Raw genomic sequence first — 72,089 nt, 5'->3', positions numbered from 1 at the left:
AGTTACACAAACAGCTTCCACTCACTTTTCTGTTTTCACACACAAACACTTTTAGTGTTTGCTAATAATCTTGTATTAACAGAACACTGCTTGAATTGAAGTAGCATTGCATCAATCCTATATTTAAATTTGTCAGAAAGATAACTTTGAAAGCTAATGATATTTTCACTTTTTCTTTTCCAATTTTGATCAGTTTTGAAGAAGATGAAGTATACAAATATGAGTTTGGCCAAGCACACCAAACAGGAAAGTGATTGAAGCTCAATGCTCATAGTTAGCATCGTTGATGAACTAGGGAAAATAGGGCTAAAGAAGTATATATTACCTGTTCGACATCACAAAATTCACATCACGTGCAGGAAGAGAATTAGGGTTTCGAAGCTGCCATACAACCAGCAAGGCAACAAAAACTTGTTAATGTTAGCAATTAGGGTTTCGAAGCTGCCACACACAGAGAAAGAAGAGTTCATAGCTAATAAGCAATAAAGGAGCAAGAATTGAATTAGCAGACAAACCGAAGAAGAAAGAGGGGAAACTGACCCTCGCTGGAGTTCTACTCGCCTTGGGTTCGTTGTCAGCTTGTGCAATTAGCTGCCGCGCTGGACTACTGAGTAAGGCGCCAGTGGCACTAGCCACTGGGGAATTTGGGGATGAAATGGGGAATTTGGGAAAAAAGGAGGGAATCGTGTTTCTAAGCTTTGGACGCGGGAAGTGGACGCGGGCAAGTATTTTTAGTGATAAAAATTGACGGCATATTTGTCGATTTTAATTTAAAAAAATTAACACCCTAGCCGTCTATTTTATACATTAAATTTACACCGTTCATTTAATTTTAGAAAGCGATCTAAACCATTTAAATTTATCGACGGTAATTGTTATCGATATTTTAACTAATAAAATAGACGACGTTTTTGTCGATTTTAAAATTAAAGTATTCTAAACCCCAGGTTCGTCGACAATGTAACGATAGGCTAATGCATCATAAAATTATCGATGACCTTGCTGTCGATTTTAATATTTTATTTTTAATTTCTTTTTTAGAAATATCGACAGCAAGCCGTAAAAAAATATCGACGGCAGAAATAATCGTCGATATTTGGCGTAAAAAAATGCTTTTTCTAGTAGTGAGTTGTGTTTTGGTCAACTATTGGTCAAAAGTTATTGGCTCTATTTTATTCATAGATATAAAGGGTATGGACGCGAGACATCTTGCTCTGTCAAGCATCATAAGCTAAATTCTAAGGAATGAATTTCCCTCCTATTTTTACTCCAATACAGAAACTGGTCTTTTTTATAGATAATCTTATTCTTGTTATTTTGGTTATTGTTTGATTGCTAAGTGATTTTGGCCTACAAGTGCATTTTATGGATTCAACAAATGGTATGCTTTTTTTTCTATCCTTTGGGGATTGATTTTTCTTATTACATCAATATTGTGCATATATGTTTGTCTCACTAGACATGTTAGTTTTTTTTTTAACGTAAAAACCATAAAAGAGTAATTGCATATATGAGCTTGGCTGTGATGGAATAACATGCATGTGTAGTGCTTAGTCTTTGTAGGATGAAAATATTGAGGCAGAAGGCCCTTGATTTGAGATATTTCTTAGTATAAGTTTTAAAGTCAATTTAACTCCTAACATTTATTGAATTAGTTAATTAGTATGATTATTTAGCATTTTTGTGTGCATAGAATTATTTTGTGATGGAAGGACATGAAATATCAAGGGCATCATTTTTTTTCTTGATGCTATTCTCTAGTTAGTTTCATGGATAATTTTCCCATTATTAAAAGGTAAGGACAAATGTAAAACTTTGGTTTTAAGCATTAAGGCACAACATTATTCTTGACATTGATATTTATATATTGTGCTATATTCTTGTCTTAGCTCTATAGTTTGATAACTTAAGGCATGGATTATTCAATGGCATTTGGAATCCTACTCATCTTTTATATTCGGTATTTGAGTAGGTGTTCATTACCATTCCATTATCAATTATTGATATATGTTGTATCTTTAAGCATGATGTGCCTTGTTAATTTAGTTGCTCACTTTTTTTCTTCTCTAAAAAAAAGTTTCTCATGTCAAAGTATGCATTTAGGTTTTGAAGGAGCTTATAAGAACCAGCAGGCAAAACTCTTTGGCAGAATTAGTTCACTGTAAGCTTATTTCCATGTTAACCAACATGTTTTACTGATGTGTGGTCTTTTAAAGTCAAAATACAACTATATTAGATGGGGTGTTTTGTATGTTCTTGAGAGGCTACTTATGAGATGAAAATTTTTGTTAGATGAGCATAAAATGCAATAGTCAAATAGCAAAGGCTGTGAAAAAAAGATTGGCATCTTGAGAAGGCCAATGCAATGATAGAGACAAGGAGTAGTGCCTTGAAGTTGGTGTTTCATCAGATAAATGAAATAGACTAAATGAATATTCTAAAAGTAATTGTTTCTTCATTCAATGCTTTGAACTTATTGTTCTTAATCTCTTGGCAATATATACTAGAATCATGGAAATTGTGATAACTGTTGTAAGAATAATTATGGTAATCATGCAAATTTTTTTAAGCTCGCGTATGAAATTGCGGCGGTTCGAAGCCGTCACAATTTTTTTTTGAAAACCCACATAAAAACCGCCGCAGATTTTTTTTTAATCCATTAACCAAAATAGCAGCCACAAAATTGTCAACCTAATTTGCTGTAGTTGTGCCAGCGGTTCATTAGAACTGCCACAAAATCGAATCTCCCCCTAACCCGTAACACTTGTGGAGCTGCTGGTATGTCGTTTTGCGACGGTTTAAAACCGCCGCAAATCCAAAAAAACCACCGCCGATTCCTGTTTCTCTTGTAGTGTAACTACTCATGCTTCCTTTTATTATAGAAACCAGGTAAAGGAAGTTTTTTTTTTTTTGAAATAGATAGAACCTTACCAAGAACAGTAACAAGAAAGTCGGACCAAATACCTCTAGCCTCCTCCATAAAAGCAAAAGCACAACTATTAGATTTTGACCAGATCCCTACTCCTTGAATAGTCGCCACTTCGATTTTGACCTAAACATCAAGATTGAAATCACGACCAATAGATAACAAGAAACCACAAGCTGATATCAATTCTAAAGGAAGAAAATGGAATCGAGAAAAAGAAAAGGCTTACAGCGACGATGTCAGGGTCACACCAGGGAAGCTGGTCTTTGCCAGAGAAGAAGTTACCAACGGAGTCAACTATCATTCTGAGTTTCGCTTCAAGCTTCGCCATTCAACAACAACCCCCGAGTTTCCATCGATTTGGGCGGAGCTTTTCACGAATCGCTGTAGGAATGATCGACAAGAAAATCTCTTTCTTCGCTGATAATAAAATAATTAATAAACCTACAATAAGCTTTATCAGCATCAACAGCAATAAGAAGATAGAAAATGCAAAGAAAAATTGATAAACCTAAAATTGGGATAGAAAAATTGAGCCCTAACTACCAGAATTACAAAATCAGAGTATACCTGAAATTCACTAAGGGAGCAAATGCAACAAGAGCGGCAGTAGAGAGAGCTCTGTGATGACAGCGATGAAGAAGGTAGACGCGAGAGAGCGGCGGAGAGAGCTCTACAACGATGGTGACCAAGGGAGCAGACGCGACGAGAGCGGTGGCGGAGGGAGCTGGTGCGACGCAAGGGATGACAGAGAGATCGTGCGATGCGAACGGCGGCAATGGCGGAAGAAGCTCGTGCGACGAAGAGAAGAAGCAGCTTGTGAGGAAGAAGCTCGTCTGTGAAGTGTGAATGAAGCTCGAGTTGCTCAGGTTAAGTTAGGTTTACATCAATATTTTCTCACGGAATATTTTAAATTACAGGCAGATTTTTTGTCGGTAATAATTTATTAAAAAGCAGCGTTTTTGTTCATTTAAATACAGACGGATTTTTCGTCGGTAATTATTTCCCACAAAAAAATATAATTTTTCCGACAGAATTATCGACAGATTCTCTTTTCTCTCTGTAATTTATGCTAATTCATTTTTCTTTGTTTCCGACAAAATTTTCTCGCAAAATCTGTCTGTATTTTCGTGGGATAAAATCTGTCAAAAATATTCGTCTGTAATAAATAATTTTCTAGTAGTGCCCATATAAAAAAAAAAGCTAACTTATACTCATCAATGATGTCCTCTATATACCAAAACTAACAAATCCTTAATTAGGTTTGGGCTAAGTTGATTAAGGATTATGCCTATGTGTAATTTTATTGGTCAGATGACACTTGCTTATATGAAAAATCGAATTAAAAACTAAAAAAAGTTGGACTAAGCCAAAAGAATGCAAACGGTGACTCTTTATTTTACGCATTGTGTTATCAACACCCGATACCCTAGCAGAGTGATCTCTTGTAGTAACCAATAAATAAATAAAAGGTAAATATATAAAAAAATATTGGAGCCTTATCTAATTAAGACTCAGTTTGAATAAACAGTTTAATTAAGTTACTTTTTAAAAAATAGCTTAAATAATAAATGCTTATATTAAAAGTAACTTATAAATAAGTTATTTTGTATTTGGATTTTTAATTTTAAAAATACTTATTTTAAGAGAAGAGTGATAAAAAGTTTTTATTTGAGAGAAGTCAATTTTTTTAACTTCTCCATAAGCACTAAAATAGCTTTTTAGAAAGGTATAATTTAGTTTTGAAAATTGTACCAAACATTAATACTATACATTTTTATAAGTTAAAAATTAAAAAAAATAACTTATGAACCTCTCCAAACGAGCCCTTAATATTATTCTTCTTCTTTCTAACCTAAACACACACAAGCAGCCACACCTTAATAAAGAGAGTGATTCAGAGAAAGCTTGTGGCGTAGGAAAAGAAAGAAAGAAAAAAAAAGAGAGATGGAAAGAGTGAGAGTGAGAACAGAGAAACTAGGCAAAAGAGAGAGAAGCTAGAGAAGAAAGAGAAGTCACCGGGGAGGAGAAGAAAGAGCTCGCTGGCAATATTAATAGCGGTGCAAATCGGAAAGAGAGAGTGTTCGCAGGAGAGAAAAGAAAGTCTAAGGCGACGACGACGACGACGCTATTGGAGGAATCCATTGTCACTACTGTCAAGCTAGAGAGGGCGGATGATGAAGGAAAGGGAGGAGGCAACAAAGGGGATGGAAGTCACCGTTGTTGCTATCATCACTGGATCTCTCCGATGTCACTATAGAGCTACTCTGAATGTTGTCAACTCTACTTTATCTTCAAACCTTTTTAACTACTTGTATTTCAACTTTCAACCCCTAATCTCTAGCTTGATGGTCTTTTAGTGTTGGTCTTTGGTCCTTTAGAACTAATTTGTGAGTAAATTTTATATTTATAATTATTTGACCTTACCTCTATAATTGTTTTGATATAAGTTGCGTTGAACTTATAATTATACTTACGAGATTACTATCAAAGTTACTATGAAAAATTTTAATTTGACATGAAAAATCAATTTATTAAAACTAAATGTTTACTTGTGTAACTTATTTTTGTTATTCGCACATGAGGCTATATATTTGTATGAGACTTTATAATTTTAAAATTAATTATTGATACTTGGTATTCTGAAATTGTAAAATACGTTAGAATCCTTTATGAATTAGAAAGTATGATTTGAAATGATTTGTACGAGAAAGTATTGGTTGATCTGATTTGACATCGTATATTTAAAATATTAAATAGTTTGCTATAATTTGAATTATCTGTTTTGAATTGGTTTGGGAGACTCGTATTAGAAAATTATAGTTAATGGCAGTAATGACGCTAATCTAGACGCATATGCCTTAGACCTCAGCTAGTAGGGGCATTGCTAGCCTAACGTGTACGCCACACGTTGGATCTGTTATTATGTATAGACATATGAGAGAAAAGGTCTACGCTTAGAGGTGGAGCCACCCAAGTATAGACTATTTGATTTAATTTCTGGATTGAGAACTTCTTTATTGTTTCACTTATTTATGTAAATTACTATTTTTTTCAATAAAATATACTATTGATAACACTATTTATATAGTCTCATATGGATTATAGATATATTGTCTAATTACTGAATTACAAAATTCATTCTATTTTTCTAAATTAGGAACATTTACCTGAATATGTGGGCCTTTATTTTCCAAGGAGGAATGGCCTGTAATAAGTTCTCATTTTTTGTTAAATTTTTAGACGTTATATGCTCTATATGTTACAGATAGAATCCAATCATATTTATCTATTTTATGTCTTTATTAAAATAATACGTAATTTATTCATTCTAATATGTGTAAATTCATTAGAAATAATTGTAACTTTCTTATTTGATTTGGATTTGAATTTGTTAAGCTTGCTAGAAGACCATGTTCCTAGACGTTAGTCATGTCTCATGATTGTGACATCCCTATAATATGATCACCATAACTAACCTTGAAAAAAGAGAGGAGTGGTTTGAAACTCCAGAATTGTTGTAGGAGGCACATTGTTTGAAGTCATTCTTCGCTATTGCTGCAAGGGAGCTTCACTAGTTTTTAAGAAGAAGAACAATCAGGCATGGACCGACGCTTAGAAGTGGAGGGCACCTTGCCTCCACTGAAATTTTATTTTATTTTAAAAAAAAATTATATATAATATATTTTCGCTCCAAATTTTAAATGATGTCATTACAAATAAATTAATCCAAATTGTTTAAAGGTCAAAAGCTTTAAACCCACTTTTTTTGTATCTCTCTAGCATTTTGACTATTGATTAACCTAATCAAATTAGTCTTCTTCCATTTTCAAGTCTTAGTCGTCATTCTCTTGTTCCCTTAAATCCTCTTATTAGCTTCTTTTCAAATTATTATCAATATTAAAGTCTCAATCTTCCTTTTTTTATTATTTATCTAGTGATCATTTTCTCTTCATCAAAAGGTAAATTTTAAATTCTTTGTATTTTTTTAGATAGCTCTCTATAGCTCTATCTATCTTCCAATTTTATTATTCATCTTTTCGATATTTTCAATTGCAAGTTTAATTTAATCAATTATAGGTATTAATCTAATTTTTAATTCTCTTCATGACTTTATATATTTTATTTTATTCTCAATTTATTGATTCTTATTATTTTCTTTTTTTATCTTTCATTCTATTATATGCAATTAAGTTGCATATAAATTTCTAAAGTGATAGTCACAATATTCATATTCTAAATATGAATGACATATTTATAACACAAGGAAGATCAAGACACAAAAGGTCTCAAACTTACAACATTTTTAAGTTGAATTATTTTATCAAGTGGTTGATAGATAACTTTAAGAGCTTGACAATTGTTTTACAGAGGTAAATACTGAGTTAATTTTTTGTATAGCTTACTTGAATCCAAGTGATTCGTTTTTTGCATTTAACAAGAAAAAGTTTATTTGTGTAGCTGAATTTTATCCATATGAATTTTTTTTCTCTCTATTGATATTTCTCCTGTTGAAATTAATTTTGATTCTATTTGTCAGAACGACATCAGTTGAGAGAATATGTTTTATTATGAATATCATAAAGAGTCGATTTCGTAATCGAATAACATACCACTGATTAAATAATTATTTGGTTACATATATAAAAAAAGAAATATTCAATCAAGTTGATAATAAAGTAATTATTTAATATTTTTAAAATATAAAAACACAAAAAAAATACTTTTAAGATTTGAAGAGAAAAAAAATTAGTGATTAACATAATTTTTTTAGTCCTTGACTGAGAATGATGCTTTTTCGAAACGTGATTCCTCCGGTCAACCAACCCAACGATCCTCATTTCCCTTGATGACATCCAATTCAATTCAATTTTTCCCGAGGTGTTTTTTCCGATTATAGAAATATACGTATATTTACACAACTTATAATTCATGTATTTTACATACATGAATCATTTACATTTTACAATAATAATAATAATAATAATTACAACTCTTGTCGCTTTTAAAAGAAACAAATTCTAAATGATAAAAGAGTAGAAAAATTGCTAAAAACAAAACTCGATCAATCCGCATGGGAGCTTCTGTTTATCCGTAACTCTTTTTTTCCAAAAGACAAATTTTATTAGTGTAATAAAATAAAAGGCCCATTTTGGGCTTACAGCAACAGAGAAATAGGAATTCCCCAACTAAGTAAAAGTATTAGATGTTATCTCCTCATTAAGACATAGAACTTGAAAAAGGGTAAAGTGAAAAAGGAAGAGTTTTTGGAGAAGGAGTGTCGTTCTTGGAGCTTCATCAATGGAGGTGAGTCACTGCTTCTAAAGTTCTGGATCTTGCAATAGCTACTACTTCTTGAGGAGAAATGACTTTGGCTTCAAAAATTCTCAAGTTCCTCATCTTCCAAATCTGCCAGGTTAGTATTGCTGCCAAATGAGTTTCTTTTTGCATCTGCCTACGCTCTTTGAGTTGTTCTTGGAGCCATAACCACCATCTCCATGTTTCTGTTTCTTGGTTTGTCCAGGAAAGGTTTGCTATTTTCCAAGCATTCTCTGATTTCGGACACTGGGTGAGACAGTGGAGAATTGATTCTACTGTAGCATCACAACGATTACAGATTGGGTTCACCATTTGGATTCTAGAGTGCAATCTTTCTTTAACTGGTAAGCCTTCATGCATTACTTTCCATAGAAACATTTTAATTTTGGGCTGGCATTTTAACTTCCAAATTGAACTCCAGACTTCTCTTCTTCTACATTGTTCCGGCAAAATTCAACTGGTGCATGGTAGAACTGAAAGGCCAACGTATATCCAGAGGCAACTGAGTAGCATTCATTCTTCTCTTTACTCCAGGTAACGATATCTTCTGTTGTTCTGATGCCTGTGTTCATGATTGCCTGCGCTACTTTTTGTGTGAATGTTGAGGTGATTAGCTCTTGATTCCAATTTTGATCTGGTAGGAGTAGTTCAGAAACCCAAATCGGGTGATTGTGTGAATGGTTGATAATTTGAATTTCATTTGGTTGAATTTGCTTTATCCAGTTGTCCTCTAAGATTTTAACTGAATGTCCCCGTCCAATCTTCCAAAAAATGCCTTTCTCCAAAACTTTTCTACCTTCCAGAACACTTTTCCAGCCCCAAGATGGATTATTACCTGTTTCTGCGCGTAGAAAGGTTGAAAATTTAAAATATCTGCTTTGATAGACCTTGTAAATTAGAGAGTGAGGTCGAGAGATCAGCCTCCATCCCTGTTTTCCTAACATTGCCAAGTTAAAAACCCTGAGATCCTTAAAATTCAGACCACCTTGGTTCTTTGGTCTACAAGCAATCCGCCAATTAATCCACTGCATCTTCCTCTCTGCGTTCTTTTGGCCCCAGAAAAACTGCATTATTGACTTTTGGATGTCCTCTAATAGTGTCTCGGGGAGTTTAAAGCAGCTCAGTGTGTATAGAGGCACTGCAGTTGCCACTGCTTTTATTAAAACCTCTCTGCCACTAGCCGACAGCAAAGCTCGCTTCCAATGCTGTAGTTTTTGCAAAACCTTGTCTTTGACGAAGTTAAATGTCTCTTTTTTTGATCTATTGACCACTGCTGGAAGGCCTAAATACTTGTTCTGGCAGCCAACATGTGGTATAGACAACAGGGCAGCTAGCTGATCACGGACTGATAGGGGAGTGTTCTTGCTAAAGAAAACAGAAGACTTATCTAAATTTATCACCTGACCACTCACTTCTTCATAGTCTCTAAACAACTTTAGTAAACTTTCGCAATCTTTCATTGTCGCCTTACTGAACAAAATAGAATCATCTGCAAAGAATAAATGACTGACCTTAGGGCATCTGGGGTTCAGTCTCAAACCAGAAAATTCTAGCCTCCGTTCTCCTCTGTGGAGAAGACGGGAAAAACCCTCTGCACAGAACAAAAATAGATAGGGGGAGAGAGGATCACCCTGACGTAATCCTCTACATGGTTTAAAAAAACCATGAGGTTGACCTTCCACAGTAACAGAGTAAGAAACCGTTGTCACACACTCTTTGATCCAGTCCATCCACTTTTTGCAAAATCCCATCTTGCTCATAATCTCCCACACAAAAGTCCACTCAACCCTGTCATAAGCCTTGCTCATATCAAGTTTTAGAGCCAATTTATAGTCTCCATAACTCTTATTCTTCAGAAAATGCATAAACTCATGCGCAATTAAAATATTATCGCTAATCAATCTTCCTCTAATAAAAGCGCTCTGAGTATCACTTATCACCTGATTCATTACATGTTGTAGTCTGTGTACCAAAATCTTAGAAATGATTTTATAGAAAACACTACTAAGGCTGATTGGTCTAATGTGCTTCATAGTGTTAGCATTTCTAATTTTCGGAATAAGGCAGATATTTGTATGATTGAAAGCTTTCAACAATTTACCTCCTGAAAAGAAACTCTTGACTGCACTAATTACATCCTTCTGAATTAGCTCCCAATAAAATTGAAAAAACTTTCCTGTAAACCCATCATCTCCCGGAGCTGAAAATGGATTAATAGAAAACACTGCTGCTTTAATTTCACTGTCTGTTACTGTTCTAGTGAGCATTCGGTTTGTGCGAGCATCTACCTTCGTAGGAATTTCTTCTAAAACTTCCGTAGGTTCTCTTGGGTTGTCAGAAGTAAATAGATTAACAAAATATTCCTGAGCTATAGCTGCAATACCTTGTTGATCAGAGGCCACATTACCACTGTCATCTACGAGTTCTTAGATTTTATTCCTCCGGCACCTTGACTGAAATTTAGAGTGAAAGAACTTTGTGTTTTTGTCACCCCAATTTAGCCATTGCACCCGATATTTTTCCTTCCAAAATCGTTCCTCCTGCTCCAAGTTCTCTGCTAACTCAGCCTCCAATATCCTTATTACTGTGCCATCTGCAGCTGCTCCTTTTTCTTTTTCTTCTTCCAATTTCCCCTGCACTCTTCGGATCTGCTGTTTTGAATTTGAATCTGCTGATTTTTGCCATTCAAACAGTTTATGCCTGCAATGTTTTAGTTTTGTAGCCAATTTGAACATGGGTGAGCCCACTACTTCCAAGTCCCAAGCATGTTTAACAATATTTGATACCTCTTCTTTATCGCACCAACGCTCTTGGAACCTGAATCTTCTTCTTGACCTTCTTTCTTCCTTTTCTGAATTAAGGAGCAAGGGGCAGTGATCAGATCCTGTACCATCCAAATGAGACACGAAACCGTTTGGATATTCTGCTCTCCATTCCGTCGACACAAGTGCTCTGTCTAGTCTTTCTTGAATAAAATTGCCTCCGAACTGCCTATTACTCCATGTGAACTTCTTGCCTTCATATCCCATATCCACCAATTCAGCTTTATTAATAAAATCATTGAATTTCTGAATGGATGATGCTGATTTCATCCTCCCTCCCTCCTTCTCATGGTGGGCCTTTATAGCATTGAAGTCTCCTACCACCAATCGATGCTCTCCCGAAGTATCCATAATCTGAAGTAGCTGTCCGAACTGCGCTTCTCTAATTGTTTCATCTGTGTGGAGATGCACAGCAAAAACTTCCCATGTCTTTACATTTTGACTATCCTCCCATGCAAAGTGCACTAAAAAAGATTCAAAAGCTTTGATTTGCACCCTCGTTTCCTCCTTCCAAGCAACCATTAACCCTCCTGCATGTCCAATCGGGTCCAAGCAAAACAAATTCGAGAAACCAACATCCTTAATCACCCTCTCCACATGCGAGGTATTGTTTTTGGTTTCACAGAGAAACAATACCTCGGGGGAATGGGATTTAACAATCCCTTTAATGTTGTGAACTGTAAGGGGTTTCCCCAAACCCCGACAGTTCCACATTGTCATCTTCATGGATCCTTGGGCGCCAATTGTTGGGCGGCACCCTCCCCCTTCTCAGTTTGACTTGTTTCTATCGAACAATGCTTCTTACTTGCTACCATATCCTCCTTTTCCCTTGTTCTCCTTTTAACCCCTGTTACCTTGTTGCCCATTTTACCTCTCCTTGCCATCTGCTTCCAACTCAACTTGAGTTTTCCTTTGATCTCAGGTGAATTGGCCGAAGCACTAAAAGAGAGTATGCCATCTGAGGTATAATTCTGTTCTGAATTTTCTTCTCTATTCTCCATCTGTGCTACTTTTTCACTATTATATTGCTTTTCCTGAACTGGCTGATCAGCAAGGCCCAAAATCCTCCTCTTCTCTTTCTGTGTTCCACTTTCTACCTCATCATCCTCAACTCCTTTTCGCGTGTTAGCCTCATTAACTGAAAGACTTGCAAAGCTTTTAATCAGGTTTAACGGAGTTGGTTTTCTATCTCTTTGGTTTTTCTTCTCTGACTGTTGGTCAGAATGTGGGTTCTGGTTCTCTTTTTGGGAGCTAACCCTCCTTCCAAATTGTTCAGCTTTGACCCAAGGCCCCCATTTCTCTTCCTCAACCTTCCCTGCCGCTGAATCCTCAAAGAATTTGCTGCATCCGCGAGCCTCGTGTCCCAAGAATCCACAATAGTAACAAAAGTTTCCTATTTTTTCATATTTGACTTGCAGTTCAATCACCTTCTTATCTCCCCCTGCAATCTTCATCGATCTTCGCAATGGTTTTGTGACATCCAACCCAATCTGCACTTTAACTATTTGCTCCTCTTTTCCTCTTAAAATAAATAAGTCAACATCCATCACTTCCCCCATCACTCTCCCTAGCTTCCTACCTAATTCTTTCGTTTTACAATGTTCCGGTAAACCCCACAACTGAATCCATATAGGCACTTTTAGGAATTCAGTTTCCACCATTGAATCTTCTCCTTTCCATCTCTTTAGGTTGAAAATATAATTTTTAAATAGCCAAGGGGCTCCATTCTCAATCCTAATCATCTCAATCTCCTTTTCAAAGAAAAATTGAAACACGTTGCCACCATGATCCAAAACTTTGAAGCCCACCGGCTGTCTCCAGATTGCAAGTAGAGCAGCCTCTAACGTACCAGCACTAAACTTAGGATCAGCCATTAATCTCCCAACTAGACTTCTTGTACATTTCTCCAAACCTTCCTTTATATCCTCCTCCCCAAATTGAATAATTTGGTCTTCCTCCAGTACCTCCAATGCTCCTTCTAACCCCTGAAATGCAGCAGATGCTGCCATGATCAAATCGTATGAGACTTACTCACAGAAATTTAATAAGGATTAACCTCAAAACCCTAGCAGAGTACTTTTTGAAAAACCCTAGTAGCAGGGCACACTTAGTCAATAATCTTGTCTCTGTTTATCCGTAACTCGGTGTCCTAATAATCTCAGAAAAAATGTAAGATATATCTTCAAAGACAATGTAAGTGCCATAAAAATAATAGAATAAATAACAAATGAATAATGCATATCTTAGAAATGATCTGATTTACAGATGAAATCCTAACCCTCTTATATTTATTTTTAATATATTATATTAACATTTTTTAAATATATTAATATTCTTGATAATAAATCTAAATTAATTATTAAATTATTTAAATTTAAAAATATTATTTATTATGATACTAAATAAATAATTATTAGTGTAAATTTTAAATATATAAATAATAAAAAATTAAAACATAATACATAAATTAATAATATAATTTTAAAAAAATAATAACACTAGAAAATATTATTAGTATTATAATATAAACAAGGACAAGTTACTCAAATAAAATAATTAGAATGTAAAATTATCAGATTTTAACTTTTTTTCAAACTGAAGATACAATTGTAACTTTTTTATATTTATACAAATTGCTGCTGGTAGCAGCAGATTCAAAATCAATATAAATTGCTACTACTAGCCGTGGCAGAAGCTAAAGTTATGAAGGAATAATAGAACAAAGCATAAACCGGCAGTAACGGTTTATGTAAAAACGAGGGCTAATGTAAGTCGTTGGAGACAGCAGCGATTTACATGTTGTTGCATACTCTAACCTTAGAATTGGAGAATGCTCCTTTTATTCTTGAACTTCTACGACCAATGTCCTGTTAAGTTACTCCTTTATTATGAATTTTTGAATGTAGTTAATGAATGAAGATTTAGTGTATGTTTGGTTTAGCGTTCAGAAGCATGAACTCATGGTCAAAAGTAGTGAACGTTTGGACCAAATTTGTTTGGATAATTTTTTTAATATAATTTTTACCCTCAAACGTACGTTCAAAAATTGATTGTAAAATTTATTCTCTCAACTGCCCTTCTTCACCTTCTTATTTTTATACATACACGGTCCTCTTCATTTTATTTATCAACTATCTTTCTTAACCTTTCTTATCAAGATCATTTTCATTTTATTTCTCAACTATCCTTTTTCATCTTCTATCTTCATTTTATTTCATTTTATTATTTTTATTTAATTTTTGCTAAACCAAACACACACTTACTACGAGACCTTGCTTTGTATAAGAAATCACGTGAAAAGACAGTTTTAGTGGCAGCTCGATCTCTGATTGGCTTATTTAGGGAAGTGATTATCCTCTTTGCTCCTTTCTTTTTGTGCATGTCAATAAGTAGGGGTGTTCATGGTTCAGTTTTTTCATAAACTGAATTGAAACTGCACTAAACCATTTTAAATAGTTTAGAAACTGAACCAAACTACTTTGTCAAATAAGAAACTGGTTTTAAACTAGTTTACAATACAGTGCACCAATTTAAACCAGTTCATAAAAATAAAACCAGTTTTAATTGAAAAAACCAGTTTAAACTGGTTTATATGCTAAAACTAGTTTTAACTTTTAACATTTCTAAAATTAGTTTTTACATTTTCTCTCTCCCCCTCTCTCTCCCACTCTCTCTCTCTTCTTCTCCTTCCCTCTCTCTCCCCCTTCTCTCCCTCTCTCTCTCCTTCCGTTCTCCTCTCTCTCTCTCTCTCTCTCTCTCCTTCTCTCCTTCCCCTCTTTCTCTCACTCTTCTCCTCTCCTTCTCTCCCCTTCCTTTCTCTCTCTCCCTCCTCTCTATCTTTTCCTTTTCTCTCTCTCTCTCTCTCTCTCTCTCTCTCTCTCTCTCTCTCTCTCCCTTCCCCTTTTTCTCCCCTCCCCTCTCGTTGTCTTTCTCTCTTTCTCTCTCTCTCTCTCCCTTTTCTCCCTCCCTATATCTTTCTCTCATTCTCTCTCTCCCCTATCCTTCTTCCTCTCTCTCTCTCTCTTCCTCTTCTCCTTTCCTCTCCCCTCCTCTCTCTCTCTCGCTCCCTCTCTCTCTCTTAACATATATAAAATTAGATTTTACATTCTCTTTCTTCCCCTCCCTCTCTATCCTTCTCTCCCTCTCTCTCCCTCCTCTATATCTCTCTCTCCCTTTTCTCCCTTTTTCTCTTTTCTTCCCCTCTTCCTCTCTTTCTCCTCTTCTCTCCCTCTCTCTCCCTCCTTTCTCTCTCTCCTTCTCTCCCTTTCTCTCTCTCTCTCCCTCCCCTCTCACTCTTCCTCTTCTCTCTCTCTCCCCCTCTTTCTCCCCTTCCCCTCTCTTTGTCTTCCTCTCTCTCCCCTTTTTCCTTTTCTCTCTCTCCTCCTGTCTCTTCTTATCTTCCTTTCTCTTTCCCTCCTCTCTCTCTCTTCCCTACCCCTCTTTCTCTCCCTCCCCTTTCTTTCTCTCTCTCTTTTCTCCCTCTATCCGTTTTTCTCATTCTATCTCCCCTATCCCTCTTCCTCTCTATCTCTCTCTCCCTCTCTCTCCTTCCCTCTTCCCCTCCCCCTTTCTCTCTCTCCCTATCTCACTTTCTCTCCTTCCCTCTTTCCCTCTTCTCTCTCTCTGTCTCTCTCTTTCTCTCCCTCTCTCTCTTTTGCGCTCTTTCTTCCCCCCTCCTCTCTCTTTCTCTCTCTCTCTCCTCCTCCTCCCCTCTCTTTCTCTTTTTCTTATCTCTCCTTCTCTCCTATTTTTTTCTTTTTTCTCTCTTCCTTCTTCTCTCTCTTATTTTGGAGAAAAGAGGGGGAGAGAGAGAGAAGAGGGATATAGAGTGAGAGAAGGTTGAGAGAGAAAGAGAAAAGAGACAAAGAAAGGGAAGAAAGAGGAGAAAGAGAGAGGAGTGCGAAGAAAGAGAGAGAAGAGGAGAGAGAAAGAAGAGAAGAGGGAGAGAGAGAAATAGGAAAAAGAAAGAGAGAAAAGGGAAAAAGGAGAGAGAGAGAAAGAGGAAGAGAGAAGGGAGGGAGAGGAGAGAGAAACAAAAGGGAAGAGAGAGTGGGAAAAGAGAGAGAGAGAGAAGGGGAAGGGACGGGGAGTGAGGGAGAGGAGAAAAAGGAAAGTTAGGGAGAGAGAGTGAGAGGAGAGAGAGAGAGAGAGAGAGAGAGAGAGAGAGGAGAAGAAAGAGGGAAGGAGAGAGAGAGAGATAGAAAGAAAGAGGGAGAGAGAGAGAGAAAAGGGGAGAGTGAGGAAAAGGAGGGGGAGAGAGAGAGAAAGAGAGAGAGAGAGAAGAGAGAAGGGAGGAGAGAGAAGAAAGAATCGGGAGAGAGAGAGAGATGGGAGGGGAGAGAGAGGAGGGAAAGGAGTGAGAGAGAAAGAAAGGGGAAGATAGAGGGAGAGAGAGAGAGAGAGGGAAAAGAGAGAGAGAAGGGAGAGAGAGAGAGAGAGAGAGAGAGAGAGAGAGAGAGAGAAAGACGAAGAGAGATGGGAGGGGGAGAGAGAAGAGGGAAAAAGAGGAGGAGAAAGAGAAAGGAAGAGAGACGAGAAGGGAGAGGGAGAGAGAGAGGAAAAGGGGAGAGAGAGAGAGAGAGAGAGAGAGAGAGAAGGGAGGGAGAGATAAGGAGAGAGACAAAGATGAGAGAGAGAGAGAGGGGAGAAGGAAGAAAAGGGAAAGAGAAGGGAGAGAGGGGGAGAAAGAGGAGAGAGAAGGGAGAAAAGGGGGGAGAAAGAGGAGAGAGAGAGGAAGGGGAGAGAGAAAGTGAAGGGAGAGAGAGAGAGAAAGAGTATGTAAAAATTAATTTTAGAGTTTAAATAAAACCAGTTTTAATTTGGTTTAAAACTAAACTGAACCATAAAAACTGGTTTTTAATAAACTGGTTTTCATAAAAACTATGGTTTCAGTTCAGTTTTTTATTGAAAAAAATTGGTTTATTTAAAAACAGTTTCAGTTCAGTTTCAATTCAGTTCAGTGAAACCAGTTTTTTTGCACACCCCTACCAGTAAGTAAGGTAAGACCAAAAGTATATGGAGAAGTTAGTGCTGCAATTGATGTTCCTGGTGCTGGGTTGTTATATATTTTTAGGTTCTAACTTTTTTATTTAAGTAACTTGTCCTCTAAATAATGTATATAATATAGTAGAAACTAAGGGACTTGCTAATTATTTTTTATATGATCTTAAATGTGGTATAATTCTGGTATATTGGTTAATAGGTATTTAATATACACATAATAAAAATTGTGCACATATAAATCGTAAATGACAATTTGAAAACGTGCGGTTAGGAATGTGTAGAATTTTGTCCTTCTTGAAATCATGAATTACGATTTCATTCTATAGAATTTTGTCCTCTCCAAAATCGTGGGTTACGATTTTCTTAATTTTTGAGCTTATATGAAATCGGGAGTCACGATTTCTTTTCAATCTAACTACTTTCAATATTAATGTATTTAACTAAAAAATAACTTAATATTCTCGTAAAACACGTCTTTTTATCTAATATACATAGCAACATTATTTGACATATGTAGCATAATAAGCATATATAATAATATTATAATAATTATAATATTTAGCTTTATCCCGGTTAATTGTGAGCGGCGCTGGACACGGCGGATGTGTCATATGCTGGAATGCAAGGAGGCATCTCTCCCAGTCAGATACCTGGGTATTTCTCTGGGAGCAAATCCGAGGCTCGTTAAGACTTGGCAACCTGTGATAGACAAGGTGGAAGAAAAGCTGAGTCTGTGGAAGGCTAAGACACTCAATAAGGCGAGCAAGCTGGTCCTCATTAAATCGGTTCTTAATAGCCTACCTGTTTACTATCTCAGCTTGTACAAGATGCCCAAAGCAGTGGCAGAGAAGTTGATCTCTCTACAAAGACGGTTCTTATGGAGTAAAGAGGATGAGAGGTATGGGATACCACTGGTAAAATGGGAAATAGTTATGGCTCCAAAAAAGGCAGGAGGCTTGGGAGATGGTGATACAGTAGTTCGAAATACAGCCTTACTTTTTAAGTGGTGGTGGAGATTTTCGAAAGAGGACTGCCCGTTATGGAAGAAAGTTGTCTGCTCCTGTAATAACATGAACCCCTCTGAGATGCTGAGTGGCCAGCCGATACCTACAAGAGGGGGTCCATGAAAGGAGATCTGCCAATTACAAATCAGAGAGCCCCATGTTAGAGAAAGGATGATCAGAGGCTTGTCCATGGAGGTAGAGAATGGTGGAACAACCCGGTTTTGGGAGGATAACTGGTTACCTGGTGGTCTGTTGAAAGATGTGTTTCCAAGACTGTTCTCGGTCTCAAACTTGAAAGGATCTGTTATAGGAAATTGTGGGTTTTGGGATGGGTTAGAGTGGGGGTGGAGCTTTCAATGGAGGAGATAGTTATTCCAATGGGAATTGGAGCTACTAAACCAGCTTCATGAGAGGTTACAAACAGTTAAGCTCACAAGTGAGAGAGAGGATAGTGCGATATGGAATTTTCATAAATCTGGTTTATTTTCGACTAACTCCTTTGTGCAGGTGATGCAAGCAGAAATTCTTCCGGCGGACATCACGAGATATAGCTTCACTAGTGCTATTTGGAGAGGTTTCGTACCTCCCAAGATCGAGCTGTTTTCTTGGTTTGTGTTAGTCGGCAGAGTAAATACCAAAGATAGATTGTGTAGACTAGGCGTTATTGAACCGAATGATAACATGTGTGTGTTGTGCTGTAAGTCTATAGAGTATGTGTTTCATTTGTTTATTGGGTGTGAGATCACTTGGCAGGTGTGGAGTGCTTGGCTGTTTGCTCTTGGAAGGCTCTAGACAATGCCAGGTTCACTAAAGGAGCACTTTCAAAGTTAGACAAGTGGTTCAGTGAGGAAGGAGGACAGCAGGCGGTGGTTCATGGGTTTTTATGCTGTTATATGGACAATTTGGGTTGAAAGGAATGCGAGGATCTTCAGAAATCAAGCTACTAGTGTGGAGGGAATTATCAGCAGGTCGTTTGAGTTCTCTGAGAAATGGTTTGGTGGTGAACCCTATAGTTGTTGATGGCAATGCCGTAGATAACTAGGGGATATCACGTACTTGGTGTTGTTGGTCTATACTGTTTGGTCTTTTAATGCTCCACCTTGTTTGTTGAGCTCTTTATTTCAAAAAAAAATTATAATATTTTTATTAGACTTTTATATGCAAAAAAAAAAAAATTGAGTAATGAAATTATATATATATATATATATATATATATATAAACAACTCTTAAAATTTATAAGTCATTACTCCTTAATTATTAGTTATAACTATGTAAGTAACTGTGTTTTAATAAATTGTAATGTACGAAAGATTTTAGTGAATCTACATTATTTTTGTGACAATATATAATATTAATAAATCAATCATATTAATGCTTTGAGTTCATTCATCGTTATATATATATAATTGTTAGTAGCAAGTGTATTTTAATATAAAGATATCAAATGTAATTATTAATTTTATTTAAAAAAATGACAAATTAAGTAAATATTATAATATGAAAAAATTTAGGGAGCCAACATTTTTATTAAAATTTAGCCAACACTTAACCAGCAAAAAGAAAAAGTGAATAATTTCATATCATTGGATATAACCTCAGACCATAAAACACTAATAATAATTAATTGATAGTTATAAATTACAAAATTTACATACCCTCTAGCATATTTCTTATAATATTATTAAAAATTGATTAACATTTTTAAAGCATGTGCTAGTTAGTCATGTTAACTTGATCTCTACTCCTCATACTTCCTTATCTTTGTAATTTTAACAAATTTTTTTAAGTAAGTTTGAGTGTTTTTACATAAAAAATAGTAATAAAAATAGAAAAAAAAATGGGAAAAGATGATTGTATTTTGAACATTGAGAATGTAATTGTTTAATCTCTAATAATTTATCATTTATTATAATGTAATTATTACAAAGGAGTATAAGAGACTCTAGATTCTAATTTTAATTATAATTGATCGCATGTTTGCGGAGAGGTGTGATGCTGTCGGTTGAAGGATGGGCGGCGACGGTTGGGATCTGGGTGGCAGTGGGCTATGGGGGAGGCTGCACGGTTGGTAGCGGTTGGGCAGCACAAAGGAGGCTGTCCGGGACTTGTGCGGCTCGATCGGACGTTCGCGGAGAGGTTGGGCGGTGTCGGCTGAGGGCTGGTCGGTGGCGGGAGTTTGGGCGGCGACAGCTAGAATCTGGGCGGCGTCTGATTGGAGATGGGGAAGTGAAGCAGCTGCTGGGTTACTCTGCAGACCGAAGTTTGCGAATAAAGGAGGGAGGTTAACGTGATAATGGGTGTACCTGATTTGGTCCTTATTTTTTAAATTTTAATATCTGAAATAATTAATAATTAATTAATAAAAAAATTTATTCCCTTTTTCTTTTTTATTCCATTGTTTACGTTATTTACCTCGCTCATTGTTTTTCCATATTTTCTCATATTACACTAAACATTATTTACCTAGTATTATAATAATAATATTTTAAATTTATTAAGAAAATATTGTATCATATTTTTTAGGTCAAATAAGTCCTTAATAAATAAGCTTTTGACTAATTTGACATCTAAATGATATGATTTTGTTTGAATGAATAGAAATAAATAAGCTCTAACCAATTTGGATTTGAGAACAAATAGGTCTAATCCATTTTATGTTGGCATTCAACGTCCAACTCAACAAATTAGCATAACACGCTAGTGACTTCCGTTAACAGATGACGGTAGTACTCGTAGAAAGATCATGTTATCTCATAAAAATCAACAATAAGGACCGAAGTAGATCTCTCTTTTCTTTGTTCAGAAATTACATTTTCATTTAGAGAAAAAAGACAGGAGTTGAGTTGGTACGTTACTAAAAAAAAGCAAAAAACCAAAAAGCACATTCTCTAATTTTCTTTATTTCTCAATATTTAAATTTGAAACTCTAATTATAAACTTATTATATTTAATATTTATTAAACAAATTTTAGAATTCATAATTTGTAAACTAATAGAATTAATCACAATTGTTCTTGTGTACGTAATCTGGACGTAATTCAGTGTCTAAGAGTCAACGCCGAGTTGTTTCCTTCAACGCTGAGCTATAGACTTGAAAGTTCCGAGCTTGTGTCCAGAGAGATATCACGTCTTGGGAGAGTATGAGCAAAGGGGGAGAGTACCTGCAAAAGGCACTCCGATGCTTAAGTTAGTATTGTGAATTTAGTATATATTTTGAGGATAAGATGGCATACCTTTATAGATGAGGTAAAAAGGGTCGATTATGTTTCCGTTGATTGTCTGAATTGAAGAGTAGTTGTTAGGTTTTAATAAGAGATATTGTCTGGTCGGATGTTTTTATTCCAAAATATAATTCGTTGAGTATGATTGTAACGTATAACGCCGAGTTATGGTGCATAATGCCGAGTTATTGTATATAATGCCGAGTTATAACATCGAATTTGTAATGGTCGTATCATAGCCCCCAAGTTTTGCCTGGGAATACGTTTTAATGAAGTAGGTTGAGCTTTTGTTGTTGAGAATGGTTTTCTTCATGTATAGCTGTTGTATTTTAGAGGAGTTGAGAGTAAAACTCCCATTTTCAAAATTTCAGTGTCAAGTGTTGAGGCAGTTGAACTATGTCCCATCTCAACTTCATCCCAATTGATGGGCTTTCTTACAAAGCTTTGAGGTATTGATGGAATATCTGGAAGAGAAACCTTCATTGGAGCTTTTCTTTTCCCTGTTCCATGCTAAAGGTGTTTGGAAAGGTGGCTGGATTAACCTGAATAATTCACCAGGTTTTGCTATTTTTAAGCTATATAAGTCTTCTTTTAAAGACTTTAAAGAAATGTATCTGAAAGTGAGAAGAGTTGAGGATGACTTTCCATTCTATTTAGATAAGGATTTAGGGGAAAATTTTTCATTGTGGTGGTGTTCGGAACCGCAGAATATCCTCGGATTTGAAAAACTAAATCCAAGAAATGAATATATTATTGAGTATTTGGTGGAAGTGATCGATTGAAGAAAACTAATATCGGTGTTTGATCTGTTGCAATGGGATGAAAATAGGCAGGCAGTGATAGATTATTTAGATGAGCTTTCTGAAATATTATTGTGTGGATAAAATTTAAACATTGTGTTGATTGTTTGAATTTATTTGCTTTCAGGAGAAAAATATCCCGGGGTATCCGCGGCGACCTTAAGGGCTCAGGTGAAAAGTAAAAACCTCGAGAAGGAGGGTTCGACTTCAAAGGCGGATAAAGCTGTTGGTGCTGGTGAGGTTAATCAGCCTAAACTGAGAAGGAGAAAAGTTATTTTGAAAAAGAGGAAAGCTGATATGGTGGACTTGTCTGAGGGTTCTGAGGAAGATAGAGATGAGGTTCCAACTGAGAAGATTCATGGTTTTTTGTGAATCAGAAGAAATTGCATGACGTTGCTGGTCAAAGCGATGGCTTGTCTTTGTGGGGGAAGGATTATCCGTACATGGTTGTTGCCGATGAAGTTTGTCAGACCCCGGCAGATGTGAATTTGGCGGACAAGGTTGGAGACGATGCCATTGATCAATCTATGCAGGTATTTGTTTGTTATTTGTTTGATTGTGGTTGATATATAGATAGACATATCTTTTATGGTTTTTGTGTTTTCAGCCATGGTGGTTGGTCTTCGGCTAGCGAGCTTAGGGCGCAGCTAGGAAAAGAAACATAAAAAAATTACCGAGGAAAAGGAAGATCCTAAATTAAAAAAGGAGTTGGATTTGAAGAATGCTAGGGTAACTAAATTGGAAACCAAGCTGTCTGAGATTGAGAAAGAGTTAAGGCTGACAAAAGAAAATTATGCAAAGGAAGTTGAAGATGTGAAGAAGAAGGAAGCCGACCTCTCTAGTATGAGTACTCGGATGATTGAAGTGACAGCAAAATTGAAGGAGATGGAGAAGAGAAAGGAAGCAGAGATCCTGGATTCCTTTGTGGAAGAGTTTGAGTGAGCTTCACAACAGGCGAAGTTCCTTGCTCCTGAGTTTGATTTTTCTCAGATGGATCCAGGGAAGATAATCCAAGATGGAGCTATGGTGGACGATGATGGTGCAGCTGAAGAAGAAGATGAAAATATTGAGTAATTTTTAGTTCTAAAATGTGTTTGTATATTTGTTGAACTTAGTTATTTGATTGCTTAGGGGTTGGTTTTCTCTAGATAGAGCTATGGTGAACTTTATATTATGTTGATTTCTAAAGACAATTTGATGGTTTAGATGCATTTGTGAAAATTGTTTTTAGTCGCGGTGTGTCCGGTAAAGACGTTTGCATGATCTGTCTGATAGTAATACGTTTAAACGTTTGTGTGTTTGGTTGACCTTAGTCAATAGTTTGTTTGATTATGATACCTTATAGTATGTTTGCTTGACCTTAGTCAATAGTTGTTTGATGCTTATATCCGATAAATATATAATTGAGAAGATGGATTGTTGAACATAGATCGGCATATTGTAAGTTAATTGGCGAAGTCCTATTATTATGAGTAGAAGTCCGTAGGGTAACAACTTGAATTCAAAAAGAAAAAGATGCTCAAATCAAGATAGCGTAAATTAAAAATATAGGATTCCATATGTATTGATAGACCTTTGGTTACAAAGATGCAGGTAGGCAAGTCTCGTTAAAGCCTCTCCAAGCAAGACCCTTTTTGGGAAAAATCTTGTGAGTAGGAAAAAGAGTACTTGCCTGACCCTGACTTTTAACTGAAATATTGTTTTAAGGAGGAAACACAAGTATTGGGTAAATTTGTACCATTCAGAGATTGCAATCTATAAGCTCCATTTCTGAGGACTTCAATAACTCGGAAAGGACCTTCCCAGTTTGTGGCGAGCTTCCCGTCTGAAGGGGGTTTTCTAGCTTGTTCAGTTCGTCTGAGCACCAAGTTGTTTACCTGGAAGGACCTTGGGTGAAGTTTCTGGTTGTATCGCCGAGCTATATGATGTTGCATAGCTCGGTGTTTGATGGCTGCCTGGTGCACGAAATTACAATCACACTTTTGTAATTCCGCACAACTAACCAACAAGTGCACTGGGTCGTCCAAGTAATACCTTACGTGAGTAAGGGTCGATTCCACGGATATTGTCAGCTTGAAGCAAGCTATGGTCATCCTTGTAAATCTCAGTCAGGTGAATTCAAATGGTTTTGAATTTTTGATAATTAAAATATAATTAAAACAGAAAATAAGATAGAAATACTTATGTAATTCATTGGTAGGATTTCAGATAAGCGTATGGAGATGCTTGTTGCTTCTGAACCTCTGCTTTTCTATTGCCTTCATCCAATCATGCGTACTCCCTTCCATGGTAAGCTGTATGTTTGGGGATCACCGTTGCCAATTGATTCTAGCTTATACCACGAAGACTCTGATCTCACGGAATGGAGGGCTTTGTTGTCAGGAGAGGCAATCATGCGTCGTGAACTAGGAGGCTAAAAGATACACACTCAAGCTATTGCAGATAGAACGGAAGTGGTTGTCAGGCACGCGTTCATAGGTGAGAATGATGATGAGTGTCACGGATCATCACATTCATCAGGTTGAAGTGCGAATGAATATCTTAGAATAAGAATAAGCTTGAATTGAATAGAAAAACAATAGTACTTTGCATTAATTCGTAAGGAACAGCAGAGCTCCACACCTTAATCTATGGGGTGTAGAAACTCCACCGTTGAAAATACAAAAGTGATGAAGGTCCAGGCATGGCCGAATGGCCAGCCTCCCAAATATGAAAAGAAGCTCTCTAAAAGATGATCAAAAGATCAAAAGATGATCCAAAGATGAAAATACAATAGTAAAAGGTCCTATTTATAATGAACTAGTAGCCTAGGGTTTACAGAAATAAATAAATGATGCAGAAATCCACTTCCGGGGCCCACTTGGTGTGTGCTTGGACTGAGCATTGAAGATTTTTCGTGCATAGGCTGTTCCTGGAGTTAAACGCCAGCTTTGGTGCCAGTTTAGGCGTTTAACTCCAATTCTGGTGTCAGTTTGGACGTTTTACGCCATAATTCCTTGGGCTGACTTTGAACGCCGGTTTGGGCCATCAAATCTAAGGGGCAAAGTATAAACTATTATATATTGCTAGAAAGCCCAGGATGTCTACTTTCCAACGCAATTGAGAGCGCACCAATTGGGCTTCTGTAGCTCCAGAAAATCGACTTTGAGTGCAGAGAGGTCAGAATCCAACAGCATCTGCAGTCCTTTTTTAGCCTCTAAATCAGATTTTTGCTCAGGTCCCTCAATTTCAGCCAGAAAATACCTGAAATCACAGAAAAACACACAAACTCATAGTAAAGTCCAGAAATGTGATTTTTGCATAAAAACTAATAAAAATATAATAAAAATTAACTAAAACATACTAAAAACTATGTAAAAACAATGCCAAAAAGGATATAAATTATCCACTCATCACAACACCAAACTTAAATAGTTGCTTGTCCCCAAGTAACTAAAAATAAAATAGGATAAAAAGAAGAGAATATACAATGAATTCCAAACTTATCAATGAAAATTAGCTTCAATTAGATGAGCGGAACTTGTAGCCTTTTTGCTTCTGAACAGTTTTGGTATCTCACTTTATCCTTTGAAGTTCAGAATGATTGGCATCTATAGGAACTCAAAATTTAGATAGTGTTATTGATTCTCCTAGTTCAGTATGTTGATTCTTGAACACAGCTACTTTATGAGTCTTGGCCGTGGCCCTAAGCATTTTGTTTTCCAGTATTACCACCGGATACATAAATGCCACAGACACATAACTGGGTGAACCTTTTCAGATTGTGACTCAGCTTTGCTAGAGTCCCCAATTAGAGGTGTCCAGAGTTCTTAAGCACACTCTTTTTGCTTTGGACCACGACTTTAACCGCTCAATCTCAAGCTTTTCACTTGACACCTTCATGCCACAAGCACATGGTTAGGGACAGCTTGGTTTAGCCGCTTAGGCCAGGATTTTATTCCTTTGGGCCTCCTATCCATTAATGCTCAAAGCCTTGGATCCCTTTTTTTTTTCTACCCTTGCCTTTTGGTTTAAAGGGTTACTGGCTTTTTCTGCTTACTTTTTCTTTTTCTTTCTTTTTTTCTTTTATTTTTTGCCACTTTTTTTTTCACAAGCTTTTTCTATTCACTGCTTTTTCTTGCTTCAAGAATCAATTTTATGATTTTTTATATTATCAATAACATTTCTCTTTTTTCATTATTCTTTCAAGAGCCAACAATTTTAACATTCATAAACAAAAAATTCAAAAATATGCACTGTTCAAGCATTCATTCAGAAAACAAAAAGCATTGTCACCACATCAAATTAATTTAACTAAATTCAAGATAGAATTCAAAATCATGCATTTCTAGTTCTTTTGCAATTAAAATCATTTTTCATTTAAGAAAGGTGATGTATTCATAGGACATTCATAGCTTTAAGGCATAGACACTAGACACTAATGATCATGTAATAAAGACACAAACATAGATAAAACATAAAGCATATGAAATGAAAAACAGAAAATAAAGAACAAGGAAATTAAAGAACGGGTCCACCTTAGTGATGGCGACTAGTTCTTCCTCTTGAAGATCTTATGGAGTGCTTTAGCTCCTCAGTGTCTCTTCCTTGCCTTTGTTGCTCCTCTCTCATGGCCTTTTGGTCTTCTCTAATTTCATGGAGGAGGATGGAATGCTCTTGGTGCTCCACCCTTAGTTGTCCCATGTTGGAACTTAATTCTCCTAGGGAGGTGTTTATTTGTTCCCAATAGTTTTGTGGAGGAAAGTACATCCCTTGAGGCATCTCAGGGATCATGCTCTTGTTGAGGTCCATGAGTGGGCTCTTTTGTTTGCTCCATCCTTTTCTTAGTGATGGGCTTTTAAGATGAATCTCTCCATCTCCCATGACTCGAAGGTGGAAGCAATTGCCTTCCCTTTCCTCTTTCTAGAGGTTTCTCCGGCTTTAGGTGCCATTAGTGGTTATGGAAAAACAAAAAGCGGGGCTTTCCACACCAAACTTAAAATGTTTGCTCGTCCTCGAGCAAAAGAAGAAAGAAAGGAGGAGAAGAAGAAAAAATGGAGGAGATGGAGTGGTGGTTTGGTTTCGGCCAAGGGGGTATTTATAGGGTAAGAAAGAAATGGAATTCGGTTAGAAGGGGTGGGTTTGGGAGGGGAATGGTTTGAATTTGAAAGTTGAGGTAGGTGGGGTTTTATGATGGATGGATGTGAATGGTGAAGAGAGTATGGAGAAGAGGGTAGGATTTGATAGGTGAATGATGTTTGGAGAAGAGGTATTGAGAAGGTGTGAAGAAGAGAGAGAAAGAGTTGAGGTAGGTGGGGATCCTGTGGGGTCCACAGATCCTGAGGTGTCAAGGATTTCTCATCCCTGCACCATTTTGGCGTGTAAACGCCCCTTTGAGTGCCAATCCTGGCGTTAATTGCCAGGTTGCTGCCCATTTCTGGCGTTTAACGCCAGCTTTTCTTCCTTTTCTAGCGTTAAACGCCAACTTTTCTTCCCTTTCTGGCGTTAAACGCCCAGAATGGTGCCAGACTGGGCGTTTAACGCCCATTCTGCTACCCTTACTGGCATTTAAACGCCAGTAAGTCTGTCCTCCAGGGTGTGCTATTTTTGATGCTATTTTTCATTCTGTTTTTGATTTTTCAATTGTTTTTGTGACTTCACATGATCATTAACCTAAAGAAAATATAAAATAACAATAGAAAATAAATAAATATAATTGAATATCATTGGGTTGCCTCCCAACAAGCACTTCTTTAATGTCAATAGCTTGACAGTGAGCTCTTAGAGAGCTTCACAGAGATTCAGAGCTTAGTGTTGGCCTCCCAACACCAAACTTAGAAGTTGAGTGTGGGGGCTTTGTTTGACTCTATGTTGAGAGAACATTTTCATGCTTCCTCTCCATGGTTACAGAAGAAGATCCTTGAGCCTTAAACACAAGGTAGTCCTCATTCAATTGAAGGACTAATTCTCTTCTGTCTACATCAATCACAGCTCTTGCTGTGGCTAGGAAGGGTCTTCCAAGGATGATGGATTCATCTTCATCATTCCCAGTGTCTAGGATTATGAAATCAGCAGGGATGTAATAGCCTTCAACCTTCACTAAGACATCCTCTACAAGTCCATAAGCTTGTTTCCTTGAATTGTCTGCCATCTCTAGTGAGATTCTTGCAGCTTGTACCTCAAGGATCCCTAGTTTCTCCATTACAGAGAGGGACATGAGGTTTATACTTGACCCCAGGTCACACAGAGCCCTTTTAAAGGTCATGGTGCCTATGGTACAAGGTATTAAGAACTTTCCAGGATCCTGTTTCTTCTGAGGTAATTTCAGTTGAGACAGATCATTTAGTTCATTAATGAGCAATGGAGGTTCATCCTCCCAAGTCTCATTACCAAATAACTTGGCATTCAACTTTATGATTGCTCATAGATACAGAGCAACTTGCTCTTCAGTAGTGTCTTCATCCTTTTCAGAGGAAGAATACTCATCAGAGCTCATGAATGGCAATAGTAAGTTTAGTGGAATCTCTATGGTCTCTATATAAGCCTCAGATTCCTTTGGTTCCTCATTAGGGAACTCCTTGGAGGCTAGTGGACGTCCAGTAAGGTCTTCTTCACTGGAAATCACTGTCTTTCCCTCCTCCATGCATTCGGCCATGTGGGACGTGTTTATGGCTTTGCACTCTCTCTTTGGATTCTCTTCTTTATTGCTTCCCACTTGTGCCTCCAAATTTCTAATGGAGGACCTTGTTTCATTCATGAAACTTTGAGTGGTCTTAGTTAGATCAGAGACTATGGTTGCTAAGTCAGAGAAGCTCTGCTTAAAATTCTCTGTCTGTTGCTGAGAAGATGATGGAAAAGGTTTGCTATTGCTAAACTGTGTTCTCCCACCATTGTTATTATTGAAGCCTTGATTAGGCTTCTGTTGATCCTTCCATGAGAGATTAGGATGATTCCTCCATGAAGGATTGTAGGTGTTTCCATAGGATTCTCCCATGTAATTCACTTCTTCCATTCCAGGATTCTCAGGGTCATAGGCTTCTCCTTCAGAGGAAGCTTCCTTAGTACTTCCTGATGTAGCTTGCATTCCAGACAGACTCTGAGAAATCATATTGACTTGCTGAGTCAATATTTTATTCTGAGCCAGTATGGCATTTAGAGTATCAATCTCAAGAACTCCTTTCTTCTGAGTTGTCCCATTATTCACAGGATTTCTTTCAGAAGTGTACATGAACTGGTTATTTGCAACCATTTCAATGAGTTCCTGGGCTTCTTCAAGCGTCTTCTTCAGATAAAGAGATCCACCAGCAGAGTTGTCCAATGACATCTTGGACAGTTCAGACAGACCATCATAGAATATACATATGATGCTCCATTCTAAAAGCATACCAGAATGACACCTTCTGATCAATTGCTTGTATCTTTCCCAAGCTTCATAGAGGGATTTACCTTCCTTCTGCCTGAAGGTCTGAACTTCCACTCTAAGCTTACACAATTTTTGAGGTGGAAAGAACTTTGCCAGGAAAGCATTGACCAGCTTTTCCCAAGAGTTCAAGCTTTCTTTAGGTTGTGAGTCTAACCATGTTCTAGCTCTGTCTCTAACAGTAAAAGAGAAGAGCATGAGTCTGTAGACCTCAGGATTAATCCCATTGGTCTTAACAGTGTCATAGACTTGCAAGAATTCAGCTAAAAACTGATGAGGATCTTCCAATGGAAGTCCATGATACTTGCAATTCTGCTGTATTTGAGAAGCTAATTGAGGCTTAAGCTCAAAGTTGTTTGCTCCAATTGCAGGAATTGAGATGTTTCTTCCACAGAAGTCAGAAGAGGGTGCAATAAAGTCACCAAGCATCTTCCTTGCATCTCCACCATTGTTATTGGGTTCGGCCTTGTCTCCTTCTTTTTCGAAAAATTCTGTAAGGTTTTCTCCAGAGAGTTGTGCTTTAGCTTCCCTTAGCTTCCTCTTTAGAGTTCTTTCAGGTTCAGGATCAGCTTCAACAAGAATATTCTTATCCTTGTTCCTGCTCATATGAAAAAAAGAGAAAGAAGAGGAATCCTCTATGTCACAGTATAGAGATTCCTTATGTGAGTAGAAGAAGAGAAGAGTGAAATGAAGAAGAGAGAAGATTAAGAATTCGGACTTTAAATTGAAATAAAAGGAAAATATTTTTGTTTTTATTTTAATTATTGGTTAGTATTCGAAAATTAAAAAGAGGAATAAAATAAAATTTGAAAACTAAATAAATTACTTAATTAAAAGGATTTTTTTTTTGAAAAAGTTGTTAGTGATTTTCGAAAATTGGAGAGAGAAAAGTAGTTAGGTGGTTTTGAAAAAGATATGATTGAAATAGAAAACTTTTGAAATCAAACAAAAAGTCAAGTGGTTAATTGAAAAAGATTTGAAAATCAATTTTGAAAAGATAAGAAGTTAGAAAAGATTTTGAAATTGATTTTGAAAAAGATATGATTGAAAGATATGATTGAAAATCATTTTGAAAAATATTTGAATTGGAAATTAAAAAGATTTTATTTTTGAAACTAAAGTTGATTACTTGACTAACAAGAAACTAAAAGATATGATTTTAAAATTTAAAGATTGAACCTTTCTTAATAGGCAAGTAACAACTTGAAATTTTTGAATTAAAGCATTAAATGTTAGCAATTAATTCAAAAATATGAAGTAAAAATAAGAAAAATATTTTGAAAATCAATTTTGAAATTTTTGAAAATAAAATAAAAATGAAAAAGATTTGATTTTTGAAAAAAATTTGAAAAGATAGAATTTTTAAATTGAAAATTTTTACTTGACTAATAAGAAACAACTAAATTTTAAAACTTTTTGACTAAATCAATTCAAAATTTTCGAAATTTATGAGAAGAAAAAGGGAAAGATATTTTTTTTATTTTTGAATTTTAATGAGGAAAGAGAAAAACACAAAAATGACACATAACATAAAAATTTAAGATCAAAACAAAAATGCATGCATGAACACTTTGAATGTCAAGATGAACACGAAGAACACTTTGAAGATCATGATGAACATCAAGAACATGTTTTTGAAAATTTTTAAGAAAAGAAAAACATGCAAGACACCAAACTTAAAAATTTTTAAACTTTAGACACTAAGAATTCAAAAATGCATATGAAAAACAAGAAAAGATGCATAACAAGAAAATGAAAAAATCAAACAAGAAAAATCATCAAGAACAACTTGAAGATCATGAAGGACACCATGCATGAGTTTTTCGAAAATTTTAAGAAAAATTAAAAAAATTACAATTGACACCAAACTTAAAATTTGACACTAGACTCAAACAAGAAACATAAAATTTTTGGTTTTTATAATTTTATTAATTTTTTTGGTATTTTTCGAAAATAAGAAATAAAAAGCTTAAAAATAAAATAAAATTACCTAATCTGAGCAACAAGATGAATCGTCAGTTGTCCAAACTCGAACAATCCCCGGCAACGGCGCCAAAAACTTGGTGCACGAAATTACAATCACACTTTTGCAATTCCGCACAACTAACCAGCAAGTGCACTGGGTCGTCCAAGTAATACCTTACGTGAGTAAGGGTCGATCCCACGGAGATTGTCGGCTTGAAGCAAGCTATGGTCATCCTTGTAAATCTCAGTCAGGCGAATTCAAATGGTTTTGAAGTTTTGATAATTAAAATATAATTAAAACAGAAAATAAGATAGAAATACTTATGTAATTCATTGGTAGGATTTCAGATAAGCGTATGGAGAAGCTTGTTGCTTCTAAACCTCTGCTTTCCTATTGTCTTCATCCAATCATGCGTACTCCCTTCCATGGCAAGCTGTATGTTGGGGGATCACCGTTGTCAATGGCTACCGTCCGTCCTCTCAGTGAAAATGGTCCAGCTACGGGTTACGTAGGGCTAATCATCTGTAGGTTCTCACTCATGTTGGAATAGGATCCAATGATCCTTTTGCGTCTATCACTACGCCCAACACTCGCGAGTTTGAAGCTCGTCACAGTCATCCCATCCCAGATCCTACTCGAAATACCACAGACAAGGTTTAGACTTTTTGGATCTCAAGAATGCTGCCAATTGATTCTAGCTTATACCACGAAGACTCTGATCTCACGGAATGGAGGGTGTTGTTGTCAGGAGAGGCAACCATGCGTCGTGAACTAGGAGGCTAAGAGATACACACTCAAGCTATTGCAGATAGAACGGAAGTGGTTGTCAGGCACGCGTTCATAGGTGAGAATGATGATGAGTGTCACGGATCATCACATTCATCAGGTTGAAGTGCGAGTGAATATCTTAGAATAAGAATAAGCTTGAATTGAATAGAAAAATAATAGTACTTTGCATTAATTTGTGAGGAACAGTAGAGCTCCACACCTTAATCTATGGGGTGTAGAAACTCCACCGTTGAAAATACAAAAGTGACGAAGGTCCAGGCATGGCCGAATGGCCAGCCTCCCAAATATGAAAAGAAGCTCTCTAAAAGATGATCAAAAGATCAAAAGATGATCCAAATATGAAAATACAATAGTAAAAGGTCCTATTTATAATGAACTAGTAACCTAGGGTTTACAGAAATAAGTAAATGATGCAAAAATCCACTTTCGGGGCCCACTTGGTGTATGCTTGGACTGAGTATTGAAGCTTTTTCGTGCAAAGGCTGTTCCTGGAGTTAAACGCCAGCTTTGGTGCCAGTTTGGGCGTATAACTCCAATTCTGGTGCCAGTTTGGGCGTTTTACGCCATAAATCCTTGGGCTGACTTTGAACGCCAATTTGGGCCATCAAATCTCAGGCAAAGTATGGACTATTATATATTGCTAGAAAGCCCAGAATGTCTACTTTCCAACGTAATTGAGAGAGCGCCAATTGGCTTCTGTAGCTCCAGAAAATTCACTTCGAGTGCAGGGAGGTCAGAATCTAACAGCATCTGCAGTCCTTTTTCAGCCTCTGAATCAGATTTTTGCTCAGGTCCCTAAATTTCAGCCAAAAAATACCTAAAATCACAGAAAAACACACAAACTCATAGTAAAGTCCAGAAATGTGATTTTTGCGTAAAAACTAATAAAAATATAATAAAAATTAACTAAAACATACTAAAAACTATGTAAAAATAATGCCAAAAAGGGTATAAATTATCCGCTCATCACTGCCGAAGTTCGTATTTCTTCAATGGTATCTAAGTCATGTTGACGAGCTGTATCTGTTGTAGTATGGTCGGCCATTTGAGTTCGGAGTGAGGCTTGGGAGATTTCGACAGGTATCATTGCGTCCGAACCATACACTAGACGGAAAGGCATTTCCTTTGTTGTTGAGTGGATGGTGGTATTGTATCCCTATATGACCTCCGGTATTAATTCGGCCCAGAGACCCTTGGCATCGTCAAGTTTCTTTCTCAAAGCGTGTAAGATAACTTTATTTACAGCCTTAGCTAAGCCATTTGTCTGCGGGTGTTCTACTAACGAAAAATATTGTCTGATTTTTAAATCCTGCAAAAAGGAGGTGAATTTATGATCGGCAAACTGGCGACCATTATCAGTGATAATGTGCCGAGGTATGCCGAATCTACAGATAATATTCTTCTATAAAAAGGAAACCATTTGTTGTTATGTGATCTTTGCTAGGGGCTCTGCCTCTATCCATTTGGAGAAGTAATCAATTGCTACTATTAAAAATTTTACCTGCCATACCGCTAAAGGGAATGGACTGAGGATGTCGATCCCCCATTGATTGAAGGGCCAACTTACGTCGGAATTGTGAAGGATTTCAGCTGGTAGGTGTGTGATCGGATTGTGCTTTTGGCAATTGTCACAACCTTTTGCCTTTATTTTACAGAATTTCTGCAATGTTGGCGAATAGAAACCATCTCGGAGTATTTTTTAGGACAAACTTTGGGCTCCGAGGTGTGTGCCATATATTCCTTCGTGTGCTTCAGCAAGCAGAAGTTCGGCATCCGACCTGGAAAGATGTTTAAACAGAGGACGAGAGAATCCTAGTCTATATAGGCAATTGCTATATATTATAAAAAATGAAGCCTGTCGGCGAAATTGCCGAGTATTTTCAATGTTGTCTGGTAATATCCCAGTCTTGAGATAGTTTATATAGGGTGTTCGCCAATCTGCATCCTGTATGACACTTAGAATTTTGATTAGATCTATACTTGGTTTAAGTAGTGTGAATTCGTGAAGGGAAGAAGTAGTTGTTTGTGTACTGGCGAGCTTAGATAGGATATTAGCTCGGCTATTATGTTCACGAGGTATGTGTTGAATTTCAATTTTGGAGAACTTTGTAGTTAAGCTCTGAACAATAGCAAGGTATTTGGATAATAAATGATCTTTTACCTGATATAAGTTATTTACCTGTTGAACGACGAGCAAGGAGTCATAGTATACATTGAGTTCGGTAAATTTAGATCGACGGCGAGTTTAAGACCAGCGATTATAGCTTTGTACTCACTTTGATTGTTACTCGCTGTGAAAGAAAGGTGTAAAGACTGCTCTATGACGTAACCATTTCCATCTTTAAGTAAAACCCCCCGCGCCACACTCTTGGGGATTGGATGAGCCATCCACATACAAAGACCATTGAGTTGAATCATCAATGGAATTTGGGATTGTGAATTCGGCGATAAAGTGTGCCAAATATTGAGACTTTATTTGACCTCGTCCCTGATATCTGATGTCGAATTCGGAGAGCTCAACCGACCATTTAACTAATTGGCCAGCTAATTCTAGTTTTTGGAGAACTTGTCGTAAATGTTGATCTGTGCGAACATAGACGACATGGCTTTGGAAATATGGCCGATGTCGTCGGGCTGAGAACACCAAAGCTAAAGCTAGCTTCTCGATCTTATGATAGCAAAGTTCGGTATGTTGTAGATTCTTGCTAGTAAAATAGATGGGCTGTTGCTGTTTCTGTCTCTCTGCAATAAGAACAGAGCTTATAGCCCAGTTAGTAACAGATAAATATAAGTAGAGTGGTTCCCCTTGAAAGGGTGTTTGCAAAATAGGTGGTTTTGAAAGAGTGTTTTTTATAGTTGTGAAAATATTTTCACATTCATTCGTCCATTGAATTTTTTTTCTTTTTTAGCGTTTGAAAGAAACAAAAAGATTTAGAAGCTAAACAAGGTAGGAATCTAGAGAGTGCATCAAGTCTTCCTGTTAACTATTGGACTTCTTTAATTGTTTGTGGGCTCGCCATGTCCAATACAACTCGGCATTTTTCTGGATTGGCTTCAATACCGCAGTTGGTGAGCATAAAACTGAGAAATTTTTCTCCTTGTACACCAAAGGCACACTTATCAGGATTGACCCGCATAGTATTTGCGTATTTGATTGAATATTTCTGCAAGGTCGTCAAGATGATTGTCGCCGAGCTTTGTTTTGGCGACCATGTCATCGACATAAACTTCTAGGTTTCTGCCGATCTGTGTTGCAAATACCTTGTCCATAAGGCGTTGATATGTGGCTCCTGCATTCTTAAGTTCAAATGGTATAACTTTATAGTAGTAATTTCCATATTCAGTAATAAATGCAGTCTTACTTTGATCGGATGGATGCATTAGAATCTGGTTATAGCCAGAATATGCATCTATGAAATTCAGTGTTTGATAACCTGAAGCATTATCTACTAAGCAATCAATAGATGGTAAGGGATAGGAATCTTTTGGGCATGCTTTGTTGAGATCAGTGAAATCAACACACATGCGCCATTTACTATTATGTTTTTTTACCATGAGGACGTTAGCTAACCAAGTTGTGAATCTGATCTCTTGTATGAAGCCGGTATTGATTAGCTTTTTAGTATCTTCTAGAGAGGCTTGCTTTCTTTCAAGGCCTAGGTTTTGCTTCTTCTGTGCTATAGGTCAGACATAGGGATCCAATTCCAACTTATGAGAATAAGTCGGCATGCTGTTGTAAGAATGTTTGCAGGCATGTCTGTAGGTGTCCAGGCAAATAAGTCGGCATACTGTTGTAAGAATGTTTGAAATGAGGCTTTCTCTTCCAAGCTTAGTGTAGTTCCTACATAAGTCAATTTTTTCGAGCTATTTGCAAAATAAATTTTTTGTAAGTTTTCTATTGGGGTTGGGCGTTCAAGAACATCCGCCCTTGGATCAAGCTCGGCCAAAACTGGGAGTTCGTCCTGACTGCTTATGCTGTTTACTTGTGCGTTGATACTTCGGTTAGGTCTTTTCAGACTATTGTGGTAAACATTGACGAGCTTCACGGACGTCGCTGTGAATTGTCGTGATAAGATCGTCCTGCTGATGAACCATTATTTCATGACTTAATTTGTATCGAATCGAGTGGATTTTGTCAACTATCCTCACACTTATTCATGTAAATTGCATGTTTTTAAGATTCCTTCCTAACTTTGTGCTATGATTGAAAACATGCTTCTTAGGCCTAAAAATTACTAGTTTTTAATTCTATCTTGTTACTATTCGATGACGTGATGCATTTGTTGAGTGATTACAGGATTTATAGAGTAGGAATGGCATGGAGGATGAAGAGAAAGCATGTTAAAGTGGAAGGAACACAAGAAATTGAAGATTTGAGAAGCTGAAGCGTGCGTGTGACCATGAGCATCGTCCATCGATGCGTATGCGTGGCCTTGTGCAAAGTCCACCGACGCGCATGCGTGGCTGACACGTATGCGTGACGAGCATCATGTGCTGCAGTAAAGGGAATACGATGGGGACGATTTTTGGGCTACTTTTGGTCCAGTTTCAAGCCCGAAAGTGAAGACAAGACTCTGGGAATGGAGAGGGATGACACACACTTACACTTTAGCTTAGTTTTTGAGTTTTGAATTCTAGTGAGAGAAATTCCTACTTCTCTCTAGGGTTTTTGGTTTTCTTATTTTAATTTCAATTGGATCCTGAGAGAAACTGTTGCTACCTTCATTTCTATTACTTCCTTTTGGGTTTTCTTCTTTAATTCCTTTAGTACTCTTGTTAATTTAATTATTTTGAATTCATGTTTGGATCTTGTTACCTTTGAATTTTGTTAATGCATTGAGTTATTTTCATATCCATTGTTATTGCTTGTTTTGCTATTGTTGATTATTGTTAGTGGTAATTTGAATTGAGTTATTTTTCTAGTTGTTATCAAGTCTTTTATCTTTGCTCACCAAGTGTTTGAGGAAATATCATCCATGATAATGGAGTAGATTTCCTTGCTTGGTTTGGGATTGAGTAATTGGAGCCACTTGAATTGTTATAACCAAGTGTTGATTGGTAATTGAAAGTTGCTAATTAGCTTGAACCTCACCAACTTTAGTTCTTCTCTACGAAGTGACTAGGACTTGTGAGCTAAAGTTAGTGGTGTTCACTTGACTTTCCTTCACTTGTTAGAGGATAACTAAGTGAGAGCAATGAGCCTTTACCATCACACTTGGGGAAGATAATAAGGATAGAAATTCCGATTCTCACCCGAACCAAGGCCTTTTATATTGATTAATTACCAACTTTTGCTAGTTATCTATTGCTCTAATTTCTAGTTATTTATTTTTCTTGTTCTCAACTCCGAAAAGCTCCAGAAAATCCTAACCAATAATTTGCATCTTGTGTCAACTCCTAGGAAAAATGACCTGGAATTCTACTCCCGTTATTCGATTTTATTTGTGACACTCATTTTAACTCTGACTAGCAAAAATCTCGTCGGTTAAGACTATGCTTGCGACGTTGATTTGGAAAAATACTTTTGGTAATTCTTGACCGACATTTATCCACTCGTCACCTGCACATGAAACTTAACACAGAGATGAATTGTGGATACTATAGCGCCGAACTTATTCAAGAAAGGTCGGCCAAGGATCAAATTGTAAGGGTTAAAATAGTCTACAACTAAGTATTGAACATATGAAGTTTTTTATAAAGGATTCTCACCGAGTGTGGTTTGCAACCACACAGATCCCAAAATCGGGACCCTTTCACCTGAAAATTCGACTAGGTCTCCAGGGGAAGGTTGTAGCATGTTGTTACTTAGTTTCATCTTCTAGAATGTTGAATAGAAAAGAACATCAGTACTGCTCCCCAGGTCCAGTAGTACTTTTTTAACTAAAAGATCTCTTAACTGGATAGAGATTACAACAGGGTCATCTAGACTTGTTGTAGTTGTATTGAAGTCGGAGGCTTGAAATGTCATTTGAGAAAAATATGAAGGCGTTTGAGGATTGATTGGACTGGATTCTATGGATATCATAGCTCGATAAAAGCCTTTTCATGCCGAGCTTGTAGCGCCTCCACCTACAAAACCTCCAGAAATACAATTAATAACTCCTCTCGGTTGTTCAGGATGACTTGTGTTCGTCCTTTCTTTGTCTCGGGCTGCTGTCCTGCCAAGTTATGGTCACCAGTGGGAGGGGCATGCCGTTGTATATGGCCACCGATGTATTTATCGAGATGGCCTTGCTGAACTAGTCACTCGAAAAGGTCTTTGGTGATGACACACTCATCAGTAGTATGTCCATGCTTCTGGTGAAAAGTGCAATACTTTGATTTGTCTGCACCCTTCAAATCTGGATAGTTGCCGGCCTTCCGTGGTGGCTTGATCAATTTGGAATTTAGGATCTCCTTGATGATGTCGTCGCACTTAGTATTGAACTGAGTATAGGATTCATAACGGGGAGTAAGTTTAAAATTTTTCTTACTCTCCCGTGGTTTTTCTTCTTCTTTGTAGTGAGGTTTATCTACTTTCTGGGCTTGTCAGAGTTCCTCGATATCGATCTGACCTTTCACTTTTTAGCAAAATTCGGCCAAGGTCTTTGGTTTGGCAACAGCAATAGCCTCTTGAAATTTTCCTGGTTGGAGCCCACTTTTGATGGCGTGCAGATGCACCTCGGGGTGGAAGTCGGCTATGCTCATTGCCACCTTTGTGAAACGAATCATGTAGTCTTTAAAACTTTCATTCTGACCTTGTTTAATTGTGTTCAGATAATTCGAATCATGCAGGTAGATGGCCGAACCAGCAAAATGCTCCTCGAAAACCTTCGCAAGTTCCTGAAAACGAGAAATAGAATCTGCAAGCAAAAAGCAAAACCAATCAAGTACAGGACCGTCTAAATAAGATGGAAAACAACGGCATAGAACTTTATCCGATGCACCATTTACTATCATTATGGATTTGAACTTCTTGATATATTTCTTCGGATCTCCTAACCCATCGTAGGGGATTAATGTAGTCGGTAAGGTGAACCTTCTGGGAAGCTTGAAATTCATCACTTCAGCCGTGAATGGTCCAGTAGAATTGTCAGGCTCAGCGTTTTCATTTTCTGGCCGAGCTTCTTCATTTTGTTGAGGTCGACCTTCTTCATTCCGAGCAGTTTCGGATACGTGTGTTGGGCCAAATTGGTGTTCTTCTGTTCGTTCTTAACGAACATCATTGTTTTCGATTCGAGCATTAGTTAGCTCGGCAATTTGATTTGTCATTCTTTGATTCTCTTCCGCCATGCGCTGATTAGCTTGTTACAACTCAGATACCATCTGGAGAAGGTCGGACGGTGTAGGCGGAGGGAGATCAGCCATGGGCAGATGTAGAAGCAGTGAGCCCGATAAAAAAGAAAAGAATTATGTTTTCGGCCACACGGTGGACGCCAATTGTTCTTGTGTACGTAACCTGGATGTAACTCAGTATCTGAGAGTCAACGTCAAGTTGTTTCCTTCAACGCCGAGCTATAGACTTGAAAGATCCGAGCTTGTGTCTAGAGAGATATCACGTCTTGGGAGAGTATGAACAAAGGGGGAATGTACCTGCAAAAGGCACTCCGATGCTTAAGTTAGTATTATGAATTCAGTATATATCTTGAGGATAAGATGCCATACCTTTATAAGTGAGGTAAAAAATGTCGGTTACATTTCTGTTGATCTTGAAGAGTAGTTATTAAATTTTAATAAGAGATATTGTCTAGTTGGACGTTTTTATTTCAAGATGTAGTCCCGTTGAATATGATTATAACGTATAACGTCGAGTTATGGTATATAATGCCAAATTATTGTATATAATGTCGAGTTATGACATCAGATTTGTAACGGTTGTATGAGCAATTAATTCAAAATGAAATTTCTAAAATATGGAGCTCTTATCATCATCCGACCAGACTAAGGTAGCGTTTGTTTTGAGGTACTGAGACAGAGACTGAGAGACTGAGACTCAGTATCGTGTTTGTTAGTTCAGAGACTGGTACTAAAATTCCTGTCTCTGTCTCTAAAATTTCAGTATTTCAGTACTTCCAAAAAGTAGGGACACAGGGGACTGAAATTTTTAGAGATGGAGACTGAAATTTTAATAACATTTTATACCTAAAATACTTTCATTTCAATTAATTAATTCTAATTTTACCCTTTGTGCAAATTAAATTAGAGTTTCATTCTTGTTTCAATTCCTGTCTCCCATTTTGCACCAACAGAATACTGAGATTTATTTCAATCCCTGTCTCTTAGTCTCTGTCTCTCAATCTCAGTCTTTCCGTCTCTGTCTCTCCACCAAACGCTACCTAAGGTCCGTCCACACTAGGACATCGTGATCAGCAATACCAACGGGCAACGGATATAGTGGTATTGAACATGACAGGCAAAAGTCATCCAATATTTAATGACCACGTAAGAAAGTTGGTAAGAGCTTCTAGCTAACCCTTTAATGCCTTCAACAAGATTTAACCAAACTGCCCCATTACTCATTAGTATTTTGCAATTTCATTTTGGGAAAATAAAAAAGAATGGTAAATTCTTAAAACAATATTTAATACGTGTTGTAGAAAAGTAATTATACTTATAGACTTTCTTTCATAACAGTTACTCCATTGAACTTTTGAATAGTTACACAGATTAAGAAAAATAATAAAGAAGTATTGAATTTACAAAACCTTAAAAGCGTTTTATAATAGGATTTTGTTAAAAACACTGTTATTTATGTTGAAAAGTTTAGTAATTTTACACAATAAATATATTAAAACAAATTTGTTAGTCTTGTGATATAAAATTTTGATTCATCTATTTTGTATTTTAAGAATACATGTTAAATTTATAAATTAAAAAATTATTAAAAATATAAATTTTTAATATATTTATTTTGTATTAATTAAATAAAAATATTTAAAATTTTTTACTCATAGTAAGTTTATCGGTGCATGCTAGCTAAACCTATAAAATTTTTATATTTAACACCCTAAATTTATTTATAAAAAACCTTTTCTCTTTTATCTTTGGCATGGTAAATTGTTGTAAACAAGCATATTTTGGTTTCAACCTTGAAAAATTTTTCAGTTTGTATCGTCCTCCACTTCATGCACTTTTCATTACTTTGTTTCCTCAACCATTTAAATGAATAAACACAGCTTTGTAGCTTCCAAGTTCCAACACAAAAAGTTTCTTTCTCTTTTTTTTTTTAAAAAAAAAAAAAAAGAAACTAGCAGCGTCTTTACAGTTGGGCAGATGAACAACCTCAAGACGGAGAAAACAAAGTTTCATTTGGTTTTGAAGTTTGATGTTTTTGTATTTTCCCTTCTTGTCTTCTAGCATCTTCTCCCCTTCTTAGAAACCCAAATAACTCCACTCACATTTCTATTCTGAATGAGAAATTCTGGAAACTGAAGATCCCAAATATTGTTTAGTTCTTTTTATTGTTTACTTAACTGTGGACCAGGTGACTAATGGTTTTCATTAGCTTATTATAATTTATAAACATATCAAAGAATGGAAAAGCTGATCCAAAGTTCTAAAATTTTCCAGTTTCAACTTTAGACACCAAAAAACGTTTGATATCCCACTGTAAAAGGTGTATGATATTCCACTGAATTAGAAAATAACAATATCAAGTCTCAACTACTGAAGTTCATCGAAAAACTTACTGTAATTCGGTTCTTCAGTAGTTTTTTTTTTCATTCATCTCTTGCCTTCTTTCTTCGTCTTAGAGAATGGTAGGAAGCATTACCGGAACAGTTACCAATGCTCACTCGAACAGTAACGGTAACGGTAACGGATCTGTTCAGAACTTGAATTGCTTAGAGGAGAAGCTTGAGGAGCTACGCAGCCTTCTTGGAAAATCCAACAGTGACCCGCTGAAAATCGTTAGCGTCGGAGCTGGCGCCTGGGGAAGTGTCTTCGCGGCATTGCTTCAAGATTCGTACGGACAATTCCGGGAGAAGGTTCAGATCAGGATATGGAGAAGGCCGGGCAGGGCGGTGGACAGGGCCACGGCGGAGCATCTTTTTGAAGTAATAAACTCGAGAGAGGACGTTTTGCGGCGGTTGATCCGGCGCTGCGCGTACCTTAAGTACGTGGAGGCGAGGCTTGGTGACAGGACTTTGCTTGCAGATGAGATTCTAAAAGATGGATTCTGTTTGAACATGATTGAAACTCCTCTTTGCCCCTTGAAAGTTGTAACTAACTTGCAGGAAGCTGTTTGGGACGCTGATATTGTTGTCAATGGCTTGCCTTCTACCGAGACACGCGAGATTTTCGAAGAGATTAGTAAGTATTGGAAGGAGAGGATCACAATGCCTGTCATAATCTCTCTTTCAAAGGGTATAGAGGCTGCACTCGATCCTCTTCCGCATATTATAACTCCAACCAAAATGATTAGCCAAGCAAGTAAGGTTTTTCTTTCTTCATCTATGTTGTTTGCTGAATTTAATTTTCATGTACTGATAATGCAAAACAGATTTATATGTGTATTTAATTACCTAATGTCACATTAGCAAAAAATATTACTTTTTATTTTGGAGGTGCATCAAAATCAAACTCATTGCATTGCTTTCTACTTTAAACTACTAATTTAGTTACTAAAAGATTATTATATTGACATTTAGTTTCCAAAAGAAGAATCCAAAAAATGATGACTGGTTTATCTAAAATAAAAGGTGTTTTCATACACTTAATCGAACATGATTAACTGAAGACTATAACATCCACCTGCAGTTTGGTGTACTGGGAGGACAAAGCACCTAGTTTATTTTAGTGAATGTGAAAATGATATCTAAGTTTATTTTGACCGTTTGATCGATGTCAGTCAATTATTAGAAATATTGATATTATTGTGTTAATTAAATAGACAGAACATAGTCATTAGTTCGTTAGTTATTCTTGTATTTATATAAAAAAAAATTGGAAAAAAATTGAAAAAGGAAGAGAGTTTAAAATGGTTTTTGATGTGAAATTTGGAGTACATGTAGCATAACACTATTTATATAGGGCCTAATACCACTTTCTGATCACCATGTTCAACACAAGCCTGTTGATTCCACTAATTCTATCTTTAGCATGTTCTTATTTAGTTGTAGATCAAAGGCGAGAAACCTCTGGCTTGGTCACAGCTTTTTGATGTCTAGATTTTCTTTGAAATCAAACAAATAGAAGCCGGTAATTTAGCATATTGTAGTTGTCAAGTTTACATTCTCTAATCTTGTTCAGTTATAATATATGACAGCTGGATTGCCTATGGAGAACATACTTTATCTTGGGGGTCCAAATATAGCATCTGAAATCTACAACAAGGAGTATGCTAATGCTCGCATATGTGGTGCTGAGAAATGGAGGAAACCTCTGGCAAAGTTCCTAAGACAACCTCATTTTATAGTCTGGGACAACAGTGACCTTATCACTCATGAAGTCATGGGTGGCTTGAAAAATGTATATGCAATTGGGGCAGGTATACCCAATTATCTATTTCAAATATACAAAATTGATACCCAAGTTTGCTAAAAGAGGCGTTGGGAAATATTGCTTTATAATTTTGCCATGTCAACTTAATAGTGGTTTTTGGTGTATACATAATATGGTTGACAGTGAAATTAGCATCTTTTCTGATATCAATACCTCATTCTCTTCTTCCTTCTCTCGTTTTAGTGTAATTGAGATGATATATAATTATCTTAACACTATTATTTCTCATTTGGTAACTGATATAAGTTAACAAATTCCTTATCCAACTTGATAGCAAAACTAATTAACAAAGCACTTGTGAACGGTTGTTGTAGAATAAATAAAACAAATGAGACAAAGAGAATTGGCACATGTGGTAAAGGTTCCAAACATATTCCAAAAGGGTATTACTATATTAGTTAGAGTTTGTTTGCTAATTTCTGGTTTTATTGTAGCCTCTTGCATGAAAACTGAGCTTTTGATTCTATCAGTGTAAATGGTCCGGCGTCCAGACCAATAGACCATCACATTCATAATAGTATTCAACATATCTTGCAATACCCTTTGGATCTGTATCTAGTGTTTTAGTTACTCTTAGGCATTATTGTTGGTGGGAAGATGGCAAATAATATCACTTTCTTAAGTTAACATTATTTGGTTTCTGATTTACAATATATGTGTGGTTTTTCTTCTTCTTCCTCTCTTTTCAGGAATGGTAGCTGCCCTTACAAATGAGAGTGCGACAAGTAAATCCGTATACTTCGCACATTGCACATCGGAGATGATATTTATCACTCATTTGTTGGCTGAAGAACCTGAGAAACTCGCAGGGCCATTATTAGCTGACACTTATGTGACTTTGTTAAAAGGGCGTAATGCATGGTATGGCCAGATGCTTGCTAAGGGCGCATTAAGCCCAGACATGGGTGACAGCATTAGTGGCAAAGGAATGATTCAGGTATAGCTTCAAGTTTCTGTCAGAAGAGGGTGCCTACCTAGTTTACATAATGTTTTCAAGAACAACAATGCTCGTGTACACTAAAAATCAACTAATAAACCAGTCACTCGTATAGAATATATATTAAAATACAAAATAAATACTGAAGATGAATTAAATACAACACCTATTTATCCATAAATACATAATAACTTATTTGGTGGCTAATTTTTTATGTACATAGCATTTTTTTTCATGAATTTCCAAGAAAAGATTCTTAAGAAGTTGAAAACATTAGGCAAACCACACGCCTTTGTTTTTGCCAAATCTTGCATCTTTGGAATTTTGTGAGTTGTCTTATATATGCAACAGAATGTGCTACTTCCTCATGAAGAATGCTTTTAGCATTGCATAGCCAGAGCTGGTCGTACTGTAGGAGTAGGAGGTTGGCTTTATTTATTTATTCTTTGGTGAAATATAGGTTTATTTAAAGCTTCCTCACAAATGAAAATACGGGATGATCAAGTGGATAATTCACTCGTTCGCTTAATTAAATGTCGGGAATTTAAATCTTGCCATTTGTATGCAGCAATCTATTAGCCAATGACAAACTCTTAAATGAATGTCAGATTCGCAGCAGATTGTCCTTGATCTACCTAACTGGAGGAATATTGTGGGAAGAAAAAAAAAAGTGATTTCGGAATCATTTATGCTGTTGAGAAATATCAAAACTTGCAAGAACATTTTATGATTATTGGTTATGGATCAGTACTCCCGCTTTATACGAAGTTATGAACCAATAGGTACAAAGTGAAAAACAAATTTAATTAGAACAAGTAAAATTGTAACCAATAGCTATACCAACTAACAAGTGATATAGAGCCAAGGGGACGGTTGACTAACAAGTGATATAGAGCCATGTTTTTTGTTATTTATTTATTATTTATTTTAATCTTTTAATTTTAGGTTTAAGCAGATGACTTCATGCATACTATTTAAATTTTTGCACTAGATTATGCATAGTGACTTATTTTGCATACTATATTTCTAGGGTGTTTCTGCAGTGAAGGCATTCTTTGAACTTCTGAGCCAATCAAGCTTGAATGTGTTGCACCCTGAAGAAAACAAACCTGTTGCCCCTGTTGAGCTCTGCCCAATCCTCAAGACATTATATAAGATATTGATATCAAGGTATAATTTTATCTGATTTCACAATATTATCTTATTTGGTTTAGTCTTACTATTAAATTCAGATTATCTTTATGTGGCAATTTGTGATACCCCATAAAATGCGTCAATGCATGTATATTTATACTACTACCAAAGTAGCAATTTTCTAAATATTGTATTATAATACTCGTCATAAAATTTACAATCAATTTTTTAAAACTCTGACTCGTGTAATTTATGCTCTAACTTGTCAAAAACAAGTAATTTGATTCTTCGAAATATTTAATGATGCAAAACAAATATTTTGTTATTTTTTTTCAAAGTTATTTTGATATTATATATTTTATTAACAGAATTAGCTCTTAGTAGAAGGATAATTCTTTATATTTTTTGTTCCTGTTGCATTTCTCAGGGAACAATCATCACAAGCTATTCTCCAGGCCCTGAGGGATGAGAATCTTAATGATCCCCGTGAACGCATTGAGATTGCACAAAGCCATGTCTTTTATAGGCCTTCACTTCTTGGAAAACCATGATTGTTTTATGTAAAGAAGGAGGTGAGGAGGGGGATTGGGTTTTGGGTGCATGTATCCATAAGCAAGAAGAATTTGTCAAGGAAATTTTTTGATCGGTCTAGATGTATTAGTTTGAAGATAGCAATCAATTTTATCCCTGAGTTTTGACTCACTAATTAATTTGGTATGTATTTTTATAACGACTAAACTTTTTAAAGTGGTCTTTGAGATTCGTGCCATGTATTAATTTGATTCTTGAGACTCTAATTACACTAATTTGAAACCCTAGATTGAATTTTGGGCTATATACAAATCCTTGACTCAAATTTAGGCGTGAGTCGACAACCGAAAAACTGATATGACATAGTATAACAATTAGCTGCTGTAAAATCCTGGTTAAATGGTAATTAAATATGGACCAAAGGAGTTGGAAAATCTAGAATTCATAATTTATAAATTTAACGATGATATTTAGATTCGGAGAATTTTTTTGAGTGGGAACATGTATTGTATTTCGAAAAAATGCATAAATACGCGTATTGGTAAATTAACCGGCAGTACCGACTTAAGTTTGTCCGGCACTACAAGTGAGACAGTTAATTAAGGGTGAACAAGGTTAAGAAACTAAAAATTATAATTTGGGAAAGTAAAAATAATTAGAATACAAATTAAAACACTAATCTTAAAGGTTTTGGCCCAAAGTTTAGTCAACTGACTAAATCGAGTAAACTTGACCCAAGCTGGGATTAAGCCCACACTATATAAGCCACACACATGTGCAATTCAGCAACTAAAACCCCTTCATTGTGTTCCACGCTAAATTGAAGAGAAGAGAGGGAATAAGAGAGAAATCCTAACTCTTTGATTTTCAAAACTCCATAACTTTTGCTCCAGAGTTTCGATCGCCGCACTGTTTGCGGCCACGCATTCACCTTGCCGAGCTCTTCAATTATATCTAAACAAAGTGGTAAGAAACTCTGATTTTCGTGCCCAATTATTCCTTGCATTCAGATTCACGTTTTTTGTTTGAATATTGAGAGATTTTTATGATTTTGATTATTTAGGTACAATCTAGTATTGGGTAATTGTTGGGTTTCACCCCAATCATTCATGGGTAAGGTAAGAAATCACTAAATCCTTGTGAGTTGATGAATTAGTAAACCCTAGTGTTTGATTTTGGTACATTGTATGGTATTAGATTGAATTTATGCGAAATTGGAGTTGAATCGGTGAATTGGAGTACTTAGAATAAAGCTTTGGTGGGTGCAACTTATTGGGTTTGATTGGGAATCTTGGAAGCTTGAAATGTGGTGGTTTTGAGCTTGGAGAAAAATCGGCTAAGGTATGGTTTAAGTTTCATTTAAATACCATGTAATGTCACATGAAGTCTTAGGCTAGATGCCCCTAGGAATAGGAATGAATTGTATGATTGGATGGAATTAAAATATTGTAATTGACAAAGTGTTGAATTTGATTTTGATTTGGTGATCGGTTGTTATGAGTTGTGAGATTGCGGTATGAATTGATTATTGAATGAACTGTTGAATTAATGAAATATTGATTTGAATTGAATTAATGAATGTTGGTCCAGAGACCGTGAATTTGGACCGAATTCCGTGAAAGGTAAGTTGGTAAATTGGTAAATGTATTGAATGTTGATTCACGAGCTTGAAATGATAATTATAAAATCGAGTATGTGGAATTTGGTAATGATTTGTTAGAATAGCAGAATTGAGGATTTGAGATGTTAAAATGAGAATTTAGAGCTGTAATACATAATTTAAGTAGGCGTAAACTTGGTTGATATCAAATGAGTGAACTGGGATGATTGGGAGGCATTATATTGAGTAGAAATTGATATGGCTTATGAATCTTTGAAAAAATTGATTTTTGGCTAACTTCGGCAGACCGTAACTCGGTAATCGGAGTTGAAAATTTAACAAAAATAGATTTGGTATAAAAGTTTATTTATTGATCTTTTTTCAACCATTCAAAAATGGTTGAAAAATGATTTTTAACGAAAAAGTTATGCGCATTTAAAGTTTTGGTAAAAAACTGCATTTCTGCAGGATATCAGCATTTTCTGGATTCTGATATGCATGCGTACGTGGAGGTGTCACGCAACGCAAGTATCTGGCTCTGCCCAATATTCTTGTGTACGCGACACTGTCTCGTGTACGCAAACATGACATTTTTAACATCATGCGTACGCATCATTGGCATGCGTACGTGATGCGTGAGCATCTTTCCTATCTTTTCCTAGTGAATTTGCATTTGAATTGTTATGTTTAATCAAGATTTAAATATCTTTTAGCCACTATGAATGCTACTTTGAATTGTGTGCAATTTTGTTTATTTCAGGTAGCATTCGGATGGATTTGATGGAGTTTCTATAGAAGAAGAGGAAGAAAGTAGATGATGCTGTCAACCCTTACCTCTATGCACTCAAACAAGAATAACTTGAGCTACAGAAGTCCAATTGATGTGATTCTAATAGCATTGGAAAGCCAACTTCCAGAGATTTCTAACGATATATAATGGTTTATACCTTTCATATGGAATTACTGCATTGGTGGCGCCAAACTTAGGAAATCCCAAGTTTGGCGCCATGATCATCACAACGCCTTCCTTGCTTGCTGTCTTGGTGGCGCCAAACTTGAGAAACTCCAAGTTTGGTGCCACAACTCACCTATCCCAAGAGTTCTTACGGGTCATTTGAAGCCAAACTTGAGATACCTCAAGTTTGGCACCAGCTAAGGAAGACTTCGAAGATTTCACACAGCCTCAACGGCACCAAACTTGGATTCTCCAAGTTTTGCGCCACCTCTTATGAATCAAGTGGTCCCCACGCTGTACAAGGCTTGCACTAAATAGTATTTTAATTTGATTAAATTTTATTTTATTTTTAAAATAGGAAAAGATATTATTTAGTTTTAGGAAATATAATTTACATTAATTAGAATTAGATATAAAAGGGAAAAGAATTAGCCCTTCGGGTTAATCTCTTCTCTTCTACCTCATTTCGCACTTTACAATTTTTCAGAATTTTAGTTTTTCTCTCTGAACTATGAGCAACTAAACCTCCACTGTTATGGTTAGGAGCTCTGTTTATTGTATGCATTGATACTATTATTTTTCTATTTTAATTAATGTATTGATTTTTATTTCAAGAATTGTTTTCGTTCTTTATCTTATGAATCTGGGTGGAACGGAAGTATGTCCTTTGTTCTAATTGAGTTCTTGTATAACTTGGAAAAGCTCTTTACTTGAACAACGACTTGAAAATAATTTCTCCTAAACTTCTAATTATCTGGACTTAATGGGATACGTGACATATAATCCTCTTATATAAGGGTAATTAAGGTTTCTGTGGCATATAAACTAGAATTGAACTTAACCTTCTGATTGGAATCAAGTGACCAACGAATTGGTGGTTGATGAAGGTTAGAGAAGACTAAAAGGGTCTAAGGAATTAGGGTTTAGTCACATATAATTTTCCATGAATTGAATGTTGCATGATTAAAATAGTTAGTAAGAAAAGTCAATCCGAAAGATAGATATCTCTGAAACCTTAACTGTTTTCTCCATATATACTTCACAACTTGTTTACTGCTTGCTTTTCTAATTCTCTGAACTACTGTTTGATGCATTTGAACTCTCAACATTCTTTTCTGTTTGTCTGACTAAGTAAATCATTTAACCATTGTTGCTTAGTCCATCAATCTTTGTGGGATCGACTCTCATTCACTTGAGGTACTGATGAGCGGATAATTTATACGCTTTTTGGCATTGTTTTTAGGTAGTTTTTAGTATGTTTTAGTTACTTTTTATTATATTTTTATTAGTTTTTGTGCAAAAATCACATTTCTAGACTTTATATGAGTTTGTGTGTTTTTTTGTAATTTTAGGTATTTTCTGGCTGAAATTGAGGGACTTGAGCAAAAATCTGATTCAGAGGCTGAGAAAGGACTGCAGATTCTGTTGGATTCTGATCCTCCTGCATTCGAAGTGGATTTTCGAGAGCTACAGAAGCCCAATTGGCGCGCTCTTAATTGCGTTGGAAAGTAGACATCTTGGGCTTTCCAGAAATATATAACAGTCCATACTTTGACCGAGATTTGATGGCCCAAACTAGCATTAAACGCCAGCTAGAGACCCTTTTCTGGCGTAAAACGCCAGAACTGGCACACTTCTTGGCGTTAAACGCCCATTTTGGCACCCAGGGTGGCGTTTAACTCCAATTTGAGGCATATGCACGTGGAAGCTTGAAAGCTCAGCCCAAACACTCACCAAGTGGGCCTCGGAAGTGGAATTCTGCACTATCTACACCTAGTTACTCATTTTCTGTAAACCTAAGTTACTAGTTTAGTATAAAAACTACTTTTAGAGATTCATTTTGCAACTCATGACATTTTACATTTCATATTATATCTTCTACGGCATGAGTCTCTAAACCCCATAGGTGGGGGTGAGGAGCTCTGCTGTGTCTCAATGGATTAATGCAATTACTATTGTTTTCTATTCGATCACACTTGATTCTGTTCTAAGATACTCACTCGTACTTCAATATAAAGAATATGATGATCCATGACACTCATCATCATTCTCAAATTTATGAACGTGTTCTTGACAACCACTCCCGTTCTATTTGAGCTCAACGTAGTCATTGGGTGACAGCTTGAGTGCATATCTCTTGGGTTTCTAATCCACGAGTTTGACTTGCATCTCTTGACAACAGAGCATTCGAATCCATGAGATTAGAACCTTCATGGTAGAGGCTAGAACCAATTGGCAGCATTCCTGAGATCCGGAAAGTCTAAACTTTGTCTGTGATATTCTGAGTAGGATCTGGAACGGGATGACTGTGACGAGCTTCAAACTCACGAATGTTAGGCGCAGTGACAGTGTGCAAAAGGATAGAGAGATCCTATTTCGATACAAGTGAGAATCGACAGATGATTAGCCGTGCGGTAGCTGTACCTGGTATTTTTCATCCGAGATGAGAGATTCAACAATTGATTAGCCGTACAGAAACTGTGCCTGGTATTTTTCATCCGAGAGGACGGATGGTAGCCATTGACAACGGTGATCCACCAACATACAGCTTGCCATTGAAGGAAGCCATGCGTGTTTGGAGAAGAAGACAGTAGGAAAGCAGAGATTCAGACGACAGAGCATCTCCGGAACCTCAACCTATTCTTCATTACTGAATCACAAGTAACACTCAATTCATGTTATTTACTTTTCATAAACCAAAATCATTTTGATCACTAATCTCCTGACTAAGATTTACAAGATAACCATAGCTTGCTTCAAGCCGACAATCTCCGTGGGAACGACCCTTACTCACGTAAGGTATTACTTGGACGACCCAGTGCACTTGCTGGTTAGTTGTGCGGAGTTGCAAAGGTGTGATTGCAATTCCGTGAACCAGGTACTACTTGGTATGACCCGGTGCACTTGCTGGTTAGTTTGTGGGTTATAAAATTCGCACTAAGTTTTTGGCGCCATTGCCGGGGATTGACTGTGATTGACAACTACTGGTTGTTTGATTTCTTAGATTAGGCATTTTTGCTTTAATTTCATTTAACTTATTTTTTTAAATTTAAAAAAATTATTTTGATTTATTTTATTTAAACTTTTTTTCTCTTAATTTCTGAAATTAAGTTTGGTGTCCCCTTAGTTGTTTTATTCTTCCTAGTTTTTTTTATTTATTGAGTTTAAATTTTATACTCCTTTTTACTTATTAGGTATTTTATTTTCTTAATTATTCAGTTTATTTTCTTTATTTTATTTTATTTTCTTTTATTTTTGTTTTCTTTTATATTTTATTTTATTTTCTTTTATGTTCTTTTTTCTTTACTTGCCTGTTTACCACATGGTGTGTTTAATTCTGTTAGGTGTTTTGTGCTAAGGAAAAATAATGGAGAGAGATCACATGGGTTATTACTCACACCCAATGAGTAATTCTTATTATTGTGGATGGAGGAACTACCCGGATTTCAGTTGGCAAAGTCAAAACTAAAGAAATTTCAGTGCCCTATGTTCCAACTATCAAGAACCACCATCTCTATATTCATACCAAGAACCACCACCTCCCTATCTATATCAAGAACCATCATCTTTCTACCCATATCAAGAGCCACCATCTCCCTATCCATACCAAGAACCATCCTCTTTTTACTCTTATCAAGAACCATCATCTCCTTCTTATTTATATCAAGAACCATCAGCTCTTGAGCTTCTCATGAAAGAATTCAGAAGATGAGTGTAAAAAATATAGAGAAATATGTGGAATTGATTATCAAGTCACAGGAAGAAGAACAAGCAAATTTCTTTCCAAGGGATACAATGCAAGATCCTATGGAAGAAAGTGAGAAAATCAATCAAAGGAGTTCATACTCCAGTAAATTAGAGAACTCTCCACCCTCACAGTACATGGAAGAAGATGAAGATGCAAAAACAAAGGAGGAAGATGCACAAACAGAGGATGATACACAAACAAAGGAGGAAGCCATGCACACTCCATGCTTGCACATTCCAATAATTCTGGAGGAAGCCATACAAGTCCCTACATGCAAGCTCCTGAGAAGAAAAATCTGAATGCACTACCCACATTTGAATTGAAGTCTTCTCTTCTAACACTTGAATATGCTTTCCTTGGTCCTAATAAAGCAGAGAGTGGCATAGAGGGTGAGTTTATTGAACCACCAATTTAAGAAATTCTTGATGAAGGGTACACTCTAACCATCACACAACACCCAAATTTTGAAATCAAAGAAGTGAAGGCAACCAAAGAAAGCACTGAAAAGGGGATTTTGACCAAGAAACAGAAGAAAATATCCATGAAAAAGAGAATGTCAGCAAAAAACAATCCAACCTCTACCCCAACAAGCAAGGTGAATCAAGTTAACCACAATAAAAGAAAGCTTGTTAGGAGAAATTTATATCAGGGGGCACTAATTTTCACTTCTCGCCCCTTGGAGACATTTCTTTTAACCAACTGGAAGAAGAGGAAGAAAATTCAACAATTAAGTGTCAAGCTAGTGACATTAAAGAAGCGCTTGTTGGAAGGCAACCCAACTACTAGTATCCTTGGTTTTACAGTTACTTTGGTTTTAATTTTATAGTTATTTTGATTTTAGCATTATAGTTATTTTAGTTCTAGTTTTAAATCACTTTATCTCAATTTTTTTTTAGAATTTTTCTTGTTTTACATGTGTTTTGGTCATGCAGAATGATTAGAATAGGAATAGGAGCAATTAAAAGGAATTTTTGACACCCTGGAGTTTTTTTTACTTGGGGACAAGCAAACTTTTAAGTTTAGTATTGTAGAGTGTGCTCTCTGTTTACCTTGTCATCAGTGGCACCATGGGGAGATGAATGTTCTTCATGGAGGAACACAGCTGGAGGAATGAGACGACCACCAGCATAACTGAGGTGGTTGTGTTCCTTTCATTCTATTTCCCCTTCTGTTCTTATTTTGTTGTCTTCTGTTTTCTATTGCTTTGATTGCCTACATGATCTTTAGTACTTTCAGTTCTTAGATTTAGTTTCATTTTGTTATTTGCTTTTAGTTTTAAAAAAAATTATCTCATGTACCGCTCACTGAGCTTGAATCTAAAAAGAAAAGAAAAGAAAAGATGTATTGCATGAGAAATAGAGTTTATATCAAAGAGTAGTCTTATTTACTTAAATGTGGTGGTATTATTTGTGATTCTGAATGCATGATATGAACAGTGCATAATTGAATTTGAATCAAGGGATGTTGATGTATAAGGAACAGGAATTTGGAGAACTATTATGAATTCTCTGAAGTTAGTGAAAGCTTAATCCTTGAAGCAAAAGGAACAGCAAAAAGAAAAATAAAAAGCAAGGTCCAATGCTCTGAGCATCAATGACTAGGGAGGTCAGACACGATTAAAAGCTCAAAGAGTTGTTTCCCTAGTCATATGCTGATGCCAGGGCATCTTGGCCAGTTTCACTGACCTTTTCTTTACTGTTTTTAGGTTAGTTTCATGCATTTCTTTAGGAAATAAGCTAGTTTTGGGTAGATATTCACTTATGCCTTGATTCAAGCATACATTGTGCATTTTACATAATTTCATGAGGATTTTGCATAAGTTTAGTGACAAATATTATGTTGCATTACTCATGACTTGGACTAGAGCTTTGATGCACTTTATTGCTTGATTTCAGGACCAAAAGGAAGCAAGAAAAGGGGAGGTAACTTGCAAAGTTTAATGAGAAAAGTGATTGCCCATAACACTCTCAAAAAGCCATCAATGCCCACGTTAGAGAGTCACGTTAACTGAGTTAACGTGAACTCTAACGTGGAGAAGAGAAGTTGAGCCAACGTTAGTGACACTTAACATTGTCACTAACGTTGGCAATTACTCATAAGTGGCCACGTTAGAAGCCACGTTAACCTAGTTAACGTGGCCTCTAACGTTAAGGGGGGAAGAGAAGCCAACGTTAGTGACACTCAACATTGTCACTAACGTTGGCCTATGATGTAAAGTACCACGTTAACTCCCACGTTAACTTGGTTAACGTGGGAACTAACGTAAGGGATGAAGAGTTGTCGACAACGTTAGTGACACTCAACATTGTCACTAACGTTGAGGCAACCACACAACCCCCAAGAGTCACGTTAACTTCCACGTTAACTTGGTTAACGTGGAAGCTAACGATGAGGAATAAAGGATGAGCCAACGTTAGTGACACTCAACATTGTCACTAACGTTGGGATGGCTAAGGATGGCCACGTTAGAAGCCACGTTAACCTAGTTAACGTGGACTCTAACGTGAGACCTAGGGGCATACTGGAATGTTAGTGACAATGTTGAGTGTCACTAACGTTCTCGAAGGATGGCAAAGGCCACGTTAGAAGCCATGTTAACCTAGTTAACGTGGGTGTTAACGTGAAGCAAGAAGGGGGCACACTGGAACGTTAGTGACAATGTTGAGTGTCACTAACATTCTCGAAGGTTAACAAGGGAACGTTAAAAGCCACGTTAACCTAGTTAACGTGGGTTTTAACGTGAGGCAAAGGGGTGCATTGGAACGTTAGTGACAATGTTAAGTGTCACTAATGTTCTCGAACTTATATTCTCACTAAATATTAACACCCCTAATGTCCTGAACTAAAGTCTCCGCCCACTTCGCACTTTCTCTCTGCAAGTAAAGCCAAGCCCAAATAAAGAAAGGAACTGCTTCAAACTCAAGATCCAAAGGCCCAAGACTTGAAGAATCACACTAGAAGCTGAGAAGAGTAGTATATATAGGAGTAGCTTTGAATTGAGAAGAAGTTCTGGAAGGCTGGAAAAAGAGAACTACTCTCTGTATTTTACTTTCTCTGCAATTTCCAGTTTTATGATGTATTCTCCATCTTTATTTTCATTTTCAAGAGCTATGAACAACTAAACCCCTTTCATTGGGTTAGGGAGCTCTGTTGTAATTTGATGGATCAATACTAATTTTCATTATTCTTCTTCTATCTTTCCTCTTGATTTTACTTGAAAGCTTTCGATCTTCATCCAATTGAGTAGTTATCTTGGAAGAGAAGCTATTCAAACTTGGATCTCTTTTGAACCTTGAAAGAGGAATGAAGAGATCAAGCTAGAAATGCTTTCTCATGCTGGATCAAATTGGGTTTGGATGGGTATGTGACTATAACCCTCTCAATACTTGATTTGGGAAATGCATGTGGTATAATCAGTGACCATACTTCATCTCTTCTCATGAGCAATTGACCAAGGAATTGGCTATTGATCAAGATTTGAGAGATTGAATTGCAAGAAATTGTAATTTAATCACTTAAGATTGCCAAGGAGATCAATGAGTGCATTGATTGAGGAAGAGATGAAAATGAACTTGATCCGGAGAAATGCAACATCTCCTAAGCCCAATGAACTCCCCATCTCTGATCTTACCCATTCTCTTTAATTTCTGCCATTTACTTTTATGAGCAAATCCCCCATTCCCATTTACAATTCTGCAATTTATTTCCAGTCATTTACTTTCAGTCCTTTAATTCCAGCATTTACTTTTCTGTTATTTATATTTCCGCCATTTCATTTTCTGCAACTCTCAACCCAAATTCTGGATTCGCTCAACTAGAACATTCTTCTAATTAAAGTTGCTTGATTAATCAATCCATGTGGGATTCGACCTCACTCTATTGTGAGTTTTTACTTGACGACAAATTCGGTACACTTGCCGAAGGGAGATTTGTTGAGAGACAAGTTTTCCGAGCATCAAGTTTATGGCGCCGTTGCCGGGGATTGATTGTGCATCAACAATGATTAAATTGGAAGATCACTAGATTGAGCATTTTTATTTTGTGAATTTCATTTTTCTGTTTGAGTGATTTACTTTTTGTTTTAGTTCAACTTCTCCCCTTCCCCCTCTACTCTTTTGTTTTTTCTTTGTTATTTTCAATTCTGTTTGCTAACCCACTAACTGTTTGATATATTGCATCACCCACAACTAACAGTAATTCTGACACAAATACTGTCTGCACCTATTTTCTTTGCTTGTACTTGTTAGTTGTATGACAGGGAGAAGAAGCGGGGCTTCAACTTCCTTTGATTCTGAACCTGAGAGAACCTTCCTTAGACTAAGGAGGGAGGCAAAAGAAAAACGTGTAGTTGGTGCTGAAGAAGAGGAGGAATACTTTGAACCAAACATGGAAGAAAACATGGAAAATCATCATGAAGAAGAGACTCACAACCATGGCAGAGGAGGTGGAGCAAATCATGCTGGGGAGGATAGAAAAGTTTTGGGCTCTTACATCAATCCAAACCCAGGAAATTGTGGAAGTAGCATCCAAAAGCCAACAATCCATGCCAACAACTTTGAACTTAAACCACAGCTCATCACCCTTGTTCAGAACAACTGTTCGTTTGGAAGAGGTGTTCAAGAAGACCCCAATCAACATTTGACTACCTTCCTGAGAATATGTGACACAGTGAAATCTAATGGTGTTCATCCTGACGCCTATAGACTGCTCTTATTTCCTTTCTCACTCAGGGACAAGGCAGCCATGTGGCTGGAATCTTTCCCAAGGGAGAGCTTGACAACTTGGGAGGATGTGGTGAACAAATTCTTAGCAAGATTTTACCCTCCTCAACGAATCAATTGGCTGAGAGCTGAGGTTCAAACTTTCAGGCAACAAGATGGTGAGACTCTGTATGAAGCATGGGAGAGGTTCAAGGACTTAACAAGGAGGTGTCCACTTGACATGTTCAACGAATGGGTGCAGCTACACATTTTCTATGAAGGGCTATCCTATGAGTCAAAGAAGGCCGTGGACCATTCATCTGGAGGATCCTTGAACAAGAAGAAGACCATTGAGGAAGCCATAGATGTTATTGAAACAGTTGCAGAAAACGACTACTTCTATGCTTCCGAAAGAGGGAACACAAGAGGAGTGATGGAGCTAAACAATGTAGATGCTCTGTTGGCCCAAAATAAGCTCATTACCTAGCAGCTGGCTGACCTCACCAAGAAGATGGAGAGGAACCAAGTAGCAGCAATCTCATCTTCATCAACAATCCAAGAAGGAGTGAATGAAGAAGCAGAGGGGAGTCAGGAGCAAGCCAACTACATTGGGAATTCACCAAGGAAAAACTATGATCCATACTCCAAGACTTACAACCCTGGATGGAGAAACCACCCAAACTTTGGGTGGGGAAGTGAGCAAGATCAAAACCAAGACCAGAGACGTTACAACTCCAACAACAATGCAGCTCACCAGCAATTCACCCAGAGGACATCTCAACACCCCCACAACAACACTTCTCCACACACTTATCAAAACCAAAACAGCACGTCTGCTCCGAATCACTCATCAATTGATGACAAGCTGTCTAAGATTGAAGCCTTACTTGAAGGAATATGCCAAGAGATTCAAGAAAATAAGGTGTTCAAAGAGGAGGTGCGAGCCAATATTAAGAATCAGGGAGAGATCATTAGGAAGCTAGAATTCCAGGTGGGATATTTAGCTGAGAAGATTCCCAAAACTACTGATAGCTTCCCAAGTTACACGGAGAAAAACTCCAAGGGAGAAGCAAAGAAAGTAAGATGGGAAGATTGCAAAATGGTCACTACAAGTGATCAAGAGATTGAAGACAAGCAAGGCAAAATGTGCAAACAACCTGAAGACAACTCAACAAAGGAGGAGGATAGAGATCACAAAGAACCAGAAATCTCACAACAAGAGCTGCTGAAGCTCTATGCACCATTCCCTCAACTGCTCAATGGTGCTGTGGGAAAAAGAATATACTCAAGGTTCCTAGACTTGTTTGCATCTCTGCATGTGAACATACCATTCATCAAGGCAATTCAACAAATGCCTTCATTCATCAAGTATATGAAGGAACTTCTTCCCAGGAAAAGCTCACTCAAGGGAGGGCAGACTATAGTGATGAACAAGGAATGTAGTGCCCTTATTCAACCTGAGTTGCCTACAAAAAGAAGAGACCCAGGAAGTTTTCATATCCCTTGTGCCATAGGTGAAAATATGTTCGACAGAGCACTATGTGATTTAGGGGCCAGCATCAACCTACTGCCCTTATCCCTGGTGAAGAGGTTGCAGATCAATGAGATAATACCCACAGATGTAATCATCAGACTGGCTGACAAAACTCAGAAGCAAGCAATAGGAGTGGTGGAAAATGTGTTGCTAAAGGTTGGGAAATACTTTCTCCCAACAGACTTTGTCATCCTGGACATGGAAGAGAGTCACACTCACCCAATCATATTGGGAAGACCATTCCTAGCTACGGCCAGAGCACTTATCGATGTAGAGAAAGGGGAGCTAATATTGAGAATCCATGATGAACGACTCAGCTTCAATGTTTTCAAACTCTCACAAGAAACAGATCAAGAGGACAAGGAACTAAGCACAAATGATAATGAGACACTAAAGGAGGAAACAAGCACTGAAGCACAGCCAGTTCATTCTGAGACCCCCTTAACTGACAAACAAGGAAAATAGCAATTGCCACAGCTCAAGGAAAAGTTGGAGGAACCCAAACCTCTAGAGGCAGGTGAAGATAGCATCACAACTCCTTGGAGAAAAGAGGTCACCAAGGGGAAGGCAACCTCAAAAGAAATAAAGAAGAAGGTACCAAGGAGATGGAGGAACAAGAAGATCCCTACGGAAGACTTCTCTCCAGGGGATAGAGTTGTCTCAGCTTACTTCCCAGATATTCCTCCTAATCTCCCTACTGTGCCATCTCAATTACCTAAGGTCTTCACTATCAACAGAGTTCTTTCCCTGGAACATGTGGAGATCATTGATCCAACCAATGGATACAAGTCCACAGCAAGAGGGGAGGACTTTAAGCACTACCAACCACCATGATGAAGGAAAAACGTCAAGCTAGTGACGCTAAAGAAGCGCTTCATGGGAGGCAACCCATGTTTTATATGCTTTCAGATGATAATGAATAAGTCAATCTTTATGAGCTTCAATCCAAACTTGACAAACAATTGGTGAAAATCTTCTTATGCAGAATATAGTGAAGAACAAGTTTGGTGTTCAAAGCAAACCAAGATGCATGCTAGTCTTGGGATCTTTGAACAAAACTTTTCATCACATTGCTTCAAACTAAGTTTGGTGTCACCCCATGGTGCCACCAAAATGCATATAAGGAACCACCAATAGTTAGTTAGTTAGTTGGAATTCATAAATAAACAATCAAATCCTTTCTTTCATTTTATTAATATTAGCCATAAAATTCATATGGTCATTTTAATATCTTTTCTTACTTTACTTAGTTTGTCTTTATAGGAAAGGAAAAGGAGCATTAAAAGGGATAGATTGGACAACCAAACAAAGAAGGTTTGGACACCACAAAAGGAGAGGTTACACACTTGTTCTAAAGAGGGAATACATTGGAAAATGTTGTCATGCAACATTGAAAAAATGGGACCCCTAGAAGACCGAGCAATCCCCATCATAAAGTGATGATCCTTGTCTTCTAGCCATGCATAACCCCAACCGTCCATCAAGTGACCACTTCATCAATCTACACCCTCCATTCTCTCACAACTTCTCTATATAAACGACCCTTGCCCGTATCACCCTTCATTGTCATCACACACCCTTCACCACTCTTCATTTTGGTACAACACACCCCCTATCCGATTATAAACATTCCTCCCTTCACTCTCCTCACTGCCATAAAACCCTAAACAACCAAAAGTCTCCACAACCTTACCACCTTCACATATTAATCCTCATTCATGGCATCTTCAAGTTCTAAGAGAAGGGAGGGGAAGGAACCCATGGAAGAACACCCATATGATGAGAAGAGATTTAGAAGCTTGCATCATGCATTGCAATACGGGTGGATGGTTGATAAGGAAATCATTTATGAGCTAAGATTTCAAGTTAAGAAGACTGAATGCCCTGAAATCACAGAGAAGGTAGAAAGGAGAAGATGGGAGCTCCTCACTGACTCGGTCACTAAGGTGAATGCAAATCTCATAAGAGAATTTTATGCAAATGCAGTCAGATATGATAAGAAAGATGAGTCATATACAAGCTTTGTGAGAGGAACAATGGTGGATTTTGGTCCCATGAGTGTAATGAGGGCATTGAAGCTACGGTCTATACCGTTCGAAGAAGAAAGTTATCACTCAAGATTAGACAACAATCCCAATTATGACCAGCTTTTACGAGACCTTTGTGTACCAGGAGCTGACTGGGAAAGGGGTGCTGGAAATAAACCAAAGTTCATTAAGAGAACAGACCTCACTCCTGAAGCCAAGGGGTGGTTCGAGCTAGTGAGGAGGTCTATTCTCCCAGCTGCAAACAACTCGGAGGTGAATCTCGAGAGAGCAACAATGGTGCATTGTATACTCAAGGGAGGAGAAATCAAAGTTCATGAGATCATAGCTCAAGGCATTAGAAAGATGGCAGAGAAAAGCGACTCAAGAGGAACATTAGGTTACCCCAGCACTATTTACCGAATATGCAAGAAAGCTAGGGTGGTTTTTGAAGATGAGGACCCTGTTTGGATAAAGGAAGGTATTCCAATAACGGTCCGAAGGATGAATGCTGCAGCATTCCCCCTGCCTCAACGGAAGCAAAGAAAGAGGACAGCCCCTCAAGTAGTGGAAGGCCAAGTCTCAGAGGGTCAAGCACAACAGACCTTGGACATGCACCAATTGCAGGAGGCCATTGATGGCTTATCTAAACAATATTTGGAAAGCCAAGGAGCACAGAAAGAGCTTCAACTACAGATGATGGGACAGCAAGAGGAAACACTTTCAAGATGGATGACTCAGCAAGGTGAGTGGCAAAGGCAAATGATGGAACAGCAACTAAGCCAAGGACAACAATGGGGAGAAGCATTCAACAGGATGGAACAAAGGCAAAACGAGCAACAAGAATCCACCCAGAAGCTAATCAACATCCAAGCACATCAAGGGGCACACATACATGAGATGCATCGAAGACAAATAGAACAGGCAGAACTATTGGACGAGCAAAGGGCATTCGCAGAAGGAGTTTACATGAGCCAAACAGGACACCATATAAACACTCAAGCCAGGCTCGGCTACTTAGTGGGACAGCTGCCAGTATTGCATCCAGGAATAGCCAAGTATGACGAAATGAAGGATGAATTAGCACGAAAGGAAAGACAAAGGGTGGAAGAGAGTCATGAGTCAGTGAGGAAGGCACTTGAGGATTGGAAGCAAGCAAGATTGGCACGGATGCGAGGAAATGCAAGAAGAAACAAGGAGGACAAGCAAGGAAAAGAGCATGGACATCCACAACAGTAAAAGGTGGTGGAGTTCCTTCTTTGTTCCATCTTTCTCTATGTCTTAAAATAAGGAAGATCTTGTATGAATTAGAACTTGCTTCCATGTTATGTTAAACCTTTTTCAATCATGTCTTTTAAGTTTGTGGTATTGAATAGGTCTATGTGTGCTAGTCTTTATGTCGCTGTATCCTTACTTATTTACTTGTAAGCTTGTCCCTTTAAATCAAATAAAAAGAGAATGATTATGTTTTTAAAAGACCAGAGTGGAGTTCATATTGTGGAAGTGCATTCATGAATCTTTGGGGTAGTCATAAGTTAGCTAAGTTGGTTCAACCACAAGGATGGGATGACAATTATCTGGCCTGAATACTTTGCTTTGGATACACTCATGAGACTAAGATAATAACAAGATCTTAATAAGAGAAAAGGGAAAGAATAATGGAAGTGAAAAACAAAAGAAAAGAGTAAGCAATAAGGCTAGGCATCAATGGTTTTAATCTTGAGGCAAGTGTCTGTGGTGTTCCTGTGTGAGGGATCTACTTGGATAAATAAGCTCTTAGGGGTGCCTTATCACCTGGTAACTTGGGTTAACTAACTCGGGATTATCAGCTGAAAGTCCACTATCAAGAGTAACCTTCACTACAGAACATTTAGTAACCCAAAGAGGTGCTGGACACCAAGGTCTCAAGAAGAGAAAATAAATAAACTAAATACCTGTAGTGTGTATGTATGGGGGATAGGCTTGAGGGAGTAAGTCCTTAGAGGTGTCTCAACACCTAGCACCTTGAACCAACTGGTTCGGGAGTGTTGGCTGAAAGCTTATCTTAAAGAGTTGCCCCCTTACAGAGCACTTAGCCTAAATAACACAAATAACCCTTGAAATAACAATAAAAGGATCAATGAATAAAAGTCTCATGGGATATAAACAAAGTAAGTGTTTAGGGACATGATAAAGGTCTGAAAACCAGTAATGGAATGAACCTAAGTTGCTATGCATGAAACCACCATAAAATCAGAAACATGACTTCCACAAGAATGACCCATTCCTCTGGACATTCCATTCATCATTCTCTTGTTCCAGTACTTGCTTAGGGACAAGCAAGCTTTAAGTTTGGTGTTGTGATGCCAGGGCATCTTGGCCAGTTTCACTGACCTTTTCTTTACTGTTTTTAGGTTAGTTTCATGCATTTCTTTAGGAAATAAGCTAGTTTTGGGTAGATATTCACTTATGCCTTGATTCAAGCATACATTGTGCATTTTAAATAATTTCATGAGGATTTTGCATAAGTTTAGTGACAAATATTATGTTGCATTACTCATGACTTGGACTAGAGCTTTGATGCACTTTATTGCTTGATTTCAGGACCAAAAGGAAGCAAGAAAAGGGGAGGTAACTTGCAAAGTTTAATGAGAAAAGTGATTGCCCATAACACTCTCAAAAAGCCATCAATGCCTACGTTAGAGAGTCACGTTAACTGAGTTAACGTGAACTCTAACGTGGAGAAGAGAAGTTGAGCCAACGTTAGTGACACTTAACATTGTCACTAACGTTGGCAATTACTCATAAGTGGCCACGTTAGAAGCCACATTAACCTAGTTAACGTGGCCTCTAACGTTAAGGGGGGAAGAGAAGCCAACGTTAGTGACACTCAACATTGTCACTAACATTGGCCTATGATGTAAAGTACCACGTTAACTCCCACGTTAACTTGGTTAACGTGGGAACTAACGTAAGGGATAAAGAGTTGTCGACAACGTTAGTGACACTCAACATTGTCACTAATGTTGAGGCAACCACACAACCCCCAAGAGTCACGTTAACTTCCACGTTAACTTGGTTAACATGGAAGCTAACGATGAGGAATAAAGGATGAGCCAATGTTAGTGACACTCAACATTGTCACTAACATTGGGATGGCTAAGGATGGCCACGTTAGAAGCCACGTTAACCTAGTTAACATGGACTCTAACGTGAGACCTAGGGGCACACTGGAACGTTAGTGACAATGTTGAGTGTCACTAACGTTCTCGAAGGATGGCAAAGGCCACGTTAGAAGCCACGTTAACCTAGTTAACGTGGGTGTTAACGTGAACCAAGAAGGGGCACACTGGAACGTTAGTGACAATGTTGAGTGTCACTAACGTTCTCGAAGGTTAACAAGGGAACATTAAAAGCCACGTTAACCTAGTTAACGTGGGTTTTAATGTGAGGCAAAGGGGTGCATTGGAACGTTAGTGACAATGTTAAGTGTCACTAACGTTCTCGAACTTATATTCTCACTAAATATTAACACCCCTAACGTCCTGAACTAAAGTCTCCGCCCACTTCGCACTTTCTCTCTGCAAGTAAAGCCAAGCCCAAATAAAGAAAGGAACTGCTTCAAACTCAAGATCCAAAGGCCCAAGACTTGAAGAATCACACTAGAAGCTGAGAAGAGTAGTATATATAGGAGTAGCTTTGAATTGAGAAGAAGTTCTGGAAGGTTGGAAAAAGAGAACTACTCTCTGTATTTTACTTTCTCTGTAATTTCTAGTTTTATGATGTATTCTCCATCTTTATTTTCATTTTCAAGAGCTATGAACAACTAAACCCCTTTCATTGGGTTAGGGAGCTCTGTTGTAATTTGATGGATCAATACTAATTTTCATTATTCTTCTTCTATCTTTCCTCTTGATTTTACTTGAAAGCTTTCGATCTTCATCCAATTGAGTAGTTATCTTGGAAGAGAAGCTATTCAAACTTGGATCTCTTTTGAACCTTGAAAGAGGAATGAAGAGATCAAGCTAGAAATGCTTTCTCATGCTGGACCAAATTGGGTTTGGATGGGTATGTGACTATAACCCTCTCAATACTTGATTTGGAAAATGCATGTGGTATAATCAGTGACCATACTTCATCTCTTCTCATGAGCAATTGACCAAGGAATTGGCTATTGATCAAGATTTGAGAGATTGAATTGCAAGAAATTGTAATTTAATCACTTAAGATTGCCAAGGAGATCAATGAGTGCATTGATTGAGGAAGAGATGAAAATGAACTTGATCCGGAGAATTGCAACATCTCCTAAGCCCAATGAACTCCCCATCTCTGATCTTACCCATTCTCTTTAATTTCTGCCATTTACTTTTATGAGCAAATCCCCCATTCCCATTTACAATTCTGCAATTTATTTCCAGTCATTTACTTCCAGTCCTTTAATTCTAGCATTTACTTTTCTGTTATTTACATTCCCGCCATTTTATTTTCTGCAACTCTCAACCCAAATTCTGGATTCGCTCAACTAGAACATTCTTCTAATTAAAGTTGCTTGATCAATCAATCCCTGTGGGATTCGACCTCACTCTATTGTGAGTTTTTACTTAACGACAAATTTGGTACACTTGCCGAAGGGAGATTTGTTGAGAGACAAGTTTTTCGAGCATCATATGCTTGTGGCATTTTTTTGTCAAGTAATCCTTGAGACAGAACACTAAGAGTCGAGATCAAATGCAATTTACAGAGTATGCCAAAGGCTTTGAGCACCACTGTCTGGGGGTAACTAAAAGAAAAATCAGAACTAAAAGAGAGTTCCCCAATTAAGTGCTTGTGGTGTTTTTATGTCGAGTACCCCTTGAGACAAAACATTTAAAGTCACGGCTAGACTCAAGGTGCAAAGCACCAAAGAAAAGAGAATTAAATGAAATTGGCTGTGTTCAAGGATTAAACTGAAGTATAAAAGATTAGAGAATTCATAATATTATTCGGGTTCTAACTCCGAATGATAATGACATTCCTCTGATTCAAAGGAGAGTGAGATGCCAAAACTATTCAGTATTGCAGTAGGTAAACCCCACTTCAAGAAGAGACATGAGCTTAATTGAACTCTCATCTCTCATGCAAATTCACATCCTAAGTTTATATTAGTTTTGGTTGCTTGAGGACAAGTAACAATTCAAGTTTGGTGTTGTGATGCGTGAGCATCTTTCCTATCTTTTCCTAGTGAATTTACATTTGAATTGTTATGTTTAATCAAGATTTAAATATCTTTTAGCCACTATGAATGCTACTTTGAGGTGTGTACAATTCTTTTTATTTCAGGTAGCATTCGGATAGATTTGATAGAGTTTCTGTAGAAGAAGAGGAAGAAAATAGATGATGCTGTCAACCCTGACCTCCTTGCACTCAAACAAGAATAACTTGAGCTACAGAGGTACAATTGACGTGATTCCAGCAACATTGGAAAGCCAACTTTCAGAGCTTTTCAATGATATATAATAGTCTACACCTTTCATATGGAATTAATGTCTTGGTGGCGCCAAACTTGAGAAACTCCAAGTTTGGCGCCACAACTCACCTATCCCAGGAGTGCTTACAGGTCATTTGAAGCCAAACTTGAGATACCTAAAGTTTGGCGCCAACAAAGAAGCTTTGAAGAATGCACACGGTTCATTTGAAGCCAAACTTGAGATACCTCAAGTTTGGCGCTAGCTAAGGAAGACTTCGAAGATTTCACACGGCCTCAATGGCTCCAAGTTTGGCACCACCTCTTATGAATCAAGTGGTCCCCACGCTGTACAAGGCTTGCACGAAATAGTATTTTAATTTGATTAAACTTTATTTTATTTTTAAAATAGGAAAAGATATTATTTATTTTTGAAAAATATAATTTACATTAATTAGGATTAAATATAAAAGAAAAAAGAATTAGCCCTTCCGGTTAATCTATTCTCTTCTACCTCATTCCGCACTTTACAGTATTTTAGAATCCTAGTTTTTCTCTGTGAACCATGAGCAACTCAACCTCAACTGTTAAGATTAGGAGCTCTGTCTAGTGTATGGATTGATACTATCATTTTTCTATTTTAATTCATGTATTGATTTCTATTTCAAGAATTATTTTCGTTCTTTATCTTACAAATCTGGGTGAAACGGAAGTATGACCCTTGTTCTAATTGAGTTCTTGTATAACTTGGAAAAGCTCTTTACTTGAACAACAACTTGAAAATAATTTATCCTAAACTTCTAATTATCTGGACTTAACGGGATACATGACATATAATCATCTTATATTTGGGTAATTAAGGTTTCTGTGACATTTAAACTAGAATTGAACTTAACCCTCTGATTGGAATCAAGTGACCAAGGAATTGGCAGTTGATGAAGGTTAGAGGAGACTAAAAAGGTCTAAGGAATTAGGGTTTAGTCACATATAGTTTGCCATGAATTGAATCTTGCATGATTAAAATAGTTAGTAAGAAAAGTCAATCCGGAAGATAGATATCTCTGAAACCTTAACTATTTTCTCCATATATACTTCACAACTTGTTTACTGCTTGCTTTTCTAATTCTCTGAACTACTGTTTGATGCATTTGAACTTTCAACACTCTTTTCTGTTTGTCTGAATAAGTAAATCATTTAACCATTGTTGGTTAGTCTATCAATCCCCGTGGGATCGACCCTCATTCACTTGAGGTACTACATGGTACGACCTGGTGCACTTGCCGGTTAGTTTGTGGGTTATAAAATCCACACCAGTATGCGAGAAGCCTTTTCTGTTAAACACTCTTGCGTAGCCGGGAGGTGGTCTGTGTATGCGACTTTCCAAATTTTTAACATCATGCGTACCCAAGAGGTGGCATGCGTATGCATGACCACCCTATTTTGAAGAAAATATATTTTTGTATTTTTAACCATTCTTCGAGCCTTCTAAATCTTTGTAAATCCTGTTACGAGTCTAGAGTCAGTGTAATAGGGGGTAGAGGAGTTAAGATTGTAATTGAACTTTTGGTAAAAAAAATTGATTAGAAAATTGGATTTCTAAAACTGTTATAAAATTGAATTTTCGATTAAAAAATTTGTTTTAAAGTCGAATTTTTAGAAAAATCGAATTTAAAGTCGATTTGTAAGTAAAATTAGTTTTGAATTTTCAAACCAATTTAAAATTGATTTATATTTTTCAAACTAGTTTAGAACCGATTTTCCTCTTAAATTCAATTCTAATTTAGTTTTATGAACTACAAAACTTGTTATGAAGTGGATACACTTTGAATTTTTAAAAATCCAAACCATACCCACCCTTATTACCAACCATTAAACCTCACCATTCCTACCTCTTTCAAAACAAGTCTAACCAATTCCACTTCTAATCCTTCCTCTCTCTCTTCCACTATACCATGTTTCCATCATTACACACCTAACCTTAATTCTATTCAAAATTATTATCAATCATAACATAACAACAAAGACAAAGAAAAAAACAAATGAAATTAACTAAAACATTGAAATAGTGAGATTCTGAAGAAGAGAAAGGAGAGCGAGCGTGGCCTGACAGTGGCATTGAGGACCACATTAGGGGAAGAGTTATGGTTGTTGTTAATGCTATTCATGATGATAATTATGGGGTGATAGAGGAAGTAATGAGTAAAAGGTGGTGCAATGGAGTCTTAAAAAATACAAGGCAAAATTCTTCTCTCAAACTTCTCTCTAGAGTTATAGATGTTGTCTCAAAAAAATTTCTAAATAAAATGCCAAATAATTTCAATTATTCTCCTAGCTTGGTATTTTCCATCAAAATTTTTGTGTGATCATTAACACAAATGAGTCAATTATTCATTATGGATCGACAGCATACAATGGCATCTTTCGCAATCACAATGACAATAATTAGGCACTACAAAAAATTCGCCATATAACATTGAATTTACTGGCGAATTTATCAAAAAAATTTGCCGATAATATGTTTATCATCGAAATTACCGTTGGAATAAAACCAATAGTATAAACCTCTCCAGTAATTGTTATTAGTAGTATATATTTCAACATATATTTCCTTATGATGACACGTCATCTTAAACAATTTTTAGGATTCTTTTTCATTCATTTTTTTTAGATTTTAATCAAATTTCTTATGTTTTCTAGTGAAATTACATAAATAATCAATTATTTGGAGTTGGGTTATTATTTTTGTGTTTTTTAGAAATTTTTATCTCAAAACAACCAAGAAAAGCTTTTTAGCAAGAAAACACAAATACAATTAAGGAAGGTCTAACAAGGCCCAAAAGAATAAAACCGAGCCCAAAGAAATCAAACCAAACGCCCAAGCCTTTAAGACATGGATGCCTAGCAGCTCAACACACAAGCCCGGCATCCTTCCCCTCCTTGCACACCTGGCGGAAGGCTTCACAAGCCCGACGTCCCTCCGATTTTGGACACACACTCCCGGGCTTCCCTCAATGCAAGCCCGGTGGCCTTGATTCCCTGGAGGTGCAATTGGGCCATGCCCAAAGTTTAAAACTCCAAGTCCGGCGTGCAACCCTAGCTCAATTCCTAGGATGCAACATTTATTAAGTCCCAAGTTCAATTATAAATTATTGGAAGCCTTAATCAACATCTAAAGATTCATGATTCAAGATTCAAGAAGATTAGTAGTTATCATGAATTCCTTTTAGAAATATAAAGATTTGGTTGTTAGAATTTATTTCTAGATTAGATTTGAATTATGGTTTTGATTTGAATTTGAAGTAGAAAGTTAGCTATCTTATCTTTTCTAAAGATAAGATTAGGGTTAGTTTTGAATTAAATTTTAGATAGAACCTAGGATATAAATAAGTGAACCTTGTTCATAAGAGAGATCATCAGGGACTCGGATCATATATCTCTCTCATCATTATGATTAGTTTTTTTTCATGAGTCATTAAATCTCCTCTGTTGAAGGTTAGGAACTTTATTTGGTTTTAGGATTAATAATGTAAGTGTTTTCTTTATTTTAATTCATGCTTATTTACTTTTTCAAGATTGAGTTTTGTTCTTCATGATTAAAGGTTAGAACTATTGGAGAATATTATAATTCTGTCTTGAATTCTGATTTTATATTTAGGAAAATTAATTTCGGAATTAGCTTAAAACTCATCTCATAATCTTCACTTATCTAGAACTAGTTCGAATACGTGCATATAATTTGGCTAGTGATAGTTCTTGAAGATTGTATGGTAATAAAATCGAAACCGTTCTTCACCTTTCCTCTCGATTAGTTGACCAAAGGATTGATGATTAATTGGATTTAGAGAAATTTAATCACCAAAAAATTGCAGTTTGATTGTAAATAATTTGCTGTGAAAAGATTTTTACATTAATTAAATAAGAAAGCATAAGCATTATTTTTCTAAGCATCAAACGTCTCTGAGGCATTCAATATTCTCATCTATTGATTTTCTTTCAACTTCAAGCATTCTCCCAATTCTCTTATTCTATTTCTCTTTTTCTTCAAGATCCACAATCCAAAAATTAGTTTGATCTATCTAATTAGATATTTAATTACATGTTGCTTGCTTTAATATGTTAATCGTCGTGGGAACGATATCCACTCATCGTGGTATTACTTGAATGATTCGGCGTACTTACCAGTATCCGTGAGCACTAGTTTTCGCTCATCATCTCAGTCACAACAAAGTGAAAATACACTTAATTTTCATGAATGAGAAATCAATAGTAACCTATTAAACACCCTTATCAGTAAGGTCCTTATTTTAAAGTCGGTATTCATGCAAAACCCAATCAATTCGATCTCCCTTAGGTGCTTTACCATTGTGAAACATCAAAGTCTTTATCATACCTACAACAAGCTTCTTGTTCTCGAGGGATCTATCCTTGCCGTTAGTCTTCCAATACTTACATTATATGGCCCTATTCATCCTCTCTTTGCTCGAATACTTCTTCTCTCGAGGGCAAAAGAATTACCATTCCAAATCTCCAATTTTAAGCAAAGAATGATCTGAAAAATTATCATCAAGTTAAAAACAACTATGAGGAACACAGAACTCTACTAAATCAAATGAAATCAGATTGCAAACCTGGTAGATCCCACAGTGGATACTTGTATATATCAAGTTCAATAATCACATCACAAGACTTTCCTTTTCAAAAAGTACTAAACCAGCTCAACATCAGTTGGACGAAATCGATACCCTAGAATTAAATTCATTGTGGCCATCGCTAAAGAATAAAGAAAGCTTAAAGAGTAAAAGCATCAGAATCTAACAACTTCCCTTAAATCAAATAATCCAACAACAAAGAACGACTTCAGCAGTAATGAAGAAAGAAACCAACTTCATAGGAACTCCCAATTAAAAACAAAAATTAAAAAATAAAAAAGAAGAGAAATTTAACTAGAGAATGATGAACGAAAGAATCATAAACAAAATTTAAAACATAAAATCATCAAAAAAGAATTAAAAAAACCTAAATCAAAAGAAAATTTAGAAATCCTAAATCAAAATAGAACTAAAAAATTCTAAATGAAAACATAATTAAAAAAAAAACTAAATCGGATACCGTCTGGTGCGTGCTACTGCTGTATGTGGAGGACGGAGAGAGAAGCGCTTCGAGGATGGGGGAGGGAGAGGAAAGGGTCGCGCCAAGGGACGCCAGTCAGGGTGCTATGGGGCGGTGTCGACGGCGGAAAAGAAGGAGGATATCCTTTGGAGGCTATTGGTGGCGCTAGCGCTGGTAGAGGGCGCTACCGAAGGTAGTTTGAAGGAGTGAGAGAAGAGGTTTAGAGAGTGAGAGAGAGAGAGTAGGTCTTTCAAAATCAGGGGAGAGGGCGCATGATGAATCCATATTTCATGGTATTTATTTGCTTTAAATAGGTGGATTTCATTGACTTTTCTTGCATTTATCCATTGAAATAGCATAGTTTCATGATGTCTTCCTAATTTATGCTTGAAAGTGAAAACATGGTCTTTAGGCTTTTTTATTGCTAAATGTTATTCACTTTGATCCCATTTGGTGCCTTGATGTATTTGTCAAGTGATTTTAGGTTTTCAAGGCAAGTTTGGGTTGAAGAAGTGAAGAAAGAGCATCCGAAAGAGGAGAAATCATGAAGAAAATGGAGTTTGGAAGCTTCTGCAAAGATGCGTACGTACAGTGATGCGTGCGTACGCACAACGGTGACTTCGTGCAAGGATGCGTACGCACCAAATGTTGTATGTACGCACAA

General features: G+C 36.8%; 1 protein-coding gene and 1 non-coding gene across 2 annotated transcripts; one reads left to right on the top strand and one right to left on the bottom strand.

The window, feature by feature from the left end:
* Positions 1–41,273: 41,273 nt before the first annotated feature.
* LOC107625422 (putative glycerol-3-phosphate dehydrogenase [NAD(+)] 1, cytosolic) lies at positions 41,274–46,645 on the top strand. Its single transcript, XM_016328050.3, has 5 exons — positions 41,274–42,660; positions 43,496–43,717; positions 44,421–44,668; positions 45,699–45,838; positions 46,230–46,645. The coding sequence occupies exons 1-5, from the start codon at positions 41,985–41,987 to the stop codon at positions 46,351–46,353; spliced, it is 1,410 nt and encodes a 469-aa protein (XP_016183536.1). The 5' UTR covers positions 41,274–41,984; the 3' UTR covers positions 46,354–46,645.
* A 10,830-nt stretch (positions 46,646–57,475) lies between these two features.
* LOC148574587 (small nucleolar RNA R71) lies at positions 57,476–57,578 on the bottom strand. Its single transcript, XR_015906734.1, has one exon. It is a non-coding gene; the product is annotated as a small nucleolar RNA R71 (small nucleolar RNA).
* Between the last annotated feature and the right edge of the window lie 14,511 nt (positions 57,579–72,089).

This window comes from Arachis ipaensis, chromosome B2 (assembly GCF_059453495.1).
Source record: "Arachis ipaensis isolate K30076 ecotype BB chromosome B2, ASM5945349v1, whole genome shotgun sequence".
Classification (NCBI taxonomy): Eukaryota; Viridiplantae; Streptophyta; class Magnoliopsida; order Fabales; family Fabaceae; genus Arachis; species Arachis ipaensis.
This window is presented reverse-complemented; position numbering and strand designations above follow the sequence as displayed.

Bases quoted from the DNA above. Each gene is read 5' to 3' on its own strand.
- LOC107625422 (XM_016328050.3), top strand. From the start codon at position 41,985: ATGGTAGGAAGCATTACCGGAACAGTTACCAATGCTCACTCGAACAGT. The intron at 43,718-44,420 runs GTATACCCAATT...CTCTCTTTTCAG, and splicing joins TGTATATGCAATTGGGGCAG to GAATGGTAGCTGCCCTTACA. The intron at 44,669-45,698 runs GTATAGCTTCAA...CTATATTTCTAG, and splicing joins GTGGCAAAGGAATGATTCAG to GGTGTTTCTGCAGTGAAGGC.